This window comes from Nicotiana tomentosiformis, chromosome 5 (genome assembly GCF_000390325.3).
Source record: "Nicotiana tomentosiformis chromosome 5, ASM39032v3, whole genome shotgun sequence".
NCBI lineage: Eukaryota > Viridiplantae > Streptophyta > Magnoliopsida > Solanales > Solanaceae > Nicotiana > Nicotiana tomentosiformis.
This window is the reverse complement of record NC_090816.1, coordinates 15,906,891-15,978,979: the sequence shown is the minus strand read 5'-3', so window position 1 is coordinate 15,978,979 and position 72,089 is coordinate 15,906,891. Positions and strand designations below refer to the sequence as shown.

Below are 72,089 nucleotides of genomic sequence, written 5' to 3'. Positions count from 1 at the left end.
CAACCTCCACCTCTTTTGCCTCCTCTTCATCATGAAGAACTAGGTCTATCTCCTTAATTTAAACTGCCTCAACAAACTCACTCACTTTCTTCTTTCCTTTTGCAACAACTTTTCTTTTACTTTCTTTCAAGGACTTTTCAAGTTCAGCCTCACTCTGCTTCTTCTAACTCCTTGTAGCTCTTTATTTTGTGGAGGAGTCTCTACAAGGATAGAAGAGACAACCTTTATCTTCTTGTTTGCCTTAGTAGTTCCAGGGATTTTAACTCATGAACTCTTCTTCCTTTTTGGATTATAACTATCAGACACGTATTTCAGTAGGTCTTCAAGGGGTTTCTGTACTGATAGAACAGGTTCTTGAACATTCTTCCCCAATCTAACCAACCCCTCAGTAGCTTCTCCAGACCCACTACCCCTTTTTTCTCTCAAACTTTCTTCCTCTCTAGTAGATTCCTCACTCCGCACTACCATAGCTCCTATTTCTTCAGTCAAACCAACAGGAGTGGGTGAAGATTCAGCCACTCCTTTTCCCATTCCTCTCATATCACCTTGAGCACCCTCACTCTCTTTTTCTTTTTTCTTTTTCTTTTTACCACCCAGTTTTCCAGATTCAGTTATTTGAACCCCAACCATAGTTCCTACCAAAACAAACGTATTTTCCAGATTTTCAGCAACCTCAAATCTTGTCTCAGATGTAATTTTTGGACTAGATGTTACTTGCTCTGTTTCAGATGAAATAGTTTCTTCCCACTTAGACTTGAAGGAATCTTCAGATTTTTGGGGTTCTTCTACCTGACTTGCCCTTAATTGCTCATTAATTTTCTTGATTTGTTCTCCTCCAGTGACTACTTTGCGAGCAAGCATCTTGAATCTTTCTTTTTTAGAGATAGGTGTGGTTGAAGGTGTGGGTGCGGATTCTTTGGGTGGTGATGAGGGATTTTCAGAGATGTTAGCCATTGATGGTTAGAGGATGAGAGAAAATGAGTATGTGTGTGTTTAGAAGATGAGAGAATTATTTGGCGGCTGGAAATTTAGAAGTGAAGAAACAGCTAAGGCCAAATCAATATAAAGAGGGAGAATTTAATTAGGTAACGACAACCTTTTTAGAAACTTATAAGTCTAATCAAACTGGGAGTCAGGTTGAAAAGACGTTGAGGACTCTCCCCAGAATCTAGGCACTTATTGTATTTTGGGACTCTCTTTGGGTGAAACTGGTTCATTTTGTAATGGATAAGCTCAAGGAAGGTTATGATTAAATGGGACTCTCCTTTTGATCGTAATCCATCTATAATTATTTCAAAATATACAGAGTGGAGAGTACGTACAAAGTAATCTTGATGAACCAGGTTCTTCACTGAGAAATCTCTTGTGTAAGTCTAAATTTTCCAAGAGAATAAAGATAATATCATTAGAGATTAAAGAGATATTTTAGCACATGGCACAAGAGTATACTAGTGAAAGTATGAGACTGAGCAAAGTCTAATCTAATTATGTACAAAATTCACAAATTATCTAACCAATTATTTTAAGTTAGAACTGGTTCCTTTTAGGCGATCTTAATCATCCCTAATTCTAACATATTCCTTTCAAAGTGATCTCTACTTAGAGCTTTTGTGAAGATGTTAGCTATTTGCTTGTCAGTAGCACAAAATTCCATAGTGATCAAACCTTTTTCATAATTGTCCCTAAAAAATTTATGCCTAACATCTATGTGCTTAGTTCTTTTGTGATGAACCGAGTTCTTAGTCATACTAATTGCACTAGTGTTATCACAAAAGATTGAGATACAACCTACATCAAATCCAAAATCCATTAATTGTTGTTTGATCCATAACAATTGAGCACAACATGAGACAACATCAACGTACTCAGTTTCAGCAGTAGATAAGGCCATAAAATTTTGCTTTTTGGTGGCCCAAGACACAAGACATAAGCCAAGTAAATGTGCCATACCTGAGGTGCTTTTTCTATCCACAAGAAAACCTGCATAATCAGCATCATCATATCCCGCTAAGTTGAAATTACTACCTTTTGGATACCATAGACAAAGTTCAGTGGTGCCTTTTAGATATCTCAAGATCCTCTTGATAGCAGTCAAGTGAGACTCCTTTAGATTTGCCTGAAATCTAGCACAAAGGCCTACACTGAAAACAATGTTAGGTATGCTAGCAGTGAGATATAACAAGGAGCCAATCATTCCCCTATGCAACTTCTGATCAACAGATGAACCAGGTTCATCTACATCCAATTTTGTGGCTGTTGCTATAGGAGTGTCAATTTCTTTAGAATCTTCCATTTTAAACCTTTTAAGCGACTCTTTCACATAATTCTACTGATGGATCATAGTTCCATTTGAATTTTATTTAATTTGTAAGCCTAAAAAGAAATTAAGCTCACTCATCGTACTTATTTCAAATTCAATCCCCATTAGTTTAGCAAATTCTTTACTTAACTTATCAGTAGTTGCTCCAAAGATTATATCATCAATATATATATCTGAACTACCAAGAGATCTTTACCGTTTTCTTTCAAGATTAAAGTATTGTCAATTTTACCTCTCTTGTAGCCATGCTCAAGCAATAATTTTGATAATCTTTCATACCATGCTCTTGGAACCTGTTTGAGCCCATAAAGTGCCTTGTCAAGCTTGTACACATGACCAGGACATCTCTTGCTTTCAAAGCCCAGAGGTTGCTTGACAAACACTTCTTCCTTTAGATAGACATTGAGAAAGGAACTCTTGATATCCATTTAATGGAGAGTGAATTCCATGTAGGCAGCAAAGGCTATAAGGAGTCTAATTGCTTCCAATCTTACAACTGGAGCAAAAGTCTCATCATAGTTTATGCCCTCTTTTTGACTATATACTTGAACCACCAATCTTGCCTTGTTCCTTATAACTGTTCCACCTTCGTCAAGTTTGTTTCTAAAGACCCATTTTGTGCCAATTACTGATCCGCCCTTTGGTCTTGGTACCAGATGCTAAACTTGACTTCTTTCAAATTGGTTAAGTTCATCTTGCATTGCATTCACCCTGTCTGCATCCTGCAAAGCCTCAGCAATATTTTTAGGTTCAATAAGAGATAAAAAGGCATCAAAGCACAAAAATTCTTCAAAGAAGATCTGGTTTTGATTCCAGAGGTTGGATCAGTAATTATGTTCTCAATGGGATGAGAGCTTTGATACTTGTAAGGTTTCACAACCAGCTGGTTTCCCTTAGACGTTCCTTCAATGTTTTGTTGCTGAGGAACATGTTCATGGACAGGTTCCCTCAAGGTTTGAGGATCAGTTCCTCTTTGTTCAATTCCCCCTGTCAGGGTGCCCTGGGTGGAAGCACCTGTTCTATCACTTATTCCTTCCTCTGGTGCAGCTTCAGTCTGGGCTGTGGTTTAATTTGAGTTTCTTACCAGCCCAATTACTTCATCATCATGTTCCTGCCTCTCAGAAAGAATGTTAGTTTCGTCAAAAAACACATGTACACTTTTTTCTACACACATAGTTCTTTTAATATAAATCATTAAGCTTTACTATGTGAAGAATATCCCAAGAATGCTCCCTCATCACTTCTGGGATCAAACTTACCTAGGGAGTCTTTACCATTATTGTGCACAAAGCACTTGCATCCAAATGCCCTAAGATGAGATATATTTGGCTTTCTCCCTTTAAGTAACTCATAGGGAGTCTTCTCAACAATAGGTCTAGTCATGCACCTATTTATCATGTAGCATGTAGTGTTCACAGCTTCTGCCCAGAAACTATGGGGCGGTTTACTAGAAAGAAGCATAGTCCTAGCCATTTCTTCCAACGTCCTATTCTTTCTTTCAACTACTCCATTTTGTTGTGGAGTCCTAGGAGCAGAAAAGTTATGATTTATGCCATGCTTATCACAAAATTCAGCAAATTTAGCATTTTCAAATTCAGTACCATGATCAGACCTAATTGATGCAAGTTGATTACCTAGTTATTTATGAGTTTTTCTAACAAAAGAAGTGAACATGTCAAATGCTTCATCTTTAGATGTTAAAAATAATGTCTAAGTAAACCTAGAGTAATCATCAACAAGCACCATAACATATCTCTTACCACCCCTACTCAGTGTTCTCATTGGACCATAAAGATCCATATGGACCAGTTCCATCGTCCTGGTAGTGCTTACCATTTTCTTGCTTTTGAAAGAGGATCTTACCTGCTTCGCCTTGCACAAGTATCACAAACTTTATCTTCCTTGAACTTAATGTTAGGCAACCCTATCACCAAGTCCTTGGAGACTAGTTTGTTGAGTTGGCTTAGACTGGCATGTTCATGTCTTTTGTGCCAAAGGAGGGGATCATTATCCAACACATTTAAGCAAGTAAGTTCATTATCTGAAAGTGTGGACAGATCCACAATATATATGTTGTTCACTCTTTTTCCCTGCAAAACTATCTTGTCAGTGGTATGATTAATCACAAAGCATTTTGTAGAGGTGAATGCTATCATGTTACCTCTATCACACAATTGTGATACACTTATTAGACTGTACTTCAGTCCATCTATCAAGTAGACATTCTCAATAGAGTGAGAATCAGTCTTGCCTACCTTTCCAACCCCAATGATCTCACCTTTCTTTCCATTTCCAAAGGAGACATTACCTTCTTTAAGGTCCTCAAGTGAAAGAAACTAGTTCTTGCTTCCTGTCATATGCTTTGAGCAGCCACTATCCATGTACCATATTTGGCTGCTTCCCTTCACTTGGACCTACAAAAGGAAATTAGAGGTTAGTCTTAGGAACCCAAACTAGTTTGGGACCCTTTCTATAGGCGAAATGATGAATCAAATTCTTTTTAGCCCAACTTGGGAGCCTATTTTTCCCTCGAACAAAATCTTTGTTCTTTTGACTTTTCTTTTCTTTTGCAGTGCATTCACTTTTATGGTGACCAGTGTTACCACAATGTGTGCAAATCTTGTTCTCAGGAAGTGTAAGATACTTGCTTTTGGGATCCCATTTAGGTGCAGAGTTCCCGAAGCCAAGTCCTCTTCTGTTGCTACTACGATGTTTTTGTAGCCATGAAAGTGCATCAGAGGACCTATTCCATTTACAAGTTCTTTCTAGCTCATGCTTGACCTTTCTTAGATCCTCCCTTAGAATTCTTACATGTTCATCTTTCTTGTACAACTCATCTTTTATTTTTCCTACATTTTCTTCTAAAGTGAGTTGTGTGTGATCAACTGTCTTTTTGCTTGTTCCTAGTTTCAATTTTAGTTTTTCAGACCTAAGCTCTAGGACAGTTGAGTCAAGTGCATGAACTTGGTTCTTCAACACAGTATTTTCACTAGCCCTAAGTTTCAGGTTTTTGCACTTAGCCTTCAAAATCACACATTCTTTAGACAACTGTTCCTTTTTGTTATTTACATCCTTAGATTCATCAGTTAGCTCTAGTAGCAACTCAGATAACCTTTCTTTAGACAAAAAATTAATCTTGTCTTTGAGATGAAAGACACTTACCTCAGTTTCTTCATCAGATTCTCCAATGGCCATAAGTGCTCGTTCATCCTCATCATCATCATATAAGCTTTCATCCGAGCTTTCTACCCAACCAGCGACCATAGCCTGGTTGATCCTTTGTTGTTGCTTTTCTTGGGTTGAACCTATTCCTTTTTCCTATTCCTTTGTTCAACTCTTTCCTTTTTCCATTCAATTTCCCACAAAGCACAATTTTTGATTTGATGATCAGGCTTTCCACACTTGTAGCAGCCATTATTGGTTTGCTTCTCAGGAGTTAATGCCTTGTTGTAGCTTCCACTTCTTGAAGAACCCTTTCCTCTCCTTAGGTACTTCTTGAAGTCTTTGGTGATCATGACCATTTCATCATCTTCCAAATCAGAACCTTCAGTAATTCTGAGTGCCAAGCTTCTTTCCTTCTTAGGTACATCCATCTTCATGGTTTATCTCCTAAGTTCATAGGCAGTGAGATTTCCAATAATTCATCTAGTGAGAGAGTAGCAATGTTCTTTGACTCCTGGATGGCAGTGATCTTGCTTTCCCAAGTGATTGGCAAGACTCTAGTAAGTATCTTCTTAACCCTCTCTTCTTCAGGAATAATCCTTCCAAGAGATTTTAGTTCATTTGTAAGTGTAGTGAACCTTGTATACATCTCTTGAATGGTTTCTCCATACTTCATAGCAAAGTTCTCATACTGAGAGTACATTAGAGTTCCTCTAGATCTCTTCACTTGAGTAGGTCCTTCATGAGCCACTTGTAGTGTGTCCCAAATTTGCTTAGTAGTGGCACAACCTTGGATTCTGCTGTACTCATCTGGACCAAGTCCACAAACAAGTCATTTCTTGGCTTTAGCATTCTCTCCCACTTCTTCAAGTCCTCAGCAGTGCAATCCGCTCTTGTCTTTGGCACATCTACTCCTTCAGCAGTTTTCTTCAATGTAGCCAGTAAACCATCAATGACAATGTCCCATACCTCATAGTCCTCTCCTTGAATGTGATCTCTCATTCTATCTTTTCACCAAGAGTAGTACTGGCCATTAAAGAGTGGTGGCCTAGTAGTGGATTGTCCTTTCCAGTTTCCAGGAGGTATACTTATCTTGATCTTCTCCTAAGGTGTTAGCCTCTTCAAGAATAATCCGCTCTGATACCAATTGATATTTTATACTTCAATACCACACGGGGGGGGGGGGGTGATTTGTATGGTGTCCATTTCTTTTTGAGTGCACAGATTATAGAAGGACCCGATTCTTCTATGTGTTCCTTCTACTACTATTGCAGAATAATAAATACGGAAAGTAAAGAAACACAAGTATTTTTACGTAGAAAACTCCTGGCTCAAAAGGTTAAAAAATCACGACCTACTACCCAGTAGGATTTTTCCCAACACTTAACTAAATCACGGAGCCAAACACAATATTTACAAAACTCTTTGTAAACCTAAAGATTACCTCTAACCCTTTGTGGCAACCAGCCTCTAGCTATTGTGATAACTTCAAGTTAACTCTAACTTGAATACTTCACTCAAAGTACCTAGTACAATTGCTTCTAGATAAAGCTGAAAGGTACAACTCAAAAGTCCTACTACAATGAATCTAGAATAAAAGACAGACACTTGGAACTGGTTTTTCTATCTGGTTCATGTAGCCTCAGGTTCTCACACTTGAATCACATAAGAATTGCTTTCAAAATGCCTTGCTATTTTTCTCTCAACTCACGTTTAACTTCAGCATTTGTGCGTACCTGTGAAATGAGAACATCCTGAAATATATAGAGTTAGTAGAATAGGAAATAACTAGAGTTCTAATGCTATACTCTTCTATGGTGGAAGAGTTCTAGTTATCTTCAATTTCTAACTCCTCCCTTATCTAGGATAGAGTTCTCTTCGATTAAGGAGTCCTTCTCCTTATCACTTATGCAACCTTTTCGTTCAGGAGATATCATATATAATCACTTAAGCTTCTCTCCTTCACGTGCATGCCTTGTGCTTGAATCTACCCGTGTATGTGTATGGACCTGGTTCATGCTTGAGTTCCTTTGTCAATCATCAAAACAAACTTTACCTAGGCCAACACGCAAGCACGGGGAAAGATCATCTTGGCAAGATAAAGGGAAATAAGTTGACGACAGATCAAAGAAGGCACCATTGGCACCAAGGACTCATTTGGATCTAGTTCATGAGGATGCCATCCAATGGCATAATAACTTTGTGCCATATGGACGGTATGTCTCCGAAATGGGAATTGATGTGAAAACTTTGGAAAAGAACTTCACGAATGTGCTTGCCCGGTTGAGAGAAATAAAGATGGACAAGTTCCTAGAGTGCCCCGGCCATGCCAATTTGAGCATGGTGCGAGAACTTTATGCCAATTGGAATGGGGACTTGTTCAAGTCATGGGTCTATGGAAAGGAGGTGCAAATGGATAGGTGGTCTTTATGCAAATTTTTGGGAGTTGATAACTCTAACCCGCGAAGGCTGCAAAACGTTTGTCAAATGCCCAAGCTACCAGGCGATACGTCACACTCTCTGTGGAGACGATTTGAATGCAAAGTGGACAAGAACTAAGGGTGATTCCCATCTTGAAATGATCCACTTTGACTTCAACAAGACCGCCAAGGTGTGGCAAAATTTCATGCAAGCCAGAGTAATACCGGTTGAGCACAACAGTGAATGCACTCGAGCTCGAGTGTGTGTGATATTTTTCTGATGACTGGGCGACCTATCAATGTGGGTGAGATCATGCTAGGGGATATGGCCCACACACGATTTGGGAAAAAACTCAATAGATTCTTCTTTGGAAACTTGCTCACGCAGTACATACTGTCCCGGGGGGAGGGGGGATATACCTGAATACCCCGGTTATGATGAGGTTATGGAGGCTCCTAAGGGGTTAATGGACATCACATATTTGTTGGAGTCTACGTTTAATCTTAGCCAGGCGGCACAGAATGAGAGGGACAGGAACTTCAACATGCATCTCTATAGCTCCCTAAATGTGATCATGAGTAGATTGGGCATATCGGACAAGGAGCGTATGCATCTATGTAATGATCTGTCCAGTTCTTCCAAAGAGATGTTGGGAATTTCACCTGGCATTCCCGTTCACCCCTCAGAGGATGAGAACACTCACAAAGGCTCTTACACTGAGGATGAGATTGGTGATGAAGTCACGGGGCCTATGGCTTTGGTGCCCCTGGGAGTGGATGATGATGATGAGCCCAGAGATGCGGCCGGTGGGCATTCTGAGGAGGGGGAATCCGACTAGCAGGGAGTTTTTCTTCCACCTTACTGTGCTTTAAATTCTTACATGCATTGGGGACTATGCATATGCTAAGTGTGGGATGGGGGAACTACTTCTTGTGATGTAAATTGTATAAATCTGTTTCTTTTTATTAGGTTTTATTAGAACCCATAGTAGACATAGTCCAGTTTTAGAAAATAAAAAAAATACAAAAAAAAAAAAAACAGAAAAAGCTCGGACTTTTCCCGACGGTGGATCTTTTTGATAATTTTCTTGAGGGATTAACGTCCTATTAAAAACACTAAAAAGTATTTTTTTTAGGGTAGTTAGGTAGTATCCCTTGGTTTTTCTTTGGGTGCCGATTCTTTTCCAAGGGTATAGCTCGAACCGGGTAATTTATTTTTTTTTCTTTTAGGAGTAGGATATGAAGAAGCTGAGTTGCTCGGAGGTACCTATTGACGTGTTTGGTGCTAGCACATTAGGCTATGGCATGCGCTCTGTCTTCCCGTATATTTGATTTGAATTTTGATGCCTGAGTAAGATAAATAGCCTACTCTGTGATGCCTTTTCTCAGTTGTTTGACTTGTACGACACATAGTGCAATATTACTTAAAATATTTCAACTATATGTGCTTGCTTGACTTGAGAGTTGAACAGAACCATCTCGATTGAGTCATGTGCAATATGTGTGTGAGGATTTGTAATATTCTGTGCTATCATATGTAGTCTAGAACTTGCCCCGTGTGTTAATCGAAGCGAAATCATTAAGTTGTTCTAGGCTAGGAGATGCCGTAGGCGTTTCTTGCTTGATCATAGATGTGCTTGTCACTTAAAAATAAAAGTTTTTGTTGCTAGCCCCTTTGAGCCTATAGACCTTTCACTTGGCACCCACATTACAAGCCGTATCCCTATTTTGTTCTTAATTTAAGATTGTTGAATCTTTACCTCCGAAGGCACTTAGTCGCTAAAAGAAGTAAAGTGAGTGATTGGGAAGTAGCTTTCGAGTGGAACCTTGGAAGGGCCTTTAAGGTGCACTAAAGTTGTGAAAAAATATCACTTGCCGATGAACCTTAATGTATGGAGTGTGTGTAGAAAAAAAAGAGGAAAAGAAAAAAAAATTGAAAGGAAGAAAAAAATAATAGTTCAATTAATGTAGAATAAACCCACACCTCCTAATCTTACTAATTCGTGCTAGTGGGAATATTGAAGTGCTTAATTGAAAAAAGGCTATGTTATATATGGTTTGTGGCGAGTGAATTGGTTGAGAAGATGTGCTCGATTTTTGAGTGTAGTGTATTAAAGTACTTAGGAGGGTTAGTTACTATTCCTAAATATATCCTACCCGTCCTTTAGCCTACATTACAACCTTAAAGTCCTAATTGATCCTAGATTTGGCTAGCTTAGATTAGTAGAGATGTACACTACGGGCAAGCTTATGGTATGACCAAGGGATGCACATGAAATTCTTTGTGAGAGTGAGTGATTTTTGTTCAAATTGTGTGATGTCCTTAATTGATGTTCAAAGTCATACTTGAATGTGTGGACTATTCTATAATCATTCTTTTGTTTGTTGGTGAGGGCACATAATCTCATGAAGGATTGGTGATGTTGTGAATTTCTCTTGTTGGGTGAGTGCGCTAGTTGTGGGTGCTTAGTGGTAACGAGTCGGCTCTTGAGGTAAGGTGGTTACGGGTAGGTTGTTGAATTGATTGAATTGAAATGTTTATACTTGGGCATGTGTAAAACGGGAAGAATATAAAATTTGTATGTTCATGCTTGATTGCCGGTATCGATCATAGTCAAGAGTAGAGTGTATGGTTAAAAAAGATTGAAGTGCTCCTCTCTAGTTGAGATGTGTACGTTGTTGGGGTGTAGTTGATAGTCCCATTGCTCGAGGACGAGCAAGAGTCTAAGTGTGAGGTGCTGATATTTAGCTTAAGTGTATATATATATATATATATATATATATATATATATATCACATCGCAATTTACTCATGTTTCGTTGATTTCTGATGTGAAATGTTATAATTTGTGCTAATTCGTGGTATTGTTATGTGTAAGAATTATCCGTAGGCAATATGGGGCAAATGTGCGAGATTGGAGGCAAAAAGGAGCAAAATGGGAAAATGACCACTTTATAGCACCACAGGAAGCGTGGGGGCGCTACTTGTGGCGCAAAAGTCAGAAACTTAAAAATTCCAGCGCCAGGGATAGCGCCCCACACTATCCTGGGCGCTGGTGACGAGAATTTTCTCTTAGTTCGCTGGGGACAAGGTTATTTCGGCCCAAGACCCCTCCTACACATATAAAAGCAAGACTAAGCCTATGTTGAGAGGGGAAACGCCACTTTGAGGGAAAAATACATACGAGGAACATCCGGGAGCGAGGATATCTGAGTTTTCTTCATCTTTTCTTAGTATTCTCAATTATTCAACACTTGTGAATTTGTTTTGATATTATCATGAGTGGCTAAAACCCATAGTTCTAGGGTTGTAATTTATCCATGAATATTGTTGTTTAAGGATGACTTAACCTTGATTACAATTCACTAATATATGCTTGTTTCTTCAATTCTGTGATTAATTGCTTAGTTATCTAGCCAACAATTAGGTTCTATTTACTATTTATGCTATGCTTGGGAAAACTACGTCTAGATTAAAGAAGAATTGAAAAGAGCATGATCTTAACTCTGAGTGGGGGGCAGGTTTGTGGTTAGGATAGGAATATACCTAGTCACCATGCTTAATTAAATATTGTAATCTTAATGCGTTCTTAATAGATTGATTCCATAGGAATATAGGCGTTAGCCTATTTTAAATAGGCGAGTAGTAATTCAGGAGAATACTACGAGAGCAATTGTTCGATTAATTAGCAACTACACGTGAATTGTATGAAAGAGAGAGTTAATTAGAACACAATAAGATTGGTGAATCGATCACAACCCTGAAATATTTGTCTCTATTGAATACACAACAACTATTTTGCAACTTGATAAATTAGTTACTTGTTAGAATTATTGCTTAGTATAATCACACTTTTGAACTCTGATTGACTTGACTGGATAATAATCTTGGTGAAACTAGTGCGTAGTTAACACAAGTCTCTATGGTTTCGACAGTCGACTTATCATTTTATTACTTGTACGACCACGTATACTTGCGTGTGCGTTTGGGAGCAAGAATGATGCTTTTAGTCTTATATGTATAAATATATATGACCTAAGAAATTATCAAAATAAACCAAAATTAATTGTAAAATAAACTTTTATACAATCCATCATACAAGTAGGGGAAAACACATTTTCCATCTTATAATACACGCAAAAGTAGGCAAAAAGACCAACAAGGAATTGATCTTAAATACAACAAAACTTTAGTACATTTTATATTAACAACAAAAATAATTAACCTAACATTCTAATAATCTTTCTTTAGGCATGCATAGGAGAAGCATATGGACCTTCAGCATGAGTTGGATTTTTTGGAAGTACGAGCCATAAAAGCTCTAATCATAGACTTAATTAACCTTCTCCACAGTCTTAATAATTCCCAAAAACATGAACCTATAGAGAATCACCATTCCAAAAACAATTGCAACATCAACCCATTTTGAATATCCCATTTGCACTTGCCATATATTTCTCAAAATTTCATCATCTGAAATTATAGGTAGCCCTCCAATAGTCTTCTCATTACCCTACCAACACATTCCTTAAAAATCTAAAATATGATTTCATTCGGAAATTTAATAATATATTAAAATTGGAAGAGGATTTTTGAAAATTAAAGTCACGAAATGGCTAAATGACGGGGATGCTAATACCAGATTTTTTTCATCTTACCACTTTACAATGTCGCAAGAGTAATCGTATTACCGCGCTGTGCGACACAACTAGTAATTGAACTTCTGATAATTCTATTATTAAAGATTCAATCTACAATTATTTCGAACATCTTTTCACCATTTAACGTGAGTACTCCACAACTCACTTATTTTCTAACTCACACCAATCCTTGTCATTCATGGATTCCCAACATCTTGCTCGTTCACTCCTACATATAGAAGTGACACAAGCTATTAACTCTTTCAAACCATTTAAGTCTCCCAGTCTTGATGGGCTACATCTATATTTTTATCAACAGTACTTGACTGAAATTCAAACCTCAGTTCTTAATTTTTATCACCGAGTTTTTACCACTTATGAAATTCCTCTAGAAATTAACTCTAGCTACATTTGCCTCATACCCAAAAAAACCAAACTGCAAACCCCCTTAGCTATTTTAGACATATTAGCTTATGTAATACTAGTTACAAAATTATTACAAAAATCATCGTTGCTCGTATTATGCCTTTCCTTCAGCAATTAGTGGGGCCTACCCAATCCAGTTTCCTCCAAAATCATCGTGCGGCTGCCAATGCTATTATAGTCCAAGAAATCCTAGATCACTTTAAGAGGACTAAGGGGAAGAAATGACTTATGCTTCTTAAACTCGATTTAGAGAAATCTTTTGACCGTATTGAATGGTCTTTCATATACCGAGCACTAAACTTTTTCAATTTTCCAAAGCCTTTAATCAAGCTTATCATGTCGTGTGTTTCTTCATCTAGTATCTCTATGCTTATTAATGGATCACCAACCACCTATTTTTCTCCCACAAGAGAAATACGGCAAGGCAATCCTCTATCCTCATATTTATTCATACTATGTTTAGAGATGTTTTCCAGAAATATTAATGTAGTTGTGTACTACAACTCATGGGAACCCATCCAAATTTTCACCTTAGGTCCCCAAATCTCGAACCTTTTATTTGCAGATGATATCATACTCACAACAAAAATCTCTCGTAAATCTTGCCATACAATCATTGACCATCTCAATATGTTCACCAATGTCTCACGCCAAAAGAATTGAGGTGCAAGATTGGAACAGAAATACTTTTGAAAATATTTTTGAAAACAAAAGAATTTTACTTGCTAGGTTAAATGGCCTACAATAGTCTTCTCATTACCCTACCAACACATTCCTTAAAAATCTAAAATCTGATTTCATTCGGAAATTTAATAATATATTAAAATTGGAAGAGGATTTTTGAAAATTAAAGTCACGAAATGGCTAAATGACGGGGATGCTAATACCAGATTTTTTTCATCTTACCACTTTACAGTGTCGCAAGAGTAATCGTATTACCGCGCTGTGTGACACAACTAGTAATTGGACTTCTGATAATTCTATTATTAAATATTCAATCTACAGTTATTTCGAACAGCTTTTCACCATTGAACGTGAGTACTCCACAACTCACTTATTTTCTAACTCACACCAATCCTTGTCATGCATGGATTCCCAACATCTTGCTCGCTCACTCCTACATATAGAAGTGACACAAGCTATTAACTCTTTCAAACCATTTAAATCTCCCGGTCTTGATGGGCTACATCTATATTTTTATCAACAGTACTGGACTAAAATTCAAACCTCAGTTCTTAATTTTTATCACCGAGTTTTTACCACTTATGAAATTCCTCCAGAAATTAACTCTAGCTACATTTGCCTCATACCCAAAAACCAAACTGCAAACTCCCTTAGCTATTTTAGACATATTAGCTTATGTAATACTAGTTACAAAATTATTACAAAAATCATCGTTGCTCGTATTATGCCTTTCCTTCAGCAATTAGTGGGGCCTACCCAATCCAGTTTCCTCCAAAATCATCGTGCGGCTGCCAATGCTATTATAGTCCAAGAAATCCTAGATCACTTTAAGAGGACTAAGGGGAAGAAAGGACTTATGCTTCTTAAACTCGATTTAGAGAAATGTTTTGACCGTATTGAATGGTCTTTCATATACCGAGCACTAAACTTTTTCAATTTTCCAAAGCCTTTAATCAAGCTTATCATGTCGTGTGTTTCTTCATCTAGTATCTCTATACTTATTAATGGATCACCAACCACCTATTTTTCTCCCACAAGAGAAATACGGCAAGGCGATCCTCTATCCTCATATTTATTCATACTATGTTTAGAGATGTTTTCCAGAAGTATTAATATAGTTGTGTACTACAACTCATGGGAACCCATCCAAATTTTCACCTTAGGTCCCCAAATCACCTTTTATTTGCAGATGATATCATAGTCACAGCAAAAATCTCTCGTAAATCTTCCCATACAATCATTGACCATATCAATATGTTCACCAATGTCTCACGCCAAAACTTTATTTTTGAAAAATCACAATTATATTTTCTAATAATTGCTGCTATGAGTATAAGATGGCAACCTGCGAATGACCCACGTCATTTTTTGGACTGAACCTTGGCTCAAAGCAAATCTAACTTTAACGTCTCTTATACATGGACCATTAACAGAATCTGAAACTAGATCAACTATAGCTTCATACCGTACAAACTCTTGTTGGGATCTTTCTTTTGTATCTTTCGTGCTACCTCATATGGTGCTCCAACGTATCTAAAGCACATATTTTGTGCAACCTGATACGACGCTCCAACGTATCTATATACATATTTCCCTACAACTCCATCATCTCATGATCGTATTATTTGGGGTCTTAACAATACTGGCCTATTCTCAGTCAAATCCAGCTACACGTCTATTTCTAAAGGCACCACTAATCATCCTTTTCGTTGGATTTGGCGCTTGAAATTGCCTCCTAAGATCCTCTACTTCATATGGTTATTCTGTCACAAACGCTTTCCTATTGCTTCCTATCTTGCTCACCTAAAGCTACTCTCGTCTCCCATCTGCAAAACCTGTAACAGAGGAATAAAAACGGTCCATCATATTTCTTTGTTTGTGCTTCTGTTGCAACCTTTTGGAATTCCCTAAGTCTCCATCAAGGGTCTCCTATTCTGCCAAATGAAGATGATTCTCCCCTTACATATCTTAAGGATCTCGTTCACCAAAATCATATAGAGTACCTCAAACAACTTCCACCTACTCTCTTTATAACATTCTCTCTGTGGCATATCTGGAATATTCACAACCATAACACATTCGATAACACTCATCACCCTATTAGCACTTCTTGCATAATTAATAAAGTTACTGAATATCTTTATTGTGCACAACCTCTGAGGTTTAGACCCACCTTAATCCCCATATATGTTAAGTGGGAACCTCCAAATCAGAATTTTTATAAACTTAATTCAGATGGATCCGCCTACACTATGACTGGCGCTGTAGGTTATGGAGAAGTCATTCGTGACTCTAATGGGAACTGGATTGTTGGATACACTGGTAGTTCGAAGCACACAACTAGTTTACATACGGAGCTAATGGGTCTTTTACAGGGCCTTCGTTTACCACACCTCTGCCAGCTCACACCTTTGAAAATAACTGTTGATGCAAAATAGGTATTAAATTTGTTAAATGCAGATAACATATTTTACTCACACATTCTTAATGACTGCAGATCCGCTCTCCACCAGCTGGCCGATCCTCATGTTACTCATACATATCAGGAGCAAAACCAAGTGGCAGATGCTATGGCAAAGCACGACCTTATGGAATACTGTGGACCATCAATGCTCGTTTTTGAAGACGCTCCAGTTTTTGTCTTGAAGATACTACTAGACGATAAACAAGGCTCAGCCTATCGGCATCTACTTAATCCAACTACATTCTGCTAATCAACTAATCACAACTCCTTTTTGTTAAAATCTCATGTATCTGCACCTCCTACAAATCAATGTACTCAAACTAGCCCTTTGGCTGTGGACTCATACCTAGATCCACCAAGGGATGACAACGCTTTTTTGTATAGTGTAGAAAATCAATCACCCTAGCTTGCTCCTGTTATGTAACTGCTTTTGTATTATACTAGCCTTATGGTATGCGCTTTGCGCGTGTAATTATATTAATTGAATATATAATTAATATATATTAATTGAATATATATATATATATATATATTGAATAATGTATTTGAGTTATATAATAAAATTATATTATAAAATATAAATTTTAGAAAATGATAGAATATTGATCCCAATTAGCTAGATTGTCTTATGTGAAATATATTTGTGAAGGGTAAAAATGTCGATCAAGATTTCGCACAGGAAGCCCTTTTAGAGTACGCAAAGCGCGTGTCTACCAATATTTGACATTCAATTCTTATGTGTCATTTTGAAAGTATTTGTTGGATTTGATGTTGAGCTAAAGAATATCATAATTATGAATATTTTGAGTTAGTTTATATCTAATTATAGTATTTAGTAAAATGTGTATTTACATTTTAGTACATAAATTATTCCTAATGAGAGTTGCACCTTGGACCTAAATTATTCCTAATGTAATTATGTTTTAATAAAAGCTTACAGAACTAAATTATGTGTCTATGGAAACTTTTATACCTTTCTAACAATTCAAATTGATTCTAAGGATTCACATCCCTCTTGTTCCCGTTGACCGAGTGGAACTCGCAATAGGATTGGAAGTTTGGAACTCTTCCTCGCATGTTAAGTGCAATTTGGTGAATACGGAATACTTACTTGAAAATTTAGTTGATTAATATAAGGTAACGATATTTATTATTTTGGAGTCCTAAATATTAGGACTTCAGACATTCAGATAAGGAATAATTTAATGAGCAAAATTTTAGTTGATTTTAATGTCCTAAATATTAGAAAATTAATTAAATTGACTATTTTGTCCAGTATAAACTCTATTATTAAGGGATAAAAAGGCGAACGACATTTCGTTAAGGGCATTCGTACTTTTAATATAGTATAGACAATACTAATCTTTCAAGACAAAAAAAAAGGACATAAACTAGGGTAGAATTTAACTCATATAATTGTGATCCGATCAATCCAATTTAAATTTAGGGAGAAATGTGAATAACTACAATTCCTTGAATGAAATTACTAATAAAGTATATAAGTTTTTACACATTGTTTATCCTTTAACAAGTAAAAAGTTGATAAACCGTGTTTGCGTATACCACTTAGAAGATTTTCTCTACCCAAAAATTTAACTTTTTCATAGATTTTATTTTAAAAAAAATTGGATTAGCCCATGGGCCAGCCCGCTCAACGTAACACGATATCTTTACACAAATAGCTATCGGGATTCATTATTTACTTTTTTAACTGGTATGCATAGATTATGTATTTATATATATATAATCTGTATGTTATATACAAAAATTATACAAATTTTATATATTTTTTTCGGCTACAAGATGTAGATAATTTTTTGGGGCTAAAAATGATAATACCCCTTAAATAATTAGGTGAACGACTATTTAAGTTAATTCTTCGTGTAACACTTGCAAAATGAAGTATTAAGTTGGGTTGGGCTGTTAATTTTTCCATTTCGTAACGGTTGGATTGGGCTAGACTGGAGTAGTTCGTTTTGACGGCTTTACTTAAAATTTAATTTTTTTATTTAATGTTAATATTTGAGTGTGGATAAATATTTATTCTTTTACTGCTTCCTTCATGGTATGATTCGAGAGCTAAGTAAAGTGCTATTTGACTCGCTCTATATTCTGATTCTACTTTTCTCTAGTATTTTGGTCAATTATTTTTTACCGTCAAATCTGTTTTATATCAACCTCATTTGTTCTGGATTTTTTGGACTGTTATAGCGAAATGCTGATATAGAGAATATAACATTGAATAAAAATAGTTCAATAAATTTGACTTTTATAGTGAATGACTGTTATATAACAATGTTGTTATAGAGAGGTCTGATTGTACTTTTCATTTTTAAGACGTTAGCGAAGGTGGCTACGCGGTGATCCAAATAAGCAGAAACCACCATTTCGATCAAAATTTAGTCAAAGTTACGGCATTTTTTATGATGTAATTTTGTATTAAGTCATCATTGACAAAAGGATAAATTATTTAGTTCTCATAGCAAAACAATGGCGACAATGGACATTGATTTAATCCAAAGTAAATCTATTTTAGTGCTAGAATTTCTCTCATCAAAGCAACAACCGTCATGTTGTTCCAATATTATTTTATCATTCCAACATGATAAATTGATCATATTCTAACGTGTCAAGTCAAAAATTTAGTAGTATTCGATTTCCACCTACTCTTTACATCGCAAGAAAAGACAATACTATACTATTTTAGGACTCCCCATCAATGAAATTTAAGAGATGATTATATGACAAAACAAACACTGGATTCTCTTTGCGTATGACGTGAAACTCGTCAAATTATGACTACAAACAAAAGGACAACATAATAAAACTAAGATAACAACGTTCTGACTTGGTAATTACATTTTCAAAATCTATGGAATGTGGTTATGGACCTTTTACTATTTAAATATATACTCGATTATTTGGGAATTCCTCGTACGTCTTTATAAGATTAAGATTCAAAAGTATTACATAACAATAAATTAATAAATACATCGTTATCTTCTTTCTTTCCCTTTGCATTTTCAGTATCATAATAAATTTAAATTTTTTCTACAATTCAACCTTTTCAAGCACATATATGCTATGTTGGAAACCTTAGCATATATACCTACGTACAAAGACGACAACAGAGAATAAACTCTTATATTATAACAATCCATCAAACAAGTAGGGAAAAACAAATTATTCCAACATTTAATACTCTCAAAAGTAGGTAGAAGCTTGCCTAGTGCGATTTATCCTACTCTGAGATTTGCGAATTACTATTTTACAGGAGCGAGGTTTACCCTGTGCGCACCCGGATGATAGCGACTCGAGTTCCCTTGTTAACCAAAAAAAAAAGTAGACAGAAGACCAGCAAGGCATTGGTCTTGAATACAACAAAACTTTTATTTTACATCAACAACATATATCATAAACACGCTATAATAATTATTTTTCAAGCATCCATAGGAGAAGCATATGGATCTTCAGCATGAGTTGGAATTTTGGAAGTTCGAGCCATAAATGCTCTAATCAGAGGTTTAACCTTCTCCACAGTCTTAATTATTCCCAAGAACATAAACCTATAGAGAATCACCATTCCAAAAACAATTGCAACATCAACCCATTTTGAATATCCCATTTGCACTTGCCATATATTTCTCAAAATTTCATCACCAGTAATTGTAGCTGGCCCTCCAATTTGCTCATTAGGAAAACTTAATCCCAAGAACTCATTTTTGTAAAACCCTTGATTTGCATATTTGTGAAATGCAATATAATACATTGGATATTTCCAAAATGGATTAGGAAGATCATTAGGCAATCGAAAGAAACCCCCGTTAAGCATCATAACACCTTGAATTCCAGCTCCTGTTATAATTCCCATGAGAAAATCTGGTACTATACTTGCCACGATCATCATTAGGCTTTCGACTAACATCATTGTTGTGAATAGCATTAGGGCAAAATAAGCAAAGTGATCAAATTCCTTTTGTAATCCAACAAGGTAATAAGCCATAGCACCAGGTATTACTGAGATCATTGCTAGGTATGGAATGGAAGAGAATGTATTTCCCACAACATATGCAGCCACACCATAGTGCCCATTTAATCTTTCTCGAGTGAAAATCTAGCAACAATTAGGAGCAAATGACAAATAATTGTTATTATTGTGAAAGATTATTATGTGTAGAATAAATGAACAAATTATTGGAATGTTTTTTTCTTGTTGATAGTTATATATAAGTGTATACTTTCATATCCTCCACAAAAGAAGGGAATCCACCAATGGCCATAAAGGTTAAGAAGGCAGCAACAAACATGAGCATTGAACCTCTAGCCTGCAAAGGTATCAAAGGGAAGAAAGGAAAATGTTATATAGTGTGACATGTCAACTAAAAGATAACTACACAGATAACTGTCTATACGTTGCAAGTCTAATTCAAATTAATACAAAAAGGCAAAATGTCTCACCTGAATGGAGCCATAGTCGTGGCCAATGTCATGAAATATAGTGCCAACACACAAGCACAGTGCAACATATATTGCAAAACGAAGCCAGTAATAGCCAAGATCACGATACATGTTCACAAAAGATCTCCTAGTGAGAACCATGCACTGAGTAATGAAACTTGTTTGGTTTCCTTTCTTTGCCTCTTGTCCACCATTCTATACACAGATATTCATAATTAGACCAATTTAAGTAGTTTTCTTGGATTTGCATAATATATATAAGATCAAAATTACGATTTTGTGAATCACATGACGTGTAGACAAACCTGTTGGCAAATCTCCAAAACTCGCCGTTGAACTTGTTGGCAACCCTGTGAGGTCTTGTATGACTTAACCAGAATATTGATCGCTTCTATTGCACTGTCTTTTCCACTAACTCCTTTTTCGATATCCTAAGGTCATCAAATAGAGAAGAGTACAGGATTAGAATTATATTGAAAGGGAGAAGAGAGCTGCTCTTCGAGCTAAGAATGAGAGAACAGAGAGAGAAGAAAGTTCTGGAAATAGGACTCTATTATTTCATCTATCTTTACACGTGTAACCCTTTACATATATATCCCCTACTCTAACTTCTTCTAACAATACATATAACTATCTAGTAGAGCTAAACTAATACTTCCTCGGTTTCAATTTATGTAAACCCATTTGACTGGGCACGGAGTTTAAGAAAAGATAGAAGACTTTAGAATTTGTGGTGTAAAATGACGCACATATATTTTGTGTGGCTATAAATCATTGCATAAAGGTAAATTGTTTTCAAATAGGGAAAGATGTCATTCTTTTTGGCACGGACTAAAAAGGAAATAGGTTCACATAAATTGAAACGGAGGGAGTACTAATCAATTATGTACAACTACCATTGCTTATGTACAATATTATACTGCACATGTTGATTTCAACACTCCCCCTCAAGTTGGGTGATGAAAAATATTTATCATACTCAACTTGCTAACCATTTCACTGTGCACATGCTTCCCAAGTGCCTTGGTCAATGTGTCTGCTATCTGCTCCTTGCTGGGCACATGTGTTGTTTTTATCATCCCTGTTTGTAATTTTTCTCTAATAAAATGACAGTCAATTTCTATATGCTTTGTACGTTCATGATACATAGGATTGGATGCAATATGCAGTGCTGCTTTATTATCACAGTATAACTTCATAGGCAAATCAACTTTCATACCCAACTCTTTAAGCAATCCCTGTAGCCATACCAACTCTGCTACAGTCGCGGCCATACTCCTGTATTCTGCTTCTGCTGAGCTTCTTGAAATTGTACTCTGCTTCTTGGATTTCCAGGAGATCATTGAATCTCCAAGTTTTATGCAATAACATGTTACTGATTTTCTGGTCACTGGGCATGATGCCCAATCAACATCACAAAATGCAATAACCTTGCCACTTTGTTTGCTACTCATTAGCAGACCTTTCCCTTGGTAGTCTTTCATATATTTTACTACTCTTAGGGCTGCTTCATAATGAGATTGCTTTGGTGCATTCATGAACTAACTTAGAGTCTGAATTGCAAAAGAGATATCTGGTCTTGTGATTGCCAGATATAGAAGTCTGCCAATTAACCTCTGGTATACTCTTCTGTCTTCAAGTTCATAGTCATTCTCCTGCATCCCAAACAACTTGTCATATTCCACACTAGTTAGCTTCACATTTTGATCCAGTAGAAATGTAACTGGTCTTGGTCTCCCTAAGCCACATTCTGAGATAAGCTCTAGAGCATATTTCCTCTGATTCATGACAATGCCTTTGTGTGATATTGCAAACTCAATACCAAGAAAAAATTTGAGCTCCCCTAAATCTTTCATCTTGAAATTACCATTCAGAATCCTTTTAGCATCTTGTATTAGGCCATTGTCACTTCCCGCAATTAGGAGATCATCTACATATATTAATATGATTACTATATCCCTACCACTCCTTTTGGTAAACAAGGAATAGTCCAGTTTGTTTTGGCTAAAACCAGAATCTACAAGAGCTAAAGTCAGTTTCAGGTTCCATTGCCTGCTGGCCTGTTTCAGACCATACAGGGACTTGAGTAGTCTACACACTCTAGTCTCCCCCTGACTACCAAAGCCCTGTGGTAAGGACATGTAGACCTCCTCTGGAAGATCACCTTGGAGGAATGCATTATAAACATCCATCTGGAATAAAGGCCAACTACACTGAGCTTCCAAGGCAACCACACTCCTTACTGTGACCATATTTACTATATGGGAAAAGGTCTCAAGATAATCCAGACCCTCCTGCTGAGTAAACCCCTTGGCCACTAGCCTGGCTTTATACCTCTCTACAGACCCATCAACTTTGTATTTGACTTTGTAAATCCACTTACAACATATGGGAGACTTCCCTGTAGGCAAGGTTACTAACTCCCATGTATTATTATCTGTGAGAGCTTGAATCTCAAGCTTCATAGCTTGTACCCAATTGCTATCAGTGACAGCTTGGTCAAAAGATGATGGTTCAATGGTGGAGGAATATGAAGACAAATAGGTTTGATAAGAAGAGGATAAGGAAGAGTAATTGATGGAATCTGTGATGGAGTAAGGAGTGGAGGATTAAGGTTTGACCTGATGGATAAAGTCTGTAAGCCACACGGGAGGTTTAGATAGCCTTCCAGATTTCCTCAAGGGAGCTGTAGGAGTAGGAGGCAAATCCTGGTGTTGTGGTGCTGAAGGAAAGATTATAGGAGGAGCAGACATGACAGGGAAGGATGCTGGAGCAGGAGAAGAAATAGAAGAGGTAGATGGAAATGAGTGAACTGGAGATGACATAGGAAAAGAGGTAGATGGAGATAAGGGATGCTCAGAAGAAGTTGAAGGAGAATCAGGATCTGGGATTGAGGGTGGTAAGGGATCCATAGAAGCTAGAAAGGAATCATCACAAGTAGAAGTTGGAATACTGGTAGGAAATGTAGGTGTTGATCCTGAAGATAGAGTATGGAGAAAAGTGGATTTAGGATAGTAGGCATGGCTCTTTGAGAAAACTTGTCAGTATTATGTAAGGTGGTTGCATAACAAAGAAATCCAAAAATTCTAATGATATCAAGCGTGGGAGGATGTCCATGAAAAACCTCATAAGGAGAATTCCTAGATAGGACTGAAGATGGTAATCTATTAATAAGAAAGGCTGTAGTGAGTACACATTCCCCCCAAAATTTTAATGGTTCATGAGCCTGAAACCTAAGGGCTCTAACCATTTCAAGTAAATGTCTATGTTTCCTTTCTACTACTCCATTTTGCTGTGGAGTGTGTACTCAAAAACTTTGATGTAAAATTTCAATTGATGAGAAAAGAGTTGAACACTGAGAATTGAAGAATTCAAGACCATTATCTGATCTTATAATTTTAATTGTTGCAGAAAACTGATTTTTGATAAGAGTGAGAAATGATTTGATTAAAAGGAAGACATCACTTTTCATTCTTATCAAGTAGATCCAAGTAATTCTAGAGTAATCATCTACAATAGTAAGGAAATACTTGTATCCATTGTAAGTACATTATCTATATGGACCCCAAGCATCCATGTGTACAAGTTCAAAAGGAGATACACTGTTCTTTGTACTAGCAGGAAAAGGAAATCTAGTTTGCCTTGCTAAAGGACAAACAGTATGCATGGCTCTTTGAGAAAACTTATCAGTATTATGTAAGGTGGTTGCATAACAAAGATATCCAAAAATTCTAATGATGTCAAGCGTGGGAGGATGTCCATGAAAAACCTCATAAGGAGACTTCCTAGATAGGACTGAAGATGGTAATATGTTAATAAGAAAGGCTGCAGTGAGTACACATTCCTCCCAGAATTTTAATGGTTCATGAGCCTGAAACCTATGGGCTAAAACCATTTCAAGTAAATGTCTGTATTTCCTTTCTGCTACTCCATTTTGCTGTGGAGTGTGTACACAAGAACTTTGATGTAAAATTCCAATTGATGAGAAAAGAGTTGAACACTGAGAATTGAAGAATTCAAGACCATTATCTGATCTTATAATTTTAATTGTTGCAGAAAACTGACTTTTGATAATAGTGAAAAATGATTTGATTAAAAGGAAGACATCACTTTTCATTCTCATCAAGTAGATCCAAGTCATTAAAGAGTAATCATCTACAATAGTAAGGAAATACTTGTATCCATTATAAGTACATTGTCTATATGGACCCCAGGCATCCATATGTACAAGTTCAAAAGGAGATACACTGTTCTTTGTACTAGCAGGAAAAGGAAATCTAGTTTTCCTTGCTAAAGGACAAACAATACAATTTAGAGTGTCTTTATTCAACAAGTGATTCTTCAATGAATGAATCTTTTGTAATACTGCTACTGGAACATGACCAAATCTTTGGTGCCAAATGGAAGAATGTGAGCATGACTTTGATGAGATATTGGATGATTCTGGGACTGGAGTAGGGCTGTGCATAATTTGATAAATACCGAATTACCATACCGAAACTAAAAATTTTAGTATTTGGTATTCGGTATTTTGGTATTTGGTATGGTATTTGATTTAAGTTTTAAAAAAAATTGGTATTAGGTATGGTATTTGGTATTTTAAAATAAAATACCGAAATACCGATACAGTACCGAAATATATATTACAAAACACATATTATCAATTATATCATAAAAATTTTACTTTCTTTTATTCTCTAAGTTTATCAATTAACTCTAAACAAGTAACAAGACATTTCTAATGATCAAATTTATTCTTTTATATACAGTTTTCTCTCTATGGGTCGATGTTTACTGTTTTTTGACAAAACTTTTGTCAACAAATATTTTTAGTTTTGTATTTTTGAGTACTTTAATTAAGAATATTAGAGTCTATGACTCAATGCACTAGTTAGTATTCAAACCGAATAAAACGAAGTTACTGAACCGAATAAACTGAAACCGAAAGGAGAAAACCCGAACCATACCGAATTTAATTAGGTACGGTATTGATATAGAATTTTAAGAAATCGAATACCGAAAATACCGAACCAAAATATCTAAATACCATACCGTATCGACCAACAAACACTCCTAGACTGGAGTAGTAGAGGCTGGAGTTGTTGAAGGTATAAAAGAGTTGAAAGCAGGAGCTGAAGGTGTTTCAGGTACTTTGACAGATGGTGGTATCTTGGCAGGTTGAAGTATGTAAAGTCCACCCTTCTCCTTACCAATCCCCCTCACCCTGCCATTGTAATATAGAATTTAGGAAAGAATAATGCACAACACTTCAGTTTTTTAGTTAGCTTTGAAACAGATAACATATTGTATTTGAAATTAGGAACATAAAGAATATTATACAGTTCTAGGTCATTAGAAAGAATTAATGATCTTGTATGTGTTACTGAAGTAGTGTTGCCATTTGGCAGATGTACTTTACTAGAGTTAGTAGCAATAGATTGAGATTAAGTTAAGAGGTCCAAGCTAGAAATCATATGATTCGAAGCTCCAGTATCTATGACCCAAGAGTTAGTTTCAGAACCTATAGAGTAACATGCATTAAGGAGTGCATCTGTTGTTGTTGGTTCTTTGTCAATTAACTTCAACAGTTGGTGATACTGTTCTGGAGTGAAAAATGGTATATTGCTGGGCCCTGATGAGCTGCCTACTGAGCTGGTTCCTTCAGATTCCTCAACACAGCTCACATTGTTGGCTGTAGATCCCCTGCTTCCTCCTGAATTTCCCTTGTCAAAAGTTCTCCTTTTGTTGAAATTGTTGTTAGGTGGATACCCCCTACCAGCTTATAACAATTCTCTTTCTCGTGACCCTTCATATGACAGTAATCACATTGCAATACACTATTTCCATTGTTATTTCTGAACCTGTTACTTTGGATGGAAGCCAAGACTGTAGGGTCATTCAAATCAAGCTGTTGCAAGGCTGGAGCTACATGTGATATCATGTTTGATTGCACTCTTTAGCTTTCATCTTGCATGATCATATTGTATGCTTGATTGAGAGTGGGAATAGGGACAATCAACAATACTTGACTCCTTGCTTGTGCATATGTTTCGTTTAGACCCATCAGAAATTGTAACAGTCTTTGTTGTTCCATGCGTTCTGCATATTCCTTATGCTTTGTGCAGTCACATGGCAATGGTACCATCGACTAATACTCATCCCATACACGTTTCAATTTTGAGTAATATTTTGACACTGATAAACTCCCTTGGCTAGTGGTACAAATTTATCGGAGCAGTTGATAAACTCTAGTGAGATTTTTCTTATCAAATCTTTCCTTTAGATCTGTCCAAACACTATAGGCATTGGTTGAGTACATTATACCATTTACTAGTTCTTTAGACACTAAATTAGTTATCAAGGACAACATGAAAGCATTACATCTCTCCCATTCATGTTCCAAATCACCATTATACTGTTCTTTATGAGATTTTCTATCTATGAACCCTAGCTTATTTTTGGCTAATAAAGCTACTCGCATAGAATTACTCCAAGCCGTATAGTTTTCTATTCCCATTAGTTGTTGAGGGATTAGAGCACTACCTGGACTATCGGAGGGATGTAAGTATAGAGGATGCCTGGGATGTATGTCTGTGAACTTTTCTCCGTCGTCCTTCCCGGTCTCCAGAGTTGAATTCGTCATCGACGAGGCTTGGAATTAGTGAATCGAAGGTAGAATCAAGGTCGATCTTCAAGGAAAACCTTGCACTTTGCCGGAATTTGCGAATTATGAGATCGATCGCAAACCCTAGGTGAATCGCCCAAATTTCTGACGAACTCTCTTAATTTCTTACTTCTCCGATAAAATTGAGTGAGTATATCTATACTAATATTAGATTCCTCAAAGAATCAGCTCGAAAACCACCATGGATCTATGACTCTGATACCATAGTGAAAGGGAGAAGAGAGCTGCTCTTCAAGCTAAGAATGAGAGAATAGAGAGAGAAGAAAGTTCTGGAAATTTTGACTCTATTATTTCATCTATCTTTACACATGTGTAACCCTTTACATATATACCCCCTACTCTAACTTCTTCTAACAATACATATAACTATCTATTAGTACTAAACTTATACTAATTAATTATGTACAACTACCATTGCTTATGTACAACATTATACTGCACATGTTGATTTCAACAAATTATTTTTCTGCAAATAAATAGATTTTAAATGAAGAAGATGGGAATATACTTACAGCATCAAAGTCCTTGTTGATTGTCCTTAGGTAGTGATCAGAAGGATTCCTCATAGTTGTACATGGGAAGCCATTCAACGCAAAAAACTGAAAAAAAATTAGTATTAAAGATTCATCATCAACTAATTTTAGACTTTTCATAATATTGAGTGACATCATTGTTATAGATTTAACTTATATCGACTGATTTATCAGTGTAGTTTAACCTGTTATAGTAAGTTGTTTGTTTTATTTTCAGGTGATCAATTTCAGTTATTATGAACCATGATAATGTTTTAAAAAAACAATCTTTTGTACTATATAGAAGTTAAACTCCTGTGACTATAGTGTTATAATACCTCATTTGCTGCAGAAATGGAACCAAAGTAGACAGTCCTACCAGAGGAGAGAAGGCAAAGATTGTGGAAAAGCTCAAAAACTTCACTACTTGGTTGATGAATAGAAGCAACAACAGTTCTTCCATCTTGTTTAGCCAATTGAACTATTCGATTCATAACATGGTAAGATGCTGCACTATCAAGTCCACTAGTTGGCTCGTCAAGGAAAAGAAGCTTTGGACGTGTTAGTATTTCAATGCAAATACTAACTCTTCTTTTTTGTCCACCACTTAATCCTTTTACACTCCACCCTCCAATTCTAGTATTCATTGCATCTTGTAAACCCATTTCTCTGATTGTTGCTTCAGCTCTTTCTTTCTTCTCGGATCTTGACATTGAATCTGGTAATTGGAGTTGTGCTGAATAGTATATTGCTTCTCTCACTGTTAGTGTTGTCATCAGGGTATCATCTTGTGTCACATAAGCCTTTTGAAAAAGAAAAATAGAAACAAAAGGATGTTATTTAATTAGTCACTAAACAAGCCTATAAAATATATCATAGTTTTAACATGCTATATTCCTAAAAATACTAAGTTAAAGTGTTAAACTCTGTTTTACACATTATATAGAAGTTAAACTCGACAAGAAAGAGGTGAGTTATTAGTTCTCCTTACCGATGTGCCAAAAGCAAGAGCTTGCCTCCGACCATTGACGAGGATTTCTCCAGTTTGTCTGGTGTTGGAATCCAATCTCCCTGCAATCAATGGTATTTTGCGTAAGTGGTGTCACACTTAAAAAAAAAAGTAAACAAATGATTTTTATTTTACCATAACACCAAACTCGGAGAATAAACTATGTCCCCGAGAAACGTTATGACTTGTAAAACGCGTAGAATATCATTAAGAATTTCTTTTTAAATAGATTTTAGATTTTAAATATTTTATCCTTTATAATAAACTTTTTTTAGAGCCACTATTGTGATTTGTCATTTTTTTCTTACTTTTTTAAAGGAAAATATCTGGACGAATCACATGTCATTAGGATTAGGACTCTTTAACTTATAATTAAATAAGTAAAAATAGTGCCCAAACTAAACAAACGCTTTGAATCGAACCCACAACACACACTAGCATAATGAACTATGTTACCATTGGACTTAGAGCACTTCATTTTTTCAAGTGGTGTCACTGTAATAGTATTTTACCGTTATTACGTTTTTAATTTATCATTTATTCATAAATTTAGTATTTTTTTTGTGAAGCTTGTAACGGTATGTATCCGCCCCTGCCTGCAATAGTATTAATTCCCAGCTTAAAATCAGATTTACAAACTTAAACATAAATTCTTGTTTTATTCCTATGTTTTCTACGGTATAGAGGAAACGGGTGGGGTCAGAAATGTATACTGAGCAATGTGAACGTGGATTTCATAGAAAAATATTCTTAGCTAGCGTTGTCATAGATTATTAAATTTATTTTAAAAAATCTGATTTGGCTGAAGTTTGATTTGAAGATAAAAGTCTGTTTGGACATATATCACTTTTTTTTTTTTTGGAAAAACATGAAATGTGACTTATACTCATAAGTTCTAAAAATTATCAAAAATAGTCAACAATACCAAACAAACAAACTAGCTAATCCTGTATACGTAGAACCTTCATCGGTACCATTCATTAACACTATCACAAATCATATTCCTGAACATAGATAAGTTTGACATAAAATTATCATTTTTACAATGAACTACATAATACAACATTTTAATACAAATGTTAATAACACAATTACTAGCCACTATAATTCGTCAAATTACAATAATATTACCAGATCCACCAGTCCAAAAAAAATGATAGTAATTAGCTGGTGGGTTGGGTCATAATAGATGGTGGACTTTTTTATAAAATATAAAAGTTTGGGGTAATTTTTAAAATTATTAAAAAAATAAACAGTGATATTTTGGGCCAAAAACAAGCCTATAACTAGTTTTGGGATTTGGAAATTTTGTTTTCAAAATTTACCAAAACATGAATAAAATCTATAAACAAACATATTTTGTCAAAAAAAAAATTGGAAAAAATTTGGCAAAATCTATGGCCAAACGGGACTTATTCATTTTTTAATGTATCGACTAGCTAACAACTAGCAGGGTCTTTTTCAGGTGGATTAAAACATTTCTTTTTTTAAATATATGGTTTAGATGGACCAATTCCTAGCATCAAATTAATCACCGAGGGATGTGACCACATGAAATTTTTACCTATCTATACTACATATAAAATTTATTTACTTTTCCAAATCAAATTTTAACTTAATTACATTGGCATATACAAATTATCAATTATATACAAATTACCAATTATATACAAATTAATATTAATGAGCACCCCTTTATATTATAAATTGAATAAGGAATCAATTATTTCTCATCCCCGTGTTTGATTCTCCACCATTGACAGCCATTAAAAAGCTCCGAAGCTTTGAATTCGAATTTGGGTTTTCAAAAATTACTGTTTGTTTGGATTGGGTGTTGTTGCAAATAATTGAGAATATTCTTTGGAGTTTATATCTCTTGTTTGGTGAAGATTAGACTTGATTTTGGCTGAATTTCAGACTAAAACTCGAAGAAGAAGAAGAAGAAGAAGAAGAAGAAGAAGAAGAAGAATACATGACATACAATATCCATACGAAATTGTATTAAAGTTGTATGTAAATTGTATTATGTTATATTTATACATTTTTTTTATTTGAATGTTGTATGAAAGTTAAAAAATAGTTGTATAATGTATGAATCGTCGTATGAAATTTGTATTTAAGTTATAAATACTATCTTTTTATATTTATTGATATGTATTAAAATTAGATTAAAAGAGAAAGTTTTGATTGGAATTTCATAGAGAAAGAAGAACACACCACTTACAAAATATATACAAATCATATACAAAATATACAAAAAGACATATTATATAAAATTTGTATGAAAATTATATTTAAGTTGTAGGATATTGTAGTTGTATTTAACTGTATAGAAATGATATATGAAAGTTGTAAATAAGTTTTCTACTGAGCAATTCTGCCTATTGATAAATCATAGTTAAATGAAAGAAGTCAATATGCAAACACATATTATATATAGATTGATTGAAGGACAAGCCATGTTGTGATTCAAGGTAGCTTTTTATAATTTCGGGCTCATGGACAAGCCATGTTGTGATTTCTTAAATTGGGATTAACCTTATGATATGACAGGTAGAGCAATGAATAGCAAATAATTTCTGATAGGGGCTTATGAAAGATTCTACGCTGCTAAAGTTGTTTTATGTATTACTGAGTTTAGTGTGTTTCTTTGTTGAGTCCCATCCTAGATTAGGGAGCGGCGTCTTGGTGGGTCTCTTAGTTCTGTAACAATATGTTGTGCCTTAGGGTTTGTTATCCCTAGTCAGTAGGGTTTGTTACTAATGGACGAAGTTTAATTTCTGGTTTCTTGTCTGATTTTGCCAGAAATTAGTAGTAAGGCTTTAGAGTCTTCGATCCTGACATGTGATACTTATTGTTTACCCCAAAATCGGATAATAATTAAATTTATGATTTTAAGGATATGTGATCTAATTTGATACAAAGTGAGAAATCAGATAAAAATGGAAGAATAAGTAAAAAAAATAAATGTGAACCATGCAGATTGAACAACTTAAGCCTCGCAAGGTTAACTTCCTTCGAATTTAGATGTGATATTATTGAAGCCAGGATAATATTAACAAAGCTGAAAAAAAATAGTATCTTGTTCTTTGAAGTGAGTTACAATGTCTCCCAATTAGTGAGTTTCTTCTCTATATATTTAGGGAGATTAGGCTTTTAAGACATTATTTTATGTGAAATTATGTAGACCGTTAGCTCCCTTTTTGACTTAATCCCGTGATTTTCGCCATAAAGATTGATTAATGGCGAGAATCACGGATAATTGTCGGATGAGTTGGCAAAGCTCTTCTTCGAGGCCGTTAGAAGCAAGATCAATCGTGCTTTTTGTAAACTCGAGGGCAAATCTGATGGTATTGTCGAATTTCGAACCTCGATATCGATCTCGGTTTCATCTATACCTTCGATCTTTTACAAATGTGTCGAGTCCGGTCTATTGTTCCAGATGCTAGATCAAGCATCGAGCTCGGTTCTATCCGCATACACTTATCTCGCAAAAGTTGGAAGAGAGAGGTATCTATTGTGGTCCATGTGCACCAGCATAAATAGATGAAGAACGAAGGAAAAGAGATCAAAGTGAATTATGAAGTGATTATATTTTGAATTAGTCTTTTGTAAAAATGATTAAATCTATATATTGTAATTGTTTTTTCTTTTGGGGGAAACTGGAGAGATAAAAACTGGAGAGTAGTCATGTCCTCCTTATTGAAAGAGGAGTGGAGAGAAAATAGGAAAATGATGTAATTAAGTCCCTAATTTAAGACACTAATAATAGATTGTATATATTTTGTAAGTAATCTTTATTTAGGACGGGTAATATATAAAATTAGGATAATTTTGGTAAATAAGTTTCAAATATTGTATAGGAAGGAAAAAATCTTCCCCCTTACTAGGCCTATTTGTACAACTTAAAGGTATCAAATTTGCGGGTTAAGCTGATTTTGGACGGATTAAAATGGGCCGAGTCAATAAATGAGTGGATCAATGACCTGCCAAAAAGTTATTTGGGCTGAGATGGACTGGGTCAAAATAGGCTAAATTTGGGTTATAACCCAACCCGCCCAACTCTTATCAAGTTTTAATTAATGTGTGTTATTTTCGTATGGATTATTTAATTACTAAATAAGACTTTTTTTTATGGTGACATATAACATATCAAACAAAAAAGAATTATTTTAAAGATATTTTAAGAAAGTCACTCATGGATCAATTTGGGATAAAAATCAGCTCAACTTTAGATAAGCTCAGATGAGCTGGATCAAGATGGACTGAGTTCAATAAATGGGTGGATCAATGACTGACCTAATCTTGGATAGGTTGGGCGGGTCAAATGGGGTTGGGCTCAAATTTCCACCCACAGTATAACTTTGGGGCTTTTGTATTTATACCCGGTTTTGGAATCACAATTGAACCTATACCCATTTTGCAAAAAAGTTTGCAAGCGTACCCACTTTACGATCAACTTCAGACTTATCGGGTCTGAAGTTAAAAAACTTTAGCCTGAAGTAAAAAAATTGCACTTCAAATGCACTTAAGGCCAAATAGGTCTGAAGTTTACCAATGGTTTCATGCACTTAAGGCTAATAAGTCTAAAGTGAATAATTGCACTTCAAATGCACTTAAGGCCAATAAGTCTGAAGTGAACAATTGTACTTCAAATGCACTTAAGGCCAAAAAGTCTGAAGTGCAACAAACGTTTTCATTCACTTAAGGCCAATAAGTCTGAAGTGAAAATTTGCACTTCGGATGCACTTAATACCAAATAGGTCTGAAGTGTAACCAATGATTTCATGCACTTAAGGCCAATAAGTCTGAAATGAAAAATTGCACTTCAGATGCATTTAAGGCCAAAAGGTCTGAAGTGCAACAAACGTTTTGCTACACTTAAGGCCAATAAGTTTGAAGTGAAAAATTGCACTTCAAATGCACTTAAGGCCGAAAGGTTTGAAGTGCAACAAATATTTTCATTCACTTAAGGCCAATAAGTTTGAAGTGAAATATTGCACTTCAGATGCACTTAAGGCCAAATAGGTCTGAAGTGTAACCAATGGTTTCATGCACTTAAGGCCAATAAGTCTGAAGTGAAATATTGCACTTCAGATGCACTTAATGCCAAAAGGTCTGAAGTGCAACAAATGTTTTGCTACACTTAAGGCCAATAAGTCTAAAGTGAAAAATTGCATTTGAGATGCACTTAAGGCCAAAAGGTCTGAAGTGCAACTAACGTTTTTATGCACTTAAGGCCAAATAGGTCTGAAGTGCAAATTGCCCAGAAACAAAAATTTGTTGTTCGAATTATAACAACCCAATATACGATTTAATACCTAAATCTACTCCAAATGAGCTCAAATTTGAAACATAATTATAACCTCCAAATATCATCAGGAACAATCCCCAATCATCAATTTGTCAAAACAACAATAAATCTAATGAACCCATTTTGCAATTAAGAAAAAGAAGAAGAAGAAACTCTAAGCAATAGTAAAAAATAAAACGTGATAACTGCTCACCATTGTAAAATATCATAAACTACATTAAAATATGTTCACAACTACTATATAAAAAAATCATTGTCACCTGAAGAAGAAGAAGAAGAAGAAGAAGAAGAAGAAGAAAAGAAGAAGAAGAAGGAGGAGGAGGAAGAGGAGAAAGAGGCGTGAAGTTGTCTAAAAAGTGGGTACAAGTTAAAACTTTTAAAAAAAATGGGTATAGGTTAAAGGAGACAGACCAAATAGGGTGCCTGCAAAATTTTTACTATAACTTTAGATTAGACGGACTAATAAACTTAGACTATTTAACCAAAACAATTGCAGTATTAGAATAGTACCTGCTAAAGTATCAAGAAGAGTAGATTTGCCACAACCAGAAGGACCCATAATGGCCAAGACTTGACCAGGTTGTACATAACCAGTCAGCCCTTGTAATATAGCTCTCCTCCCTGTTTTCTTGTCCGGCACTGTCACCCACAAATCTTTCCATGTCAAGTATATACCTTCATTACCACCACCTGTATTAAAAGGGACTACTTCATATGCAAAACCAGTAGTAGTACTATTTCCCTTTATCTCTTCCCTAAATATTGGTGGTGCTCCATATTTTTCCATTTCTAAGAACCTCTTTATCTCAGAATCAACCCTAAGAGATGGTGCTTCAATAGTAGCAATATGAGGTGGTGGACTATTACTAAATGGGAAATTTTTGGTTGGGTTGTTGTTGTTAAAAGGAATATCATCTTGAGAATAAGTGACACTTTCATTATCTGTTTCAGATTCTTGGCGTCTATGTGGTGATCTATTTGGACTAGGTGTCCATCTCGGAACATTATCCTGTAACTCCATTCCTAATATTTTTTCTCTCTATCTGCTGCTAGTTGCTGGGATTCTATATATATAGGAGAGAAGAAGATAAAGAGAAAGGCATATATGGAAATAAGTAAAGCTAATGCATGGAATAATGAGAGTGGTGAAAGAGGGTTCATATACCGTCAAACCTTTATATAACAGCCTCATTTGTTCCGAAAGATTTTTGGCTGTTATAGTAAAGTGCAGTTATAGAGGACATATATTATGATATAATATAATATTCGATTCTAAGAATAACTCGGCATTTATAGTGAATAGTTATTATATAAGAATATTGTTATAGAAAGGTGACCATTTATATAATGAAAATGAGGGAGGTGTTTGGAAATTAGAGTAATAATCTAGTTGTATAAAATAGTTAAATTAAATAAACCAGATTGACTTCAAACAAGGCATGGAAACTAAGAAACAAACGTATATATTCCATAAAATGAGACAATTTTGGCCTAGCTTGGTCTTCGTTTACTATTTCCTCTAGTGATAATTAAGAAGGTTGATCGGACTTGATTTTGTGAATTGTATAAAAAATATAAATATTGCTCCAATTAGCATCTTCACTTTGGAAAATTTTTGAATTATAATAAAATCTCAAATTCAAACTTAAAAAGTTTAAACCCTGAATTTGCTTTTCTTTAATATCTTGGGACCAAACACTGTTGGCGGCACCCGTGTTTCGTTTGCGTAGCTCCTCTTGGCAGTCTCCAAAAGCACCCATTTAATAGCAGTATTTAGGCTTAGGCAGCTAGTATTATTCTTAAAGCAGGATAATTTAAAGCAAAGTAACTCCAACAAATTAATGTGAGAATGTTCCATGCATTTCTCAAGTCGGGCCAAACAAAAGAGGAGTTATAATAAGTTTGATACTAATTAACCGTAGAATTAGTTGATTTATGATCAATCCTAGCGTAATAGGTAAGGATTCATATAACGATCTTAACTAGTTTCTGTCACGATCCAAAATCCAACTAGTCGTGATGACACCTAACCTAACCTGTTAGGTAAGCCAATTACCAACTATCTGATTCCAATGAAAGTAATTAAAAGAAAATATCTAAAATTAATACGTTTCCCCAAGAACTAGTAGTACAAATCATGAGCTTCTAAGAATAGAGTATATAAAGTGGAAATGAAATAAATACATAGTCTGCTTGAATAATACATAAACAGAGCTTTTATAAATCTAAGGCTACCCTGAACAAGAGGCAGCTACAACAGGAACACAGGTATATCTTCAAATCCGGCAACCATCAAACACAGCAACAACGACAGCCAATATCTACGAGCAATGTGCAGAAGTGTAGTATCAGTACAACCGACCCCATGTACTGAGTAAGTAACAAACCTAGCCTTAGGTTGAAAGTAGTGACGAGCTTATACCAAGGTCAGAGTCCAACTTCCATAACCAACAATAGTTCATAACAATATTAAACAAGTAATACCAGAAGTAACTCAAAGAATAAATGCTCAACTAAATCATGACTTCTAAAAATAGTTCTGCCTTTCAAGTACATCAGTGAAAAATCCCAAATCGCTTACCGAAGTTACCAAAAATATGAATAAGCTTGAAAACAGTAATTTTTTTCTAAAATCCTTTCAATAATAAATAAAATGTCTCATTTTCTTTTCAGATAACCAGTGTAAAATAAATGCATCACTATGCCCATCTGTCAACTTGTGTGAGAAATCATGAATAATGTGATACCGTACAACATGAGAAAAATACATCTCTATGCATATATGTCATGTGTGCATGTCAATGCAATGTATCTCAGAGATTGTACTCATATAATCACACTCTCACAGTACTCAATCTCATTATCTCGCATTCTCTCTCACTATGCTCAGCATACTCAATCACTCAGCGCTATACAATACCTGCAGCGGCATGTAGTCCGATCCCTGTTTATAGTCGACTGCGCTCACTGGGGGTGTATACAGACTTATGAGGGGCTCCTACAGCCCAAGCGCTATAAGCACGGACAACTCACGTGCTATAATATAAATATCTGGATCCGCACGGCCAATTCACGTGCTGCACGGTCAACTCACGTGCAATAATAATATAAAGATCCGCACGACCAACTCACGTGCTGCACGGCCAGCTCACGTGCAATAATAATATAAGGATCCGCACGGCCAACTCACGTGTTGCACGGCCAACTCACGTGCAATAATACGCCAATAAGGCCTGCTGCAGGCGGGCAGTCCCGATCCATATAATAGTAATAATATATATAAAGCCAACATGGCCTGCTGCGGCGTGTAGCCCGATCCCAAAAATATCCTCACAATCAGGCCCTCGGCCTCTCTCAGTCATCAATCTCTGCAGTCTCTCTCTCACGGGCTCACAATGTCATGAGAATAGCCCAAAAATGATGATATGATGTATCAATAAATAACAACAGAGACTGAGATATGATATGCAATGAAATGAATATGACTAAGTATGAATTTTCAACATAACCAATAATTCACAGCAATATGACCTCTGTGGGTTCCAATAATACTGGCACATAGCCTCAACATGATTTTTAATATGCTTTTCAGCTCAATTACTTTAACTCATAAAACCGCATGGAAAATGCCAAGATTATTTAACTACAAAATTCCATAGAAACAATTATGTCACAATTTCTATAGTGCACGCCAACATGCCCGTCACCTAGCATGTGCGTCCCCTTCCAACAATTTACATAATACATATATTCAGGGTTCATACCCTCAGCTCAAAGATTAGAAGAGTTACTTACCTCGAACAAGCCAAATCCAATGTCGAGCAAGCTAAGCAATGCTCCAGAAATTCTATTCTGCGCGTATCAACTTCCAAACGGCTCGAATCTAGTCACAATTAATTTGATTTAGCTCACAAAAATTATAGGAATTAATTCCATATCAAAATACTATTTTTTTTTCAAAAATTCGAAATTACGCCCCAAAAATTACCTGTGGGGCTCACGTCTCGGAATCCGATAAAACTCACAAAATTCGAACCCCCATTCAAACATGAGTCCGACCATACCAAAATTACTCAAATCCGACTACAACTCGGCCTTCAAATCCTCAATTAAAGTCTATGAATTTTTCTACTAATTTCAACCCAAAACACTAATTTATTGATAAAAATAATAATAGATTCGTGTAATTTAACCAAAACCGAGTTAGAATCACTTACTCCATTCCATATGGTGAAAATCGCCTCAAATATCGTTTCAATCAGAGCTCCATAGCTCCAAATATGTTAAAATGGCCGAAACCTCAAAATATATCTTCTGTCTAGGCATTTACTCTTCGCGATCGCGAAGCACAAAAATTTTCAGCCCAAAATTTGCCTTTCGCGATCGCGAAAAACAAATTCCCAGCACTTCTAGACAACCTCTAATATAATGGTCATAACGTTTTGTACAAAACTCTAAATTTCAAATGGTTTAACTTTCTGAAAATTAGACATCAAGGGCTATAACTTTCATTTGTTTTTCATCTCCCCATTCCTTACAGATTGCTAGATATAATCTTCCAAAGTCAGCCATGTGCAACAGAGATTTCCAACCTCTTCCCGGACAACCTATGGTATATCTACCATAAATCTTTGTATACAACTCCAAATGAGAAATGATTAACATTTACGAAAACTAGACATCAAGGGCTACAACTTTTACTTTTGGATTATCTCTAAATTCCGTATAGATTGCGAGATATAAGCTTCCAAATTCGGGTCAGCGCAACAGAGATTTTGTTCTATGCGATCGCGAAAGAGCTTCCGCGATCACGATTCACAAGGTTCCAAACTGCTGTTTGCTCTTCGCGAACGCGACCAAATGTTCGCGATCGCGATGCACACCTCTGTAGGCAGAAACCAGCAACTAAAAATGGCTTAGAAATGGTCCGAAATCACCCCGAAATTCACCCGAGCCCCTCGGGGCCTCAACCAAATATACCAACAAGTCCTAAAATATCATGCGAACTTATTCGAAGCCTCAAATCACATTAAACAATGCTAAAACTACGAATCGCACCTCAATTCATGCCTAATGAACTTTGAACTTTCAAATTCTATATTTTGTGACGAAATACATCAAATCAATCCGGAATGACATTAAATTTTGCACACAAGTCATAAATGACATAACGAAGCTATTCCAATTTCCAGAATCGGATTCCGACCTCGATATCAAAAAGTCAACTCCCCGGTCAAACTTCCCAAAAATTTAACTTTCGGCATTTCAAGCCTAATTCCACTACGGACCTCCAAATAATTTTTCGGACACGCTCCTTAGTCTAAAATCACCATACGGAGCTATTGGAATCATCAGAACTAAATTCCGAGGTCGTTTACATATAAGTCGACATCCGGTCACTATTTTAACTTAAGCTTTAAACCTTGGAACTAAGTGTTCCAATTTATTCCAAAACCTCACCGGACCTGAACCAATTGCCTTGGCAAGTCACACAACAACTGTAAATCCCAATTTTAGTAGTAAATATGGAAACGGGGTTGAAATACTCAAAATGACCGGTCGAGTTGTTACATTCTCCCCCACTTAAACATACGTTCATCCTCGAACGTGCCAAGAGTTGTTTCCAAGCCATCAAATCACTGTTCCATCTTACCACACATGTACTCGGGGGTGAACCCACATCACCCTATTCCATATGAGCTTGACAATACAATTCAACTGAAATCATTGAGTTAACTTTAGCCCATAAGCCTTGGAATTTAATTTCCAACCTTTAGAATTTCTTTCAAGACACGAATCTTACATTTACACCCTGTATGAGTTTGAACCAGCTGTATCAAGCCATAACCATAATCATAACCATGGACATAATCACCTAACATATTACACGACTCGCATGCTCATAGCACCATTCCTGACCACAGTGACTACTCCAAAACTAACCAAATACTAGTATTAAACCCATATCGAACCAAACCTCATCCCAAAACCTTCGTACACTGTTGATAAAAAAGAAACATGTGAAATTTCAAAACCACTTATCAGATCAACAAGTCACAGAGCTCTCTTGCCCCAACCAGAACCATAATCACCTTTTGAGCCGACTCTCAATATTATACTCCCGAATATACCGAAATCAAACCTGATACTACCCATTCTAGGTCCAATGACCTTTTATTACTAAAAACAACTGTTCCATAGACATACCGCACCAATTTAACTCAGAGCCACATCCTGTGCAATCCGTGCACCAATAAACAACAATTCAAATGTATCCAGTCCTGGAAAATGACTCAAATGAGAGAACTGCCCCGCCAGATTAACAAATACCGCCACAACGAAACGCTGAAAATTCATCATACACCATAGAACCATCACCCGATTCTAACATAAGGTTCATACCTTAACATAACTCTGCTGCAATGCGTGACCCCATCCAAACGCTGGTCCATAATATATACCTCAAGCCACCCCGCTCAAAATCAATAACCACAGAGAGGCAAAGGACAAAAATGCCACACAAAACCTGAAAGAACATAACCATTACGCAATCGCTCATGCAATACCCAAATATTCTCAAATTCCAGTATAAAACTTAAATAGAACCGCACCATCTGTGCACATAACCAATGAATCACAACTCCTCATAGCATAAAGGAGTAACTCACAGATCATTTCAGAACACGGATAAGTTCAACATCAATCGGATGACACATCCCTCAACAATATCAGTATGGAGCCAACCATTCCGGCTTGGTGTAGAATACACATCTTAATTGGGACTACCTATGGACCCCAAATCAATTCTCGTCAACACAATGGATAAATAACCCTCCAAAATTTCACCGCGACTGATTCATAATACATCATATCATCTGACTCGCTTCGGTCACAACTTCATAGTCCAACACTACAAAACAATCTGCTCCTGAGAACTCCCAGTCTCCAAATCCATAGAACACACGAATCACTATTTCTGATTCCATCAAATTTAATCTCTCTAACTCAACCAAGCCACGTAGGTCACCAAACCCAAAAGTATTGCCACAAAGCACTTGTAGAAAACCCCCCACACCATAAGCACTCAAAGAACCGATCATATCCATTACCATACTGATCCAACTTACTACCAAGTTGTCCTATTTCTCCAAGTCCCTTCCGAATTTGTCTTGAAATTGATATTTCTCCTTGCTAAAACACCACAATCTTTAACCACAACTCCCCCCACAAACCTTAGCATAGAACCACAATGCCCTACGACCCATAAGCAGCTGTATTCTTCTTAAGCACCTTCAAAAATACCACAATTGTAACACTCGCTCTGAAAATACCTTATGTGAATTTGAAATTGTTCTCCTCACCCTCCCTATATTACAACATAGAATCCATAGTCATACAGAATTTCCACAAGTCCAGGCACCATCCAGTGTAAATCTCAGATTTTATCCATACACAAGTCCAGAGAAATTCTCAATTGCTATATAAAATTCTCAAACCCACAAGAATTTTCTCGAGAGTCACCCACTTTGCTCAAATCTAATTGCACCGCCCAAATGGGTCAAAAGACACGTGCCCCATTAGCACAACAACACTCATAGAAGTAACTCTACTTTAATACCCCCAATCAAATTCATACTCCGTGCGTACTACATATTTTGAAAATAACAACTCACTCATCCCATGATTTTCACATACTCATAAAGTACAATATAACCCGTATCCAAGAATTCGTTTACTCAAGTCATTCTCGAACTCCATCTCTGCAAGTCATAACTAATCCACAAGTATGTCTCAGACCAAAACTAAAATTTAATATATAACCATGAAATTAACCCGTCTGCAGCAGGCTCCCCAACTTGGCTCAAAGCCATAAATTTAAACACTTCATAACTCACAATATCCATACTCTACTACTGCCCTAATACTTTCGCCAGTTCAATAAAAAATTCTTCTCAAGCTCATATAACGCCAACCATAAAAATACCCCAAATCATCTGCTAAGCTCGCAATCATTCTCTTGACACTCAAATCAACTTTCTAAGCCAGATTCAAATTCAAATCTCCACACATACACCTTGCTGGCGGAAAAGTAACTCTCCACTCACATATAAGGAACACACCTACGTAGATTACTCTCCAGGAGATTTCCCACCTCCCTAGCCTCAAATTGGCATCTTGTTATATCTTTTTGCAGTCACAATTACTATGCAATCACTTAGTCAATCTGAGTCCAAACTCATTACTCAGACATGAGAATTTAATTTACCCCAAAATTTAACAATATGAAAGATCCTTCAAAACATTCATACTCGAGACTGTACGTCACATTAAAACAAAAATCAAGCACCCAATGGCCATTTCTTTACATTTCAAGGAAACACTTCTCGTCACATTCAAATCGTCTTAACACATCCCACGGTCACATCATATCCATCATAAGGCCATTCCACCACTCATCGAGCCATAAATTCCACTCGTAGGGATATTACCGGATATACGAGTCCAAATGTACAAGTTCTCACAACAGAAACTACCGAGCCTAAGCTGCGGTCTAACCCCGGCCTCAAGTGCTCCAGACTGGCCCATCACCAAAACACAAAATACTCATCTCGAGCTTCATTCATGGAATCACAAGTCGACGATGCATAGCTGATACCGAGCGCTCATGTGCGCATACGAATACGTGGAAGGAATTAAAAGAGTTATGTCCCAAGCTGAATCAACCCCGCACGATAAGGAAAGAAAGATGGGAAGTATATATCATAAATGCCCTGTACCCTCTCGAAGATAAGTATGGACGTCATCATACCGATCTGCAGGACTCTACTAGACACTTGCTCATGACTTGTAGAACCTATGAATCCTAGAGCTCTGATACCACCTTGTCACGACCCAAAATCCAACTAGTCGTGATGGCACCTAACCCAACCCATTAGGTAAGCCAATTACCAAATATCTAATTTCAATGAAATTAATTAAAAGAAAATATCTAAAACCAATACTTTTCCCCAAGAACTAGTAGTACAAATCATGAGCTTCTAAGAATAGAGTATACAAAGCGGAAATGAAATAAATACATAGTCTGTTTGAATAATACATAAACAGAGCTTTTATAAATCTAAGGCTACCCTGAACAAGAGGCAGCTACAACAGGAACACAGGTATATCTTCAAATCCGGCAACCATCGAACACAGCAACAACGACAGCCAATATCTACACGCAATGTGCAGAAGTGTAGTATTAGTACAACTGACCCCATGTACTGAGTAAGTAACAAACCTAGCCTTAGGTTGAAAGTAGTGACGAGCTTGTACCAAGGTCAGAGTCCAACTTCCATAACCAACAATAGTTCATAACAATATTAAACAAGTAATACCAGAAGTAACTCAAAGAATAAATGCTCAGCTAAATCATGACTTCTGAAAATAGTTCTGCCTTTCAAGTACATCAGTGAAAAACCCCAAATCGCTTACCGAAGTTACCAAAAATATGAATAAGTTTGAAAACAGTAATATTTTTCTAAAATCCTTTCAATAATAAATAAAATGTCTCATTTTCTTTCCAGATAACTAATGTAAAATAAATGCATCACTATGCCCATCTGTCAATATGTGGGAGAAATCATGAATAATGTGATACCGTACAGCATGAGGAAAACACATCTCTATGCATATATGTCATGTGTGCATGTCAATGCAATGTATATCAGAGATTGTACTCATGTACTCACACTGTCAGAGTACTCCATCTCACTGTCTGGCATTCTCTCTTACTATGTTTATCATACTCAATCACTCAGCGCTATACAATACCTGCTACAGCGTGCAGCCCGATCCCTATTTATAGTCGACTGCGCTCACTGGGGGTGTATACAGACTTATGAGGGGCTCCTACAGCCCAAGCACTATAAGCACGGACAACTCATGTGTTGCACGGACAACGCACGTGCCATAATATAAATATCTGGATCCATACGCCTGAGTATGAATTTTCAACATAACCAATAATTCACAGCAATATGACCTCTGTGGGTCCCAATAATACTGGCACATAGCCTCAACATGATTTTTAATATGCTTTTCAGCTCAATTACTTTAACTCATAAAATCGCATGGAAAATGCCAAGATTATTTAACTACAAAGTTACACAGAAACAATTATGTCACAATTTCTATAGTGCACGCTCACACGCCCGTCACCTAGCATGTGCGTCACCTCCCAACAATTCAAATAATACATATATTCAGAGTTCATACCCTCATCTCCAAGATTAGAAGAGTTACTTACCTCGAACAAGCCAAATCCAATGTCGAGCAAGCTAAGCAATGCTCCAGAAATTCCATTCTGCGCGTATCAACTTCCAAACGGCTCGAATCTAGTCACAATTAATTTGATTCAGCTCACAAAAATTATAGGAATTAATTCCATATCAAAATACTAATATTTTCCAAAAATCTGAAATTACGCCCCAAAAATCACCCGTGTGGCCCACGTCTTGGAATCCGATAAAACTTACAAAATCCGAACCCCCATTCAACCACGAGTCCAACCATACCAAAATTACTCAAATTCGACCACAACTCGGCCTTCAAATCCTCAATTAAAGTCTATGAATATTTCTACTATTTTCAACCCAAAATACTAATTTGTTAATAAAAACAATAATAGGTTCATGTACTTTAACCAAAACCGAGTTAGAATCACTTACCCCAATCCATATGGTGAAAACTGCCTCAAATATCGCTTCAATCCGAGTTCCATAGCTCCAAATGTGTTAAAATGGCCGAAACCTCAAAATATATCTTCTGTCCAGGCATTTACTCTTCGCGATCGTGAAGCACAAAAGTTTTCAGCCCAAAATTTGCCTTTCGCGATCGCGAAGAACAAATTTCCAGCACTTCCAGACAACCTCTAGTATAATGGTCATAACGTTTTGTACAAAACTCTAAATTTAAAATGGTTTACCTTTATGAAAATTAGACACTAAGGGCTATAACTTTCATTTGTTTTTCATGTCCCCATTCCTTACATATTTCTAGATATAATCTTCCAAAGTCAGCCCTGTGCAACAGAGATTTTCAAACTCTTCCCGGACAGCCTATAGTATATCTACCATAACTTTTTGTAGACAACTCCAAAATACATTTCCGAAAACTAGACATCAAGGGCTACAACTTTCATTTTTGGATCATCTCCAAATTCCGTATAGATTGCGAGATATAAGCTTCCAAAATCGATTCAGTGCAATAGAGATTTTGTTCTACGCGATCGTGAAAGAGCTTCCGCGATCGCGATTCACAAGGTTCCAAACTGCTGTTTGCTCTTCGCGAACGCGACCAAATGTTCGCGATCGCGATGCACACCTCTGTAGGCAGAAACCAGCAACTAAAAATGGCCTAGAAATAGTCCGAAACCACCCCGAAACTCACCCGAGCCCCTCGGGACCTCAACCAAATATACCAATAAGTCCTAAAACATCATACGAACTTAGTTGAAGCCTCGAATCACATCAAACAATGCTAAAACTATGAATCGCACCTCAATTCAAGCCTTATGAACTTTGAACTTTCAAATTCTATATCTTGTGCTGAAATACATCAAATCTATCCGAAATGACTTCAAATTTTGCACACAAGTCGTAAATGACATAACGAAGCTATTCCAATTTCCAGAATCGGATTCCGACCTCGATATCAAAAAGTCAACCCCCCGGTCAAACTTTCCAAAAATTCAACTTTTGGCATTTCAAGCCTAATTCCACTACGGACCTCCAAATAATTTTTCGGACACGCTCCTAAGCCCAAAATCACCATACGGAGCTATTTGGAATCATCAGAATTAAATTTCGAGGTCGTTTACATATAAGTCGATATCTGGTCACTATTTTAACTTAAGCTTTAAACCTTGAAACTAAGTATTCCAATTCATTCCAAAATCTCACTAGATCCGAACCAATTGCCCCGAAAAGTCACACAATAACTGTAAAGCCCAATTTGAGTAGTAAATGGAGAAAGGTGGTTAAAATACTCAAAACGACCGGTCGGGTCGTTACAGTTTCAGATTGAGGCATAACTGTTATATAGAGTCCATTTTTCAAATGGTCACTCGACTATCCAGAATTATCTACAAAAGTCATCTTTCTTTTATTTGTAATAGCAAAGTTAATTAATTATGCCTATAGTACTCAGAAGATCACTCAACTAGATTTCTCAAACTTTAATTGTCAAATACCTATTTTACTCTCTAAATTATCAACTTTTGTCTTCTTCTTTTTTTAACTTCTTAATATTATGATTTGTTTTCTTTTTTTAGTTATATTATAGACTAACCTATATAATAAATAAATTTTATTTATAAATTTAAAATAGAAAAATAGTATTTAAGCATATATAATATTGGAAGAATAAAATATTGATCATAGTAAAAAGAAATATAAGAACAATTTGTTCGTATTAATACTCTTAATATTAACAACAAAAACTCAAAAATTTATTTACACAAGTGAGAAGGAAAAAAAATAAAAGTGTTATAATATATATCGATTCACGTAATATAAAAAATATTTATTCAAAATAAAGATATATTATAATATACATTATATATTCTTGAAAATTATGCTCAATATTATTATTGTCACGACCCAAAATAGGCGTCGTGATGACAATTAGTCCCTAAGACTAAGTAAGCCGATCATAATAGCAATTCAAGTCATTTGTTTTTGAATTCAATACAAGTGTCAAAACTAATAGCGGAAATATTCAAACAACCACCCAAGACTGGTAATACGGAGTCAAAAACTCTAACTGAATACATAAAATGATCTCAAGGATCGAATATACTATACTGTTCGAATAATAATTGACAGTACAATAAAATGAAAAGACTCAAAGGGACTGCGACGACCAAGCAGCTTTACCTTGAATCCTTGCGATCAACACACTAACTCTGCTCGAGTCCAATATCTCCAGCACCTAGCTCTACAAAAAAATATGCAGAAGTGTAGTATGAGTACACCACTTCCTACAAATATATCCCGAATATACTTCCTTTAAATAAATATCTTACGAATATAATTCTTTCAAATAAATATCTTTCAAATATAATTCTTTCAAGTAAATATCTTTCGAATATAATTCTTTCAAGTAAATATCTTTCGAATATAATTCTTTCAAGTAAATATCTTTCGAATATAATTATTTCAAATAAAAGTTAACATGTGACACCTCATTTCATAATCATAAAAATTACAGGTCTCAGCCCACTTTCATATTTCCACGACACCTCGTGCCCATATTTCTATCACAACCGCATGAACAACTCATGTGCCAATAATAAAATTATCATATTTTTCCGGCACCTCGTGCCCATATTTCTTTCATAACTGCACGGACAACTCACGTGCCAATACTAAAATCATCATATTTTCCCCGCACCTCGTGCCAATATTTCTTTCATAATCGCACGGACAACTCATGTGCCAATAATAAAATCATTATAATGTCTCGGCACCTCATGCCCATATTTCTTTCTTTCATAACCGCACGGACAACTCACGTGCCAATAATATAAACCGCCCGGCAATAGCCACATGCTCACAATTTTAACATAAATCATACTATTATCAAGTTTACCGAAATAACAAGACAAGTTGCACAAGAGATAAAAGTAAACACAAGAAAAATCACAACATCATGTAAAACTCACCAACACAAAAATCCAACATCATCACATATCATCCCTGATAATAGCCACGCTTATCTCTCCTATAGTCACCCGTGTCACTCCATAATAATAGCCACCCTTATCCCTCCGCCCTGACAATATCAATAGTGTAACACCCCGGAAAATTTCGAAGAGTTTTAAGACCATTAAGAAGATTGGCGGATGCTAATTATATTAATTTGGGTATGAACAAGACTGATAATTTGAATAAAATCAGTTTATAATAATAATAATATATGTATGAGGTGCATTAAGAATAATTTATGGTCTAAGAAGAGCCCTAAAGCTAAGTCAAGTTGAAAATTTTATGATGGGGTAAAGTTTCAAGTGAGTTCTCACAAGACCTAACGTCAAATGAGAATAACTCTCACGATATGAAGAGTTATATGGTGTATAACCTATGAAAAGAGAGGTCTATGTGTCTAGTTTTTAGTGCTTCAAACCATTTATCATTTGGAGATTTCTACAAGAAGATATGACATTTGTACTAAAGGGTGGAAAAACAGCTATGCGAGTCTTGCATAACCTACGCAGCATTGCGTAGGCAAATCCAATAGCTTCAAGGGTCATTTTAAGAGCTGAAAACGTGGGTTTAGAGAGAGAATGGGTTAGTTCTTCATCTTGGAATGGATTTCTAGAGAGAAGGAGGAGCTCTTCCACCATGGATACACTTCAAGATAAGTTATTTTAGTACAAGGGTGATTATATAACATCATTTAGTGATAATACTAATATTATTATGGATCAAATTCATAGAAAATGGGATGAATCTTCAAGAACACCAAAAAGAGAAAAAGTTAGATTCTTCCACCAAGAGGTAATCCCTTTACTTAAGTGTCACGACCCAAACTTTTAACCAGTCGTGATGGCGCCTATCTCAATACTAGGCAAGCCGAAATCTCAATGAACCATAACTTCTTTCAAGTCTGAAAATATAATATTTAAATAACATCCACAAATCTTACAATTACCGATATAACCACTCCAAAAACCTAGTGTCACTGAGTACACGAGCATCTAATTATGAATATAAGTCTGAAAATTACGGTCCGTAACAGTCTGAGACCAAATATAGTAAATAAGGAGATATGGAAGGAGAGGCAAGGTCTGCGAAACATGCCAACTACCTCAGAATCTCCGAAAAATCAACTATGTGAAAGAATCAACACCCGCTATGTCCAAGAACACCTGGATCTACACACGAAGTGCAGAGTATAGTATGAGTACAACCAACTCAGCAAGTAACAATAATAAATAAGGAACCGAAGATAGTAACGAGCTACACAGTTATGGTTCATTTCCAGTAATTCCAGCAAAGAATAGACATGCTATCAAATCTGGCAGTTTAATGTCAAATCAATTTTTATACAGTTCCTGTTCATGTAATCCATATATCAAAATCTTTCAGAGATTTCACAATAATGATAGATAGCAACTAAGTGCAACAACAAATGGAAATCAAGTACAATCTCTTACGACAACAATCACTCACTGGGCTTCCAGCCCTCATCACTCCCTGGGCTCCCAACCCTCATCACTCACTCTCAATGGGTACCCGCGTTCACTGGGGGTGTACAGACTCCGGAGGGGCTCCTACAGCCCAAACGCTATAATCTGCACGGACAACTCATGTGCTATAATATAAATATCTCGATCCGCACGGCCAACTCACGTGCTGCACGGCCAACTCACGTGCTGCACGGATAACTCACGTGCTAAGATATCAATATCTCACAATCAGGCCCTCGGCCTCTCTCAGTCATAAATCTCTCCAGTCTCTCGGGCTCTCATTAATCATGAAATTAGCCCAACAACAATGATATGATGTATCAATAATAATATAGAGACTGAGATAAAATGTGCAAGTAAAAACTAAGACTGAGTACATATAGCATTTAGCAGGCAATTCAACAAGTACACGAACTCTGTGGGTCCCAACAGTACAATCACATAACCTAAGCATGATTTCTAACATGATTTACAGTCAAATTTTATCAACACATAGAGATCATATAGCTAACAACAAATTATTCAACTTTACAGTTTCCCGGGACAGACCAAGTCACAATCTCCTCGGTGCACGCCCACTCGCCCGTCACCTAGCATGTGCGTCACCTCCAAAATAATCACATGATACCAAAATCTGGGGTTTAATACCCTCAGGACCAGATTTAAAACTGTTACTTACCTCAGAGCGTGAAATTCTTTACTCTGCTATGCCTTTGCTTCGCAAATCGGCCTCCGAATGTCTCGAATCTAGTCACAAATAATTCGTTTCAGTCAATAAAATTTATTGGAATTAATTCCATAAGAAAATGCTAATGTTTCATAAAAATCCGAATTTTAGCTCAAAAATTTCCAGTGGGGCCCATATTTCGGAACTCGACAAAAGTTATAAAATCCGAAAGCCCATTGAACCACGATTCTACCCATACCAATTTTACCAAATTCTAACCTCAACTCGACCCTCAAGTCTACAAATCTTATTTCTAAATTTCTAAGTTCCAATCTCCGATTTATACCTCAAAATCATGTAATCTAGTCGGATTATTCGGTGATAATTCAATATTATGGAGTAAAAATGATCACAAGGGACTTAACTCAAGTTTTCCTTGAAAATATATCAAAATTCGCCTCTCCTCAAGCTCCAATTTGTCAAAAATGGCGAATGGGACGAAGTCCCTATTTTTATAATTCTGCCCAAACAACCTTGGTTCTGCCTCGATCTTGGCCTTCGATCGAGGCCCTCGATCCTGGCCCTCGATCCTGGCCCTCGATCCTGGGCCTCGATCGTGGCTTCGATCCTGATCCTCGATCATGACCCTCGACCCTAGCCTTCGATCATGTCTTCGACCCTGCCTTCGACCATGGCCCTCGACCCTGGGCTCGATCATGGCTTCGATCGTGGCCCTCGACCTTGGGCTCGATTCTGGCAGGTTCTGGGCTCGATTCTGAAAGATTTCTGGGCTCGAATCTGGCAAAAGAAATTTCCAATAGAAGGAAATTGCAGCAGCTGTTGTAGTTCAATTTTTGATCCGTTAACCATCCGAAGCTCACCCGAGGCTCTCGGGACCTCAACCAAATATACAAAAAAGTTCTAAAACATCATACGAACATAGTCAAATCCTCAAATCACCTCAAACAATGCTAAAACCATGAATTACGCCCCAATTCAAGCCTATTGAACTTTGAAATTTCTAATTTTTACAAATAATGCCGAAACCTATCAAATCACGTCCGATTGACCTCAAATTTTGCACACAAGTCATAAATGACATAACATACCTATTAAATTTTTAGAATCGGATTTCGACCCCGATATCAAAAAGTCAACCCCTCGGTCAAACTTCCCAAAAATTCAACTTTCGGCATTTCAAGTCTAATTCCTTTACGGATCTCCAAATATTTTTCCGGACACGCTCCTAAGTCCAAAATCATCATACAAAGCTATTGGAATCATCAAAATTCAAATCCTAGGTCGTTTATACATAGGTTCATATCCGGTCCACTTTTCTAACTTAAATTTTCAATTATGAGACTAAGCGTCTCATTTCTTTCCGAATTCCTTCCCGACCCGAACCAACTAACCCGATAAGTCATAAATCAATTGCAAGACATAAATTGAGCAGTAAATGGGGGAACGGAGTTATAATATTCAAAACGACCGGCCAAGTCGTTACATTGAGCTTCATATATATATATGTCATATTGGAGTATGGGTAGCATGTTTATGAGTTTTATTTGAAGTTGTAATGGGATATTATATGAACCCTAAGGGAAGGTCTTGAAAATGATAATTTGGGCAAAGAAAAAGATGAATAGTGATGAATTGATATAAAAGGAATTATTTTGAGTTTCTAATGATTCCAATAGACTTGATAACTTAATTGATGAACGGATTGAATAGGGAATCGCCATTTTGACAAGATACAACACTAGTTCTTGAAATGGGTATTCTTGCACATAGGGTTTTATTGGAGAAGACAATGAATAGTGACTTAATAATGTTGAGTAATTAACATAGTATTATTAATGACTCAAAATTAGTATTAAATGATAAGAATGGAATTGAATAGGCTAATTAATGAGCCTATTGGATAATTTGGGATGGTTGAAGGCTTGTTGCAAATTATGAAGCCTAAATGAATATTATGAATCTTTTCGTATTTATTTTGATGTAGTTGGGATATCTAATGGTAGGAATTGAATTGTGGGTGATATTTGGAAACTTTATTCAATTGGAGCATTGTAGTATTTTCGGACTTTGAAGATTTGAGGGTCGAGTTGAGGTCGGACTTTGGTAAAATTGGTATGGCTAGACACGTGGTTGAATGGGCTATCGGTTTTTGTAACTTTTTTCAGATTCCGAGATGTGCCCCCCCACGGATGATTTTTGGGGTGTAATTTCGGATTTTATGAAAAATATTAGTATTTTGACATGAAATTAATTTCTATAATTTTGTGGACTGGATCAAATTAATTGTGGCTAGATTCGAGCCATTCGGAAGTTGATATGCGCAGAATGGAATTTTTGGAGCATTGTTTAGCTTGCTCGACATTGGATTCGTCTTGTTCGAGGTAAGTAACTCTTCTAATCTTAGAGCTGAGGGGATGGACCTTGAATATATATATTATGTGAATTTTTGGGAGGTGACGCACATGTTAGGTGACGGGCATGTGGGCGTGCACTATAGAAATTGTGACCTAATTGTTTCCGTAAAATTTTGTAGTTAAATAATCTTGGCATTTTCTATGTAGTTTTATGTGTTGAAGAAATTGAGCTAAGAATCATATTAAAATTCATGTTGAGGCTATGCGCCAGTATTATTGGGACCCACAGAGGTCGTATTGCTGTGAATTATTTATTTTAAATTAAAAATTCATACTCAGTCATATTAATGTCATTACATATCATATCTCAGTCTCTGTTGTTATTTATTGATACATCATATCATCATTTTCGGGCTATTTTCATGACATTGTGAGCCCATGAGAAAAAGACTTGAGAGATTGATGACTGAGTGAGGCTGAGGGCCTGAATGTGAGGATAATTATGGGATCGGGCTGCACGTTGCTGCATGCCATATTGGCTTTATATACTTTATTATTATGGGATCGGGCTGCACGCTGTAGCAGGCTAGATTGGCTTATTATAACACGTGAGTTATCCGTGCGGATCCAGATATTGATACTATAGCACGTGAGTTGTTCGTGCGGATCCAGATATTGATATTATGGCACGTGAATTAATCGTGCGAATTATAGCGCTTGGGTTGTAGGAGCCCCTCAGGAGTCTGCACACCCCCAGTGAGCACAGTCGACTATAAATATGGATCGGGCTGCACGCCGCAGCAGGTATTGTACAACGCTGAGTGATTGAGTGTGCTGAGCATAGTGAGAGAGAATGCGAGACAGTGAGATTGAGTACTCTGAGAGTGTGAGTACATGAGCTCATCATTGAGATGCATTGCATTTGACATGCGTACTTGAGATACATACATAGAGATGTATTTTTCCTCATACTGTACGATATTACATCATTCATGATTTCTCACACATGTTGGCAGATGGACATAGTGATGCATTTGTTTTATACTGGTTATTTGGAAAGAAAAAAATAAAACATCTTATTTATTATTGTAAGAATTTTAGAAAAATTATTGTTTTCAAACTTATTCATATTTTTGGCAACTTCGGTAAACGATTTGGCTTTTTATTGATGTACTTGAAAGACAGAACTATTTTCAGAGCCACAAAAAACTTATTCATGTTTTTGCTGAGCATTCGATTGTTGAGTTACTTCTAGTATTACTTGTTTAAGTTGTTATGAACTATTATTGGTTATTGAATTTGGGACCCGACCTTGGTATAAGATCGTCACTACTTTCAACCTAAGATTAGGTTTGTTACTTATTAAGTACATGGGGTCGGTTGTACTCATACTACACTTCTGCACCTTGCGTGCAGATATTGGCTGCTGATGTTATTCTGTTCGTTGGGGAGATGGATCTGAAAATGTACCTGCGTTCTGATTGTAGCTACCTCTTGTTCATGGTAGCCTTAGATTCACAAAACTCTGTTTATGTACTTTTCAAACAGATGATGTATTTACTTAATACCAGCTTTGTAAACTCTATTCTTAGAAGCTCATGATTTGTACTACCAGTCCTTGGAGAGTGTATTAAAGTCATTTAAATATTAATTGAATCATATTATTGTTATTTTGGCTTACCTAGCGGGTGAGGTTAGGTGCCATCACAACTAGTTGGATTTTGGATCGTGATAAGGTGGTATTAGAGCTCTAGGTTTATAGGTTCTACAAGTCATGAGCAAGTATCTTGTAGAGTCTTGCGGATCAGTATGATGGTGTCCATACTTATCTTCGAGAGGATACATGGCATTTAGGATAATTTCCCATATTTCTTTCCTTATCGTGCGAAATTGATTCATTTTGAAATATAACTCTTTGAATTCCTTTCACGTATTCGTATGCGCACATAGGCGCTCGGTATCAGCTGTGCATCGTCGGCTTATGACTCTATAAATGAGGTTTGAGATGTGTATTCTGTGTTTTGGCGATGGGCCAGTCTGGAGGACTTGAGGCCATGGTTAGACCACAGCTTAAGCTTGGTAGCTTTAGTTATAATTTGTACATTTGGACTCATATGTCCGGTGATGTCCCTATGAGTGAAATTTGTGGCTCGATGAGCGGTGGAATGGCTTTGTGATGAGTATGATGTAACTGCGGGATGTGTTAAGATGATTTGAATATGACGAGAAGTGTTTCCTTGAAATGTAAAGGAAGGCTATTGGGTACTTGATTTTCGTTTTGATGTGACATACAGTCTTGAGTGTGAATATTTTAAAGGATCTTTCATGTTGTTTAATTCAGGGACAAATTAAATTCTCATGTCTGGTTAATGAGTTTGGACTCATAAAGATTAAGTGATTTCATAGTAATTGTTACTGCGAAAGGGTATAACAAGATAACAATTTGAGGCTAAGCAGGTGGATTATCCCCTGCGGAGTAATCTACATAGGTGTGTTCCTTTTAATGTGAGGGGAGTGTTTCTTTTCTGCCAGTGGGGAGTATGTATTGAGATTTGAATTTGAATATGGCTGAGAAAGTCGATTTGAGTGTCAAGAGAATGAATGCGAGCTTAGCGGATGATTTGGGGTATTTTTATGGTTGGCATTGTATGAGCTTGAGAAGAATTTTCGTTGAACTGACTGCAGTATCATGGCAGTAATACGGTATGTGTATTATGAGTTATCGAGTGTTTTAATCTATGGCTTTGAGACAAGTGGGGGAGCCTGCTATTGACAATTCAATTTTATGATTATATGTTAAATATTAGTTTTGGTCTGAGACATACTTGTGGATTAGTTATGACTTGCAGAGGTTGACATCGAGGATGACTCGAGTACTGAAATTTCTAAATACGGGTTATATTGCGCTTTATGAGTATATAAAAATCATGGGATGAGTGAGTTGTTATTTGAAAAGATGTAGTGTGCACGGATTATGAATATTTCATATGTAGTTTAAAACTCAAGAGCTCGCAAGCGATAATGGTACACGTGTGAAGTTAATGAGTTACAAGTGATCCAAGGCTACGTAGTGATGCCACACGAATCCTAGCATGTTATCTACTGCAAAGAGATTAAAGACACCTCGAGATATGAAGGTGATTGAGTACCCACGAGTAGAATCCATTGAATAATGGGAAAAGAAGGAGGCAATATTAATTGAATGAGGCATGATGACGTGAAGGTGTGATGTTAACTATAGTCACAAAAATTTATGTTATGATGAGGACATAAAGATAGATTGCACGTTCTTACATCTAGCATTATGAAAATAGTGTATTCTATGGAAAGTTATATGAAGGTTATACGGGTATATCCTGAGGCAGTTGTATTTACTAGAAATGTAATTGAGCATGAACTGAAGGGCAAGACGCTAGAAAAGGATTTCTTAAAGTAAAATCGGCACAAAAAGGGATATGCTAAATTTATTGTTGTTGTAAGGACATGAAAGGATGATACTTTGCAACATGAGTTGCGGCTAAAAGTGCCATGATACTTGGGTACGAGAAGGGGCAAAAAAATCCTTGATGAGCATAACCATTTTTCTTCTATTGTCAGGATAGTAGGTACTACTAAGTTTAATTGCAAAAAAAAAAAAAAATAGAAGTCAAGGCTTCATGAAATTTTGAAATGGTGAATTGTGATTTCGAGTTGGGGAAATAAATAATTTGCAGTAGTATATGGGCGTGCGTATAATCAGATGGAACGAGGTGCGAATTTATTAAAATCTTCGAGTATCAGGTTCGAGCTTTAGATTTGGGTTTTGCGCCTAAGTCGGGGAGGATCAGAGCAAGTTAAAGTCACCTTAAGGGTGATGGTTGAAAAAATAAAATGGAGCAATTTTTATACATAAAAGAAAGATTAAGGACACATCTTTGATAAGATTCTTGATGAAATGAGTAAAATTATCATACAATGCTGGTATAAGGATCACATGCTTATCATGAGCAATAGTTACATTGTTCAATATTGGGGGTTATTAAAAGGTGTTATCTAATGGTCAAATATTTAATGGGCTATTTGAGTAGATTCTTATAACTTTGGAGCATGTGTCATTTGAATTAAATTCAAGCAAGGACGAAAATAAGGAAGTACTTTGGTCATATATTGAACTTAGTAGAACAAATGAAGGTTATAAATGAGGATAAAGTATATGAATACTTGGCATGAAATGAAGCAAGAAAAGGTTATATTATACGTATTCCCAAATACGAAATACTTTTGCAAATCAAAATAATGTATTCCAGTAAGAGGCACGGGGTCAGAAAAGAAAAAGGGACTAAATGGTGTAAGTATTATCCTAATAGAATTGTCACTCTGGGAGTTGAAAGCCTATAATCCATGGTAATAAGCCTATGGTAGTCATAATAACAAATACAATATGAATTTATGGAAGAGAAATATCAGACATGGTGGTATCTATGAGTTGGTTAAGGTTAAGAAAAATATAAACATGCACATTGATGTTCGAGAATGGATGATAAACTTCCTTCACAGGGAGGAAGTGAAATGAATATTTGCGTAGTGAACTTGTAAGATATGATGTTATTCAAATTGAGATCTAAAGGAAACTCAAAAGTTACAAATACAAGTGAAGGTATAAATCACCTACGTGATGGATGGACCTAAGCAAGACAAATATCTTGTTGGTATTTGGATGGGATAAAAGAAGTATTATGGAAGGAGTTGGCAACTAGAGAATCAAGGGTCTTATGAGGACAAATTATGCTTAGAAGTAATTTTATATTAATGAGAAAGTCTTCGAATGGAAGAAATAGAATTTTAATGTATGCAAGAAATGCTCTTTCACGTGCGACTTGGTGTATACATAATAGAAAGAGAATACAGATATGCATGATAGTAATATGTGTTACAATATAGAGTAACCAGTGTTGGAATGAGCGAGGTATAGATGTGCAACTATTTAAAATAATAAAGAATTATTTGATGCAATTTTGGTATATGCACAGCCATGTGAGACTTAGATATTTTGTTGTTATACATTGATTATGTACGTGTGGCCGTGCGGGTCCTAAATAGTTTGTTATTGTACATTGAGCATATATGTGCGGTCGTGTGGGGCCTAGACATCATATTATGTAAAGATATGTGGTTGTTGAATTATGTTGAAATTGGTGCCCGTATGGGGGCTTGTTCTGAACAGGTTGAATTATTTGGATGGTAACAGTTAGAGGGGATACTCTGCCGAAAAGTTTAAGAATTTAGAGAGTTAGCAAAATTTTGGGGCCTTAAGGAAGTCGAAATTTTGGAAGAATATCTAAGACCCATATGAAGTCATGAATGATTAAGAATGATGGTTAAGGTGAAAAGAGGATAATTATGTTCCTAATAATGACTTGAAAAACATTCGAGGACGAATGTTCTTAAGTGGGGGAGAATGTAACACCCCGGAAAATTTCGAAGAGTTTTAAGACCATTAAGAAGATTGGCGGGTGCTAATTATATTAATTCTAGTATGAACAAAACTGATAATTTGAATGATATCAATTGATAATGATAATATATGTATGAGGTGCATGAAGAATGGTTTATGATCTAAGAAGAGCCCTAAAGCTAAGTCAAGTTGAAAATTTTATGATGGAATAAAGTTTCAAGTGAGTTCGCACAAGACCTACATTCAAACGAGCATAACTATCAAGATATGTAGATTTATACAGTGTATAACCTATCAACAGAAAGATCTATGGGTCTAGTTTCTAATTCTTCAAACCGTTTGGCATTTGGAGTTTCCTACTAGAAGTTATGATGTTTTTTCTAAAGGGTGGCAGAACAGCTACGCGAGTCTTGCGTAGCCTACGCAGCATAGCAGCATAGCCTATGCAGCATTGCGTAGGCAAATCCAGTAGCTTCAAGGGTCATTTTAAGTGCTGAAAATATGGGTTTAGAGAGAGAATGGGTTAGTTCTTCATCTTGGAATGAATTTCTAGAGAGAAGGAGGAGCTCTTCCACCATGGATACACTTCAAGGTAAGTTATTTTGGTACAAGAGTTATTATATAACATCATTTAGTGATAATACTAACATTATTATGGATCAAATCCATAGAAAATGGGTTGAATCTTCAAGAACACCAAAAAGAGAAAAAGTTAGATTCTTCCACTAAGAGGTAATCCCTTCACTTGAACTTCATATATATGTCATATTGGAGTATGGGTAGCATGTTTATAAGTTTTATTTGAAGTTGTAATGGGATATTATATGAACCCTAAGGGAGGGTCTTGAAAATGATATTTTGGGCAAAGAAGAAGATAAATAGTGATGAATTGGTATTAAAAAAATTGTTTTGAGTTTATAATGATTCTAATAGACTTGATAACTTAATTGATGAACGAATTGAATAGGGAATCACTATTTTGACAAGATACAACACTAGTTCTTGAACTGAGTGTTCTTGAACATAGGGTTTTATTGGAGAAGACAGTGAATAGTGACTTAATGATGTTGGGTAATTAACATAGTATTATTAATGACTCCAAATGAGTATTAAATGATAAGAATGGAATTGAATAGGTTAATAGATGAGCCTATTGGATAATTTGGGGTGGTTGAAGGCTTGTTGCAAATTATGAAGCCTAAATGGATATTATGAATCTTTTCGTATTTATTTTGATTTAGTTGGGATATCTAATGGTAGGAATTGAATTGTGGGTGATATTTGAAAATTTTAATCAATTGAAGCATTGTAGTATTTTCGGAGTTTGAAGATTTAAGGGTCGAGTTGAGATCGGACTTTGGTAAAATTGGTATGGCTAGACTCGTGGTTGAATGGGCTATTAGATTTTGTAATTTTTGTCGGGTTCCGAGACATGCCCCCCACAGATGATTTTTGGGGAGTAATTTCGGATTTTATGGAAAATATTAGTATTTTGATATGGAATTAATTCCTATAATTTTGTGGACTGAATCAAATTAATTGTGGCTAGAGTCGAGTAGTTCAAAAGTTGATACGCGCAGAATAGAATTTCTAGAGCATTATTTAGCTTGCTCGACATTAGATTCGTCTTGTTCGAGGTAAGTAACTCTTCTAATCTTGGAGCTGAGGGTATGAACCCTAAATATATGTATTATGTGAATTTTTGGGAGGTGACGCACATGCTAGGTGATGGGCATGTGGGCGTACACTATAAAAATTGTGACCTAATTGTTTCCGTGAAATTTTATAGTCAAATAATCTTGGCATTTTCTATGTAGTTTTAGGTGTTGAAGAAATTGAGCTGAGAATCATATTAAAAATCATGTTGAGGCTATGTGCCAGTATTATTGGGACACACAAAGGTCATATTGCTGTGAATTATTTATTTTAAATTAAAAATTCATACTCAGTCATATTCATGTCATTACATATCATATCTCAGTCTCTGTTGTTATTTATTGATACATCATATCATCATTTTCGGGCTATTTTCATGACATTGTGAGACCATGAGAAAGAGACTGGAGAGATTGATGACTAAGTGAGGCCGAGGGCCTGATTGTGAGGATAATTATGGGATCGGGCTGCACGCCGCGGCAGGCCATATTGGCTTTATATATTTTATTATTATGGCATTGGATTGCACGCCACAGCAGGCCAGATTGGCTTATTATAGCACGTGAGTTGTCCGTACAGATCCAAATATTGATACTATAGCACGTGAGTTGTCTGTGCGGATTCAGATATTGATATTATGGCACGTGAGTTGTCCGTGTAGCACGTGAGTTATCCGTGCGGATTATAGTGCTTGGACTGTAGCAGCCCCTCCGGAGTCTGCACACCCCCAGTGAGCACAGTCGACTATAAATATGGATCGGGCTGCACGCCGCAGCGGGTATTGTACAATGCTGAGTGATTGAGTGTGCTGAGTATAGTGAGAGAGAATGCGAGACAGTGAGATTGAGTACTCTGAGAGTGTGAGTACATGAGCTCATCATTGAGATACATTTCATTTGACATGCGTACTGGAGATACATGCATAAAGATGTATTTTTCCTCATGTTATACGATATTACATCATTCATGATTTCTCACACATTTTGGCAGATGGGCATAGTAATGTATTTATTTTATTCTGGTTATCTGGAAAGAAAAAATAAAATATCTTATTTATTATTGAAAGGATTTTGTGAAAATTATTGTTTTCAAACTTATTCATATTTTTGGCAACTTCGGTAAACGATTTGGCTTTTCATTGATGTACTTGAAAGACATAACTATTTTCAGAAATCATGTTTTTGTTGAGCATTCGATTGTTGAGTTACTTCTGGTATTACTTGTTTAAGTTGTTATGAACTATTGTTGGTTATTGAAGTTGGGACCCGACCTTGGTACAAGATCGTCACTACTTTCAACCTAAGGTTAGGTTTGTTACTTATTGAGTACTGGGGACAGTTGTACTCATATTACACTTTTGCATCTTGCGTGTAGATGTTGGCTGCTGATGTTGCTGTGTTCGTTGGGGAACTGGATCTGGAAATGTACTTGCGTTCCGGTTGTAGCTGCATCTTGTTCATGGTAGCCTTAGATTCACAAAACTCTGTTTATGTACTTTTCAAACAGATGATGTATTTACTTCATACCAACTTTGTAAACTCTATTCTTAAAAGCTCATGATTTGTACTACCAGTCCTTGGGGAGTGTATTAGAGTCATTTAAATATTAATTGAATCAGATTATTGTTATTTGGCTTACCCAGCGGGTGAGGTTAGGTGCCATCATGGCTAGTTGGATTTTGGGTCGTGACAAATAGCCACCCTTATCGCTCCTATAGTCACCCTTATCTCTCCTATAGCCACCCTTATCTCTCCTTATAATAGCATCCCTAATCTCTGCTCCCAGACAATACCCTAACACACATAACAACAGTGATATGCCACCCTTATGTCCGCATATTATCAACAGTGAAATGCCATCCTTATGTCCTCATAGCAATAACTCAAATCTCCCAACAATTTACACGGAATATTATCACAACAACACAACACAATCAATTCATATCACAAATTGCCCAATGGCCACAACCAATTCCAAAGATACAACAATATCAATAAATTTCACAGCAAATAGCCCAAGGCTCCATACAACGTATATAAAATATCAAAAACAACAACAGAGATGGAAAAGTAACTCAGCATAGGACAACGCCTTCTTTAATCCAAATGTTTGATATATATATATATATATTAATGCCTCATTTTAAACTTATATATATATATATATATATATATATATATATATATATATATGCCTCATTTTAAACTTATTTAATTAATTATTTGCAGATAAGGAATCCATAATGAAATTATTTCCAAAAAATGTCAACCCAACCAACCACGACATTTCACATAAGAATCAAAGTGGCAATCATACCAAATTATCATATAAAAATAACCTCGGAAAGCAAGGAATGAGGCATGACAAATAAGGGATTTAATAAGTTTCAATAATTGTCCAATTTAATACATAAGGGTATCTACAAATGTTTAACAGTATAATCTGCACATATAAATCAAGTACGTACTCGTTACCTCGCGTACATAGCTTTCAATGCCTAAGGGGTAATTCCCCCACTCAAGGTTAGGCAAGATACTTAATTTTTTGAAGTTAGGCCAATATTTCAAAATAGCCTTCTTACTTGAATTGACCTCCGGACAGCTCAAATCTATCCAAATTAATTATATAACTTCATTAAAATTCATCGAAAATAATTCCGGATAATATAATGTCGACTTAAAATTTCACATTAAAAAGTCAACCAGAAAGTTAACGCAGGGCCCGCCTCTCAGAACCCGACAGAAATTTTACGAAATCCGGCACCCATTCCGATACGCGTTCAACCATACCAAAATTACTAAATTCCGATAAAAACTCGGCCTTCAAATCTTAAATTTTCGTTTTTTGAAAGATTTTGTAAAAAACTCAATTTCTTCCATTTAAATCCGAATTAAATGATGAATATAACCATGAATTTATGAAATATAATCACTTTCGGATATAGGATACTTACCCAAGTTGAAGACTTGAAGAAATTCTCAAAATCGCCCAAGAACCGTGCTCCAAAAATCCAAAACGAAATGAAGGAAATGACCATTTTTGGTCCTTAAGTTTCTGCCCAATAAAAACACTAATCTGGTCGCTAAAAGTCCAATTTCCGCCGATAAAAGTGTCAAATCTGGTCGCTAAAGGTGCGTACCAGAACTGTTTACACTAGCAATTTATTTTTCACTAAAAAGGCTCTAACTCCACCATACGAACTTGGAATACGACGATTCTTGTTCCTATGAGTCACAAATAATAATACGAACCTAGTTGTTCAATCGAAAATCAATTCAGAGCTCATTTGCTCAATGCGATACCAACTTCGCTCGTTAAACAATCAACTCGTGTTTCGCGCTAAAAACCCAATCGCGACTTGATGAAATTAGACCAAACATTCCAGATCATTTCTATAATTCATTATCAAACTCTCGGAAGTCTCGAAATAGAATTTCGATCTCTAGAACTAAAAATGGACCTTTGGATCATTACATGCTTATGCTCAAAACAATGACAAAATACCAAACACGTTAAAAACCCATCCAAAACTCATCAGAGCACCATGGGATCCCAACCAAGTATACTAACAAGTCCCAAAATACAATACGAACTTAGTCGAGGCTTCAAACCACGTCAAACAACGTCGAAGTTACGAATCGTGCCTCAAATCGAATTATGAGCTTTCAAATCTTCTAACTTCTATAATTTGCGCCGAAACGTATCAAATCAATCCGGAATGACTTCAAATTTTGCACACGAGTCATAAATGACATAATGGACCTGTTTCAATTTTCGAAATCGAATTTTGACCCCGATATCATTAAGTCAACTCCCGGTTAAACTTTCTAAAGATCTTCCATTTTCTAACTTTCGCCAAAATGTATCGAATTGACCTACGGACTTCCAAATCAAATTTCAAAAATACGCTTAAGTCTAAAATCACCATACGAAACTATTGAAATTATCAAAATTCTATTTCGGAGTCATTTGCTCAAAAGTCAAAACTCCGATCAACTCTTTTCATTTAAGCTTCAAAAGTAAGAATTGTTGTTTCATTTTAATTCTGAATCATCCGAAAACCAAACTTGACCGCACACATACGTTATAATACATATTACGAAACTGCTCGGTACCTTAAACCGTTAAACGGGATGCCAATCCATAAAATGACAAGTCAGGTCATTATATTCTCCCCCTCTTAAAACATACGTTCGTCCTCGAACGTGCCAAGAATTATTCTGAGGACATTAAATTACTGAGTGTATTATTACACACATACTCGCGGGTGATTCTAAGTCACTGCAAATTTAACATGGATCCGACAACACCATCTCAGTTGCAGATTATTTCTTTCATCCATACTTATAAACTTTAAAAACCAAATTTCTTACACTCCAAACATTTTCAAAAGGCCTGATTATCACATCAACACACAATATTAGTCTCAACCGGCTGTAGTAACTCGTGCCTACGCACACATCATACGTATGCCCATAACCACATCTGTCACGACCCAAAATCCATTAAAGGTCTTGATGGCACCGGACACCGCTGTCAGGCAAGCCAACAATACATACTTAGCTTAATTACCCATTTTAGTATTTTTGAAATCAAAATTTCTTCAATGAAATAATAAAGATAAAACTCATAGAGTAAATGATAAATACTTTTAGCAACTAAATTTCTAAACTATTCACAACTATTCCCAAAATTCGGTGTCACAAGTGTATGAGCATTTACTAGGGAATTAAAAATAAAATACAACATCTGTCCAGAATATAAATTAGACAGAAAAATATAATAACTCTGAAGGAGACTCTGTTGGCTGCGGATCGTAATACAGAATGCCACTCACTTATGTCCCCACAATTATTAACCACACCTCTGCGCTCACAAGGCCGCTAAATATATATGTACCGGCACAATAAAATGTGCAGCAAGTGCATCATGAGTACGAAAATAACGTGTACCCAGTAAGTATTAAGCCTAATCTCGAAGAGGTAGAGACGAGATGGCCGACTTTGACACTCACTACAAGTCAATAATAATAAATAAAATAAAGATAGCAATATCTAGATCAACATGGTTTATAAAATTTACAATGATTTTTCTTTAACCAGTAGAAATAAATAAATTCCTTCAATTTCAATAAATTTCCAATTTATCAATTAAATTCCTTCAAATGCAACAATTCTTCATCTATTAATTAAATTCTCACGCTGCAATTAAAATAACAAAGTATTGAGTAATTATTATTATTAGGCACGATTTCGGTCAAGGTCGTACGGCCCGATCCAGAGTGTCATATACACTGCCGAGGGACGTGCGGCGCGATCCATAGATGCATCTATCCCGCCGAGGCGTTCCGCCCGCTCCACAAGAAAGGAGGATATTTTTTTATGTACCTCCGGAAGGAGAGTATATTTATTATAAGATAAATTCGGGAGAATGAACAATTTCTTTTAATAATTAATTAATTTAAACAAAAAATTTAAGCATATGGGATTTTCATCTTTTAATATTTTTACCTAACAATTCACAATATATATATATATATATATATATATTAATTAAACAAGGAATACAATTTGCACAAGTAATTTTATGCTTTGTGTCCTAAACTAGACGGACTTTAGCATTAATAGTTGCTACGCACGGACTCTCGTCACCTCGTGCGTATGTTACCCCCCCTACAATTAGCAACAATTATTAATTTAATTACCTATGGGGTAATTTCCCCCTCACAAGATTAGACAAGAGACTTACCTTGTCTCAAAGTCCACTTTCCGATTACCACGACGCGTTAAATTCTCAATTCAATGCCGAAATATCCGAACTATCCAAAAGTTATATAAAATAATTAATACACGCTCAATAATTCAAAATTTATCTATTAAATAAATTACCCTATCCAAAATGGTAAAATTCTTAAAATTTACCCCGGGCCCACGTGCCCGAATTCCAGAAATTTTCGGATGAAAACGTTACCCATAATCTCAAGAACTCAAATATATAATTTCTATCCAATTCCATCACCATTTTCGTGGTTAAAATCTCGTTTTTATAAAATCTAGGTTTTTCATCTAAATCTTTGATTTCTAATATTTACTAGTTATAATCTACCTATGATCTATGTATTTAACTCAAGAGGTGTGGAATTAACTTACCTTCCAATTGCTAGTTGAAATCCCCCTCTCAAAAGCTCTGAAATTGCCCGGAAATGGAGGAAAAATGGGCTCAAAATGTCTGAGCCCCGATTTTAACACATTCTGCCAAGCAGGGATTTCGCACCTGCGGAAGGTATAACACACGTGCGGATTTCGCACCTGCGGAAAAGCCTTGCAGGTGCGAGCTTAACTTGACTGCCCAGCTTCGCATCTGCACTCTTCTTCTCGCACCTGTGCATTTGCAAGTGCGCCCGAGATTCCGCACCTGCGATGGTAGGCCTCCCTTTCCCTCTTCGCTTCTGCAAATAAATCTCGCATCTGCGAGTGTTGCTCCTGCGATCATCTGTCGCACCTGCGAATGTCGCACCTGCAGCTGGCCAAGCGCAGGTGCGATTCTGACAGTAGCTAGGAGCTTCAGTTCTGGCTCCAAATTTCCAACTTGGTCCGAGCCTCGTCCGATTGACACTCGGGGTCCCCGGGACCCCACCCGAACATACGAACAAGTTTGAAATCGTAAAACGAACTCGCTCGAACTCACGGAACATGTAAAACAATATCAAATCTATGAATCATACCCCAAACAAAATTGATTCAAACTTAAGAACTTCAAGTTCTTCAATTTACTTCCAATGCGCCGAAACATACTTAAACTACTCGGAATGACACGAAATTTTGCGTGCATGTCTTAAATCACTATACGGAACTATTCACAAACTCTGGAATTTCAAACGGACTTCAATTACTCAAAAACCTACTCCAAACCAAATTTAAAGAACTTTAAACCTTCAAATAGTTGATTTTCACTATTAAGCGCCAAAACGCTCACAGGTTATCCAAAACCCGATTCGAACATACGCCCAAGTCCAAAAGCATCATACGAACCTATTGGAACCGTCAAATCCCGATTCCGGGGTCGTTTTCTCAAAATGTTGACCGAAGTCAAACTTGGCCTTTTAAAGCCTTCTTAAGGAACCAAGTGTTCCGATTCTAGCCCAACCACTTCCAAATCCCGAAACAACCATCCCCGCAAGTCATAAATCATTAAAAACACATACGAGAAGTTTTATTTTAGGAAACAGAATTCCAAAAGTTAAAATGATCGGTTTGGTCATTACAACCTCTCTGGTTATAATAGCTGTTCATAATCAATTTCAGCATCGTTAATTAACCTCATATTAACCTAAACCTCATTTCATATTTTTTACAACACTGACAACAAAATGTGAGGCATAAAGATCTCATAATTATTTACTCGAATTAACGAGTCACATTTTTAATGTCACCTAGGCACACACCTCGTAGGCTAAAACTCAATAATTACAACATGATTATGGCTAAATATGCACAGAAAAATACATACAAAAATTATCAAATAAGTCTAACAGGCATAACTCCCTATTTGTACTATAAATCAATTTCACCGAGGAGAATTTAAACACATAAATTTTCATCACAAGAATCTCGTCCTTATATAACTTCCACTGCGGCTTATAGCCCGGTTTAAACATTTCACATCATATTAAAATGCGAGGATCTCGTCCTTAGCTTTGAATCACAAGTAATATGCACATCGTGCCAACCGAAATCTTTCCATTTTTTTTGTTGATAAATTCCGATAAAAAATTTCACAACACATAATGAACCCCCATACCGGTCGGGCATCAAATTCACAAATTTTAACCAAACTATCCCGAATTTATATCAAACCCCACTGTAGTGAGTAACAGAAAGTCACCTTTAGCCTCACAGCTCTCATTAGTGACCAAAACAGAATGATAAACACGGCTATCGCCATAGAATCTCCCCACATGAGTAAACACATAAGTAGATTTACAGAATTCTGAAGCTCACCCATAAGTGGAGATGATAGGAGGTCTTATCTCGATATTCAGAGCCGAATCAAATTAGGGAAAAATATCCTTTTATAACAAATCGGTATCGTACCTGTAATGACACCATCTGGTGTAGCAGCCTCAGCCATACCATTGCAAATATATCAACGAGCTGGGCCTTCCCCTATCCTCCTGTCCTCCACCCCTAACTGGCTGTGCATGTGGGGTAGTTACAGCATTGGGGCCCGTAGCCTGAGTGCTCTTATGAAATCCACCTCTCCCAAGTCTGCGACAATCTCTCATGATGTGCCTAGTATCGCCACACTCATAACAACCCCTCTAAGGTCGCGGCTGCTCATACTGAGTCTGTGCCGGATAACTAGAATAACCACTGTAAGAACCCCGTGCCGGTGGTGTACTAAAAGTATTAAGTGGAGCACTACAAGTAGTCTGAATTGCGTACTGGGCTGACCGACTACCCGAGTCTCCTCCATGATGAGTGTTAGATGTAGAGTAAAATCCACCGAATCCTCTAGAATTTCGAGACCTCTTGGCCTCCTTAGACTCCCTTTCCTCACTCGAACATGTTCTAACATCCTGACAATCTCCACTACTTGCTGAAATGGAATGTCAGTCTGCAACTTTCGAGCCATGTATATTTTAAGATCATAATCGAGCCCCTCAATAAATCTGTGGACTCGCTCTCTGATTGTAGGAACCAAAACAGGTGCATGACGGGCTAACTCACTGAACCTGATGACATATTCTGACACTGTCATGGTGCCTTGACGCAACCGTTCAAACACTGTGCGCCACGATTCTCAGATAGTCTGGGGAACAAATTCTTTCAGAAATATTTCCAAAAATTGAACCCAAGTTGGTGGTATTGCATCGGTTGGTCTACCTTCTTTATAGACTTGCCACCACTGATACGCTGCTCCTGACAGCTGAAACGTAGTAAAAGCAACTCCGCTCACTTCCACAATACCCATGGTGTGGCGAATACGATGACACTTTTCTAGAAATCCCTGAGCATCCTCTATACATGTGCTACTGAACGTAGGTGGGCTATACCTCTTAAACCTCTCAAGTCTCTTTTGTTCTTCTCCTGATGCCTCTGTCCTGACCTCAGGCTAAATCGGAATAACAGGCTGTACCGGCACTACACCCGAAACCTGACCTATAGAAACCTGTTGCTCTAGAGTATGGGTTGTAGGAGTCTGAGCTACTCCCCCAATCTGTGAAATATTTGGTACAACAGAGATCAATCCCGCCCGAGTTAATGTACCAAACATGTTCAGGAACTGTGCTAAAGTCTCTTGAAGTTCGGGGGTAACAACAGGTGTCTCTGGTGCCTGTCCCCCAATTGGAGCTACTGGCGGCTCCTCAACTGCCCCTGTAATCGGTATTTTAGCTGTGACACGTGCCCTTGCTCGGCCTCTACCTCAGCCCCGGCTTCTTGCGGCCCTAGCAATATACGCGGGTGTCTGCTCAACTAACCCGGTAGCACGCGTCCTCACCATCTATGAGAGAATAGAGATACAAAGGCTCAAATTCCAAAATCAACAAATTCGCACGACAGGAATGAAAGAAGTGGAAATTTCCTAACAGTTCTGTAGCCTCTCGAAGATAAGTACGGTCGTCTCCGTACCGATCCGCAAGACTCTACTAGACTCGCTTGTGACTCGTAGAACCTATGAACCTAGAGCTCTGATAACAACTTGTCACGACCCAAAATTCCACCACAGGCATGTGATGGCACTTAGTCTCTAAGACTAATTAAGCCGATCATAATAACAATTCGAGTCATTTTTTTAATTCAATACAAGTGTCAAAACCAACAGCGGAAATATTCAAACAACCTCCTAAGACAGGTAATACAGAGTCACGAACTCTAACTAAATATATGAAATGATCTCAAGGATCGAATATACAATACTGTTCGAATAATAATTGACAGTACAATAAAATGGAAAGACTCTAAGGGACTATGACGACCAAGCAGCTCTACCTTGAATCATTGCGATCAACACACTAACTCTGCTCGAGTCCAATATCACCAGCACCTAGCTCTACACAAAAATGTGCAGAAGTGTAGTATGAGTACACCACAGTCGGTACCCAGTAAATATCAAGACTAACCTTGATGGAGTAGTGACGAGGTACAGTCAATACACTCACTAGTCTAATAACCTGTGCAATATAGCATACAAAAATAATAGAAAATAAATAGTAGTGATAGCAACAATAATCAACTAGTGATATAAATAGCAAGGCAGCAAGAACACCATAAATATTGCTCAAACGAGTAATGAACACAAGTACAACCAATTAATCAAGTCCTTCAAAATATGCATCTTTTATCTATAAGTTTTTCAAATAAAAATCTTTAGAATGTAATCCGTACAATTAAATATATCCCGAATATACTTCCTTCAAATAAATATTTTACGAATATAATTCTTTTGAATATAATTCTTTCAAGTAAATATCTTTCGAATATAATTCTTTCAAGTAAATATCTTTCAAATATAATTCTTTCAAATAAAAGTCACCATGTGATACCTCATGCCCATATTTCTATCACAACCGCACGGACAACTCACGTACCAATAATAAAATCATCATATTTCCCCGGCACCTCGTGCCCATATTTCTTTCATAACCGTACGTACAACTCACGTGCCAATAATAAAATCATCATATTTTTCCGGCACCTCGTGCCCATATTTCTTTCATAACCGCACGGACAACTTACGTGCCAATAATATAAATCGCCCAGCAATAGCCACAGGCTCACAATTTCAATATGAATCATACTGTTATCAAGTTTACAGAAACAACAAGACAAGTTGCACAAGAGATAAAATATAAACACAAGAAAAATTACAACATCATGTAAAAATCACCAACACAAAAATCCAACATCATCACGTATCATCCCTGACAATAGCCACCCGTATCACTCCATAATAATAGCCACCCTTATCCCTCCGCCCTGACAATATCAATAGCCACCCTTATCGCTCCTATAGCCACCCTTATCTCTCTTATAGCCACCCTTATCTCTCCTTATAATAGCCTCACTTATCTCTCCTTCCAGACAATACCCCAACACACATAACAACAGTGATATGCCACCCTTATATCCTCATAACAATAACTCAAATCATCCAACAATTTGCATGGAATATTATCACAACAACACAACACAATCAATTCATATCATAAATTGCCCAATGGCCACAGCCAATTCCAAAGATACAACAAAATAAATAAATAAATTTTACAGCAAATAGCCCAAGGCTCCACATAACGTATATAAAATCTCAAAAATAATAACAGAGATGAAAAAGTAACTCAGCATAGGACAACACCTTCTTTAATCCAAATCTTAAATTTTCCTTTTTGGAAAGATTTTGCAAAAAACTCATTTTCTTCCATTTAAATTCGAATTAAATGATGAATATAACCATGGATTTATGAAATATAATCACTTTCGGATATAGGACACTTACCCAAGTTGAAGTCTTGAAGAAATCCTCAAAATCGCCCAAGAACCGTGATCCAAAAATCCAAAACGAAATGAAGAAAATGACAATTTTTGGTCCTTAAGTTTCTGCCTAATAAAAACACTAATCTCGTTGCTAAAAGTCCAATTTCAATCGATAAAAGTGCCAAATCTGGTCGCTAAAGGTGCACACCAGAACTGTTTACACATGCAATTTATTTTTCACTAAAAAATCTCTAACTCCATCATACGAACTCGAAATTCGACGATTCTTATTCCTATAAGTCTCAAATAATAATACGAACCTAGTCGTTCAATCAAAATTCAATTCAGAGCTCATTTGCTCAATGTGATACCAACTTCGCTCGTTAAACAATTAACTCATGTTTCGCGCTAAAAATCGAATCGCGACTTGATGAAATTAGACCAAATATTCCAGATCATTCCTATAATTCATTATCAAACTCCCAGAAGTCTCAAAATCGAATTTCAATCTCTAGAACTAAAAATGGACCTTTGGATCATTACATGCTTATGCGCAAAACAATGACAAAACACCAAACACGTTAAAAATCCATCCAAAACTCATCCGAGCCCCAAGGGACCCCAACCAAGTATACTAGCAAGTCCCAAAATACAATACAAACTTAGTCGAGGCTTCAAACCACGTCAAAATTATGAATCGCGCCTCGAATCGAATTATGAGTTTTTAAATCTTCCAACTTCTATAATTTGCGCTGAAACGTATCCGGAATGACTTCAAATTTTGCACATGAGTCATAAAATGACATAATGGACTTGTTTCAATTTCCGAAATCAAATTTCAACGCCGATATCAATAATGTCAACTCCCGGTCAAACTTTCTAAAAATCTTCCATTTTTCAACTTTCGCCAAAATGCGTCGAATTGACCTACGAACTTCAAAATCTATTTCCGGGCATACGCCTAAGTCTGAAATCACCATACGGAGCTATTGGAATCATCAAAATTCCATTCTAGAGTCGTTTGCTCAAAAGTCAAAACTCCAGTCAACTCTTTTCATTTAAGCTTCAAAAGTAAGAATTGTTCTTTCATTTTAATTCTGAATCTTCCGAAAACCAAACTTGACCACACACGTACGTTATAATATATATTACAA

General features: G+C 36.3%; 1 protein-coding gene across 1 annotated transcript; it reads right to left on the bottom strand.

Moving 5' to 3' along the window:
- Positions 1 to 19,243: 19,243 nt before the first annotated feature.
- Positions 19,244 to 35,234, bottom strand: LOC104095938 (ABC transporter G family member 1-like). The gene is made up of 8 exons (XM_070202015.1): positions 34,605 to 35,234; positions 28,763 to 28,842; positions 28,110 to 28,574; positions 27,772 to 27,858; positions 20,880 to 21,005; positions 20,575 to 20,769; positions 20,355 to 20,441; positions 19,244 to 20,230 (listed from the first exon to the last, which is right to left on the bottom strand). Exons 1-8 carry the CDS (start codon positions 35,113 to 35,115, stop codon positions 19,556 to 19,558), a joined length of 2,226 nt encoding a protein of 741 aa, XP_070058116.1. The 5' UTR covers positions 35,116 to 35,234; the 3' UTR covers positions 19,244 to 19,555.
- Between the last annotated feature and the right edge of the window lie 36,855 nt (positions 35,235 to 72,089).

Coding starts and splice junctions, on each gene's coding strand:
- LOC104095938 (XM_070202015.1), bottom strand. CDS start 35,115: ATGGAGTTACAGGATAATGTTCCGAGATGGACACCTAGTCCAAATAGA. Junction 28,843..34,604: donor TCTTCTTGATACTTTAGCAG/GTACTATTCTAA, acceptor CATTGATTGCAG/GGAGATTGGATTCCAACACC. Junction 20,231..20,354: donor CTTTTGTGGAGGATATGAAA/GTATACACTTAT, acceptor AATTGTTGCTAG/ATTTTCACTCGAGAAAGATT.